Here is a 69666-nt window from a genome sequence, read left to right on the forward strand (position 1 = left end):
AATCCTTGAATTAGTAGAAAGATGTTAATATTTAGGTTTCGATCTGAAAAGAGATTATAATATAGAATACTTTCATAAATACAACAGAGAATTTTCCTGCCGTTAACAATAATAATAACTCATTCGTTTCTTAAGTTCCAGAGGGTGCTTAATTATCATGTGCATATATATATGGGAATCAATCATCGAATCATTTTGAAGCCACAAGCACCATTTACTTAAAATTCACTTGAGCTTCTCCAAGTTGTTTAGATGGGATAGATAATTAAAAACAGATCTTGAATTTGAAATTTACTTATAGACCTAAGCAAATTCAGTCACTCTTCATTGAATTTATGATCTTCTGATAATTAAATACAAATTCTCTATTTTTCTATAGGAGCATCGCCCTCCCCCAGTTGCTGCTGTGATATCTAAGGTATGCTGCGTTCATTGCCTATTTTTTAATCTTTTTTCATGGCCAAACTGTAAGGTCTGCTTAGTTTCTCATATAATATTTTGCGCTTTAGCGGGTCATCTGGCAAAACTTCAAACTTCGGCACTTAATCACTAATGTAAATGTTACAGACAAGGCATGAACTTTTGTGTGCACTAACAAGTTGTGTGGACACAGTCATTACCACTCTGACTTCTACATGAGCATCAAGACTTGGCCATTTACTGACTCGTGCTGCTGGCAAAAACAAGTCCACAGTCTTGGCCGTATGTGATTGTATTTTTCTATCAGCACAAGACTACAAATCCATGATTGGCGCGGCCGGTAATTGAAAGTGGTTAGCCATCGTATCCTTTTTTCCAGGGCACTCTAAAATTCTATCAGCAATTTTTGAACCCTTATTCTTTGCTCTATGCAAGGTAATGACAGATTAAGTGTTAGGAAAAGGTCACTAATTAATGCTGTGTCCTTGGCCATCCATGGTTGGTTGATCAACGCTAGATCCAGTCCTTGAAAGCGAAAGAGAACCCCATAATTATAAACGTTTCTTAACTCATTCGCTATTTTAAAAAGCGAAATATTTGAGAAGCAATATAAAAACACAATTGTAGTCAAAGTTCGAGTTTCTTGCCCATGATTATTGAGTTCTGACTAAAGCACTCCATCGGCAACATTGAGCCAGTCCCCACGGCAAGATCTCCGAGTCTCCAGCCATATAAAAATGATAGAAAGAAAGAAAGAAAATTGTTGGCATGTGGGGCTATACAGCTAAAAAAAGACAGCCAAGGAGAACGGCTGTTATTGTCTCTACTTTTGGCTCTAGTTAAAGTGTATAAAATATCTAAGAAGATTCCTTTGAGTTTCATTATTTCTGATCATCAATTGGTGTGTGCATTACAGTCTCTGCAAACTGCAAGTGGACATGGCATTTATCAGATATAATAGAATGCTGTTAATATTATCCTAATCCAACGAAGCGGCCAGAGTATAAAGAAAGCCAAAAAGACACCCGTCTGCCTATTCTGTTCTCCTTTTTTTTTTTTCCTTCTCATTTTCGACTTATTTGACTGATTCGGTTGAGTTGTTATCTCATATCATATCAGAATTTGGAAGATACCAAGTGGGTTTTTTCTCTTTTTTTTTTGGGATTTACTTTTATTAACCCAAAAAGAACAAAAACATTAAAACGGTGTTATATTCCCAACGTCTCTCTCCCAAATTCACCACCTAAGTAAAGCAGGACCTGACCACCCTGCAGCTTCCAACGTCTTTCTCTCCTTCCATACATACATACATACATACATACATATGTGTAGAGGAGATTTTTCGCACTGTCTAGGGCAGATCTGACTATAAATATATACAGTCGCCTTTTCGTTAAAGGAAGGTCCAGGATTCACGTGCCCTGTTGTAACAGAATTTGTTTCATTAAAGATAAAGATATACATGTAGAATACAAGACATGCAATAGAGTATTATCATTATCAGGTTTCTTTTCTGTCATACTTTTTGAACTCTTCTTTTTTCTGGGTGGTTTGTTCTAGTATAATATAATATACAATACACATCTACTTAGAGAAGGATTTGAATGTGCGGGGGGAGTTCAGGATAAAAGCGTGAGGTTTTGCTTCTTGTACTGTATTATCACATGGTCATGGGGTTTCATGAGACGGGTGGTTGTGGGTTTGGTGGGGTGTTAATTGCTGTGTTGGGTTTCGGGTTGTTGTTGAGTAATGTGGTGGATGGATATCCATCTAAGGATCTGGTCCTCAACTTGCCTGGTCAACCAAAGGTTGGCTTCAGGCAATATGCTGGTTATGTTGATGTGGATGTCAAGAATGGAAGGAGCTTGTTTTACTACTTCGTTGAGGCTGACAAGGACCCTGACCAGAAGCCCCTAGCTCTCTGGCTCAACGGAGGTGATCAGTTTCTCTCTCACACAATATGTTCATTTTGAGGATGTTTATGTTTTTTTTTTGGTAATTTTGATGAATGAAACCTTCTTTCATAAAAAAAATATTGTGAGCTGTAATGTCTTTTGTTATTGGGGTTCAATTTTGTTTCTTTTTACTCTACTTTTAGCTCTAGTTATTTTTCTTAAATGTACTTGCTGGTCTTGTCCTTCAAATTTTCTTTCTACGTTCAAGATTCACTTTCTCCTTTTCTCTTTCCAAAAAATATGAACTGTGCAATTTTGTATTTGTTCTTTGTCTTATATGTTTATGATTATGACAATTCTCTTGATGCAACTTCGTGGTTTTGAATCATGAAAATACAAATTTGGATAATTCTGTCTCTCAACAGTCTTGAAGCATTTCATATTACTCCCCTTCTAATGTAGGGGGGATTTTATGCTTTGGTTGATGAAAAGTTAGAAATTTTGTCAATAGTACTCTATCACCAACTGTTGCAAGGTTCACAGTTTTCTTTTCCTCCTCTTTTCTTTTTGGTGAATCAGAATTCAGAGACAAATCTTATAAATTAAAACGAAAAGGGCATTACAAAATAGCCCTTGTTTAGTCTTTAATTTAACCATCTCTTCTGCTCTTGGGCTTGGAATCGACGAGTAATTGGATATTAATGAAGAATCTGCTGCTGTGATCAATCGACAGGATTTCTTCATATTCAATTCAAACTCTTTAATGATGTTCCAGTCAAAACTTCTGCTATTTTCTTTAATCTCGTTCTGCAGGGTTTTAGAATTCAATAACAAGTTCGACCTGTATCGTCCTAATATTGAAAAAAAGATGCAGTGCATTTCCCATAATGTTGACGGATTCAAGTTAGTAATATTAATATCCCATTTTCAGGCCCTGGTTGTTCCTCTATTGGTGGAGGAGCCTTCACAGAGTTGGGTCCATTCTTTCCTAAAGGAGATGGCCGCGGCCTTCGAAGAAATTCAATGTCCTGGAACAGAGGTAGCATATAGTTAGCAGAACAATAAATTCCGGTACAGGTACCTTATTTAACTAATTATAACTTGAATTCGTTTCATCTGTCATCTTCTGCAGCATCGAATCTCCTCTTTGTCGAGTCTCCTGCTGGAGTAGGATGGTCGTACTCAAATACAACTTCTGATTATACTACTGGAGATGCCAAAACAGGTACAGAAAACTGCAAACAACCACACTGGTTTTCTCTTAATTTATTTAACACTGAGGTAATCTTACTGATGAAGTAGAAAACAGATGGATGGTTACGTAGAATGTGTTCATTTTGGCTTGTACATACATTATTTTAGATTGACCCAAGTAACGCCTATTGTTCTGACAGCCAAGGATATGCACATGTTCTTATTGAAGTGGTATGAGAAGTTCCCAGATTTCAAATCCAGAGAATTGTTTCTCACTGGAGAAAGTTATGCAGGTATGACCATATGCATTGAAAAAAGTTTCATTTTTGCTCTAAACTTGTTATCGATGCAAAAGTTTTCAAGGTGCACCCTTTTGTTTTAATGTTATCTCCCATTTTGTAGTGACAACTGAGCTCGATATATAGAGGTTTCCGATCATTAGCCATACCTAATAATCCCAAGCTCACAGAAGACAATCTCTGTGTCCATTAAATACGACTTAACACATTTATCATTTCTTGGTTGGTCTGTTTTAGTGAATTTCTTACATGTATGAAAATTGTCATACAGGGCATTACATACCACAGCTGGCTGAGGTTCTTCTGGACCATAATGCACAGTCAACTAATTTCAAGTTCAATATCAAAGGAGTTGCTGTAAGAAAACCTGACACTTCTGTTTCTGTGATGAACACGTCTCCTATGTTTTCAGGCCCTTTCTTCTATAAATCTTGTTTTCCCCTTTATATTTAGTTTTTTTCTTTCTTATTTGTTCAATGTGTTTGGTTAGATTGGTAATCCACTTCTTAGACTTGATCGGGATGTTCCAGCAACATACGAATTCTTTTGGTCCCATGGGATGATTTCTGATGAGATCGGCCTCAAGATCATGAATGAATGCGCCTTTAATGACTACACCTATGCAAGTCCGCATAATGTAACCGATTCTTGCAATGATGCGATATCTCAAGCAAATAGCATCATTGGCGATTACATAAACAATTATGATGTGATTCTCGATGTTTGCTATCCATCCATAGTAAATCAAGAGCTACGATTGAGGAAAATGGTTTGCTCCCTCTACTCTCTACTCTCTTCTTCCTTGTTCATTCCTCATTGTAAGTTCATATTTGTCATAGAATTAAGCCACTTTGCTTTTCCAATATACCTAGGCTACCAAGATAAGTGTTGGTGTTGATGTGTGTATGACCTATGAAAGACGTTTCTATTTCAATCTTCCCGAGGTTCAGAAGGCTCTTCATGCAAATCGGACCAAACTACCTTATCCTTGGTCCATGTGCAGTGAGTAAGTGATAGTTGCTTTCTCTTTCCAACCAATTGAGGAAACAATGTCAGAATCTTGTAAGGCTTATCTTTTCATGATGTTAAATTTTTAAAGACCAGCTGTATGAAATCACCATTAGAAGTTGGGTTCAGATGCTTCTCTTTTAATGTAAATTTTTGATGGCCTTAATTACTTGATGAGTACGAGTCCTTGTCTAGTCTCGCTCGTCATACCGATTGTTGTAAATCTAATTTTTGCATCTTGGTTTCTGGGCAGTGTATTAAACTACAGCGACACTGATGGTAACATTGACATACTTCCCATTCTAAAAAAGATAATTCAAAATCATATTCCAGTTTGGGTTTTCAGGTAAGCTCTACATTGTACAGATGAAAGGGGACAAAACTTGGTTTTTAGCCATGTTGCTATGTTACTCTAAGCATGTATGAAAACCTTAATTAATCAATTTGACCACTGCAGTGGCGATCAAGATTCTGTTGTGCCACTTCTGGGCTCCCGGACACTCGTCAAAGAACTTGCCCAAGATCTAAATTTCAAGATTACAGTCCCATATGGAACATGGTTTCACAAAGGCCAGGTACTTAAAAGTACTCATATAGTAGTTACTTTGAATTTCCTCCATTGTTCCTTCTACCTATTGCATATGTAATGATCCGAACTTGTATTACTTGTATAGGTTGGAGGTTGGGCAACAGAATATGGAAATTTATTGACTTTTGCCACAGTGAGGTCAGCTGCCCATATGGTGCCCTATGCACAACCATCAAGAGCTTTGCATCTGTTCAGTTCATTTGTGCACGGCCGGAGATTGCCAAATACAACACACGTTCGAATGGATGATTGAGAATCTTCACCATTTATTACAGCCTGATAGAGTTTCTAGTTGTTTTATTCCAAGTTCCAAAACTTCCTCACCTTAAGAAGGCAGCGAGGGAGTAATTGAGTTTCCAGCAATAGCAATTGCAAGAGATAGGACGTTTCAATCTATTTCTTTAGAAATGGGAATTCAGTGTTTGGGACTTTTATCTTCATTTCATTGCTGGCATCTGTACCCAATTGGAATGTAAGGTTCCTGATTGATTTGATAGAGTGAAGAACTGGTTAGTTCCAAGCATCCAATCTCAGAGTCTAGTTAACCAGCTTGTTTTGAATTGGTTTGTTAAAGAATCCTTTGGACTTTGATACGTTAACAAGTAATGTTCTTGCTAATCGGCTTTAGGCATTTGTAGATTTGTAGCTTCCTTTTCCTTTTTTTTCCAACCTGTTCCATAACATCCACAGGGAATTCTTTAAAACTCTGAAGCCGGTGATGGGATTCACCCAGAAATGAAAATAAGCAGAAATGCTTGGATCATCGCCTTAAGAAGTCTGTTGTTTCAACCAGGTTGTCAATTCTGTTTCGGTAGGTGTTTTGTTTTTTCAATTGGAATGGAATATTTCAGTTTCGGAGTGTTTCGGCGTGCCGTTTCAGGGTTGTACTGTTCATATATATATATATATATATATATATATTCAACAAACATAATTCAAATTCAAGATAAATTAATTATAAATTATGTAATACAAACACAATGCCAAATAAATATAATTTTAAAATTTAAAATATTTCTAAATAGTCAAGATTAAATAGATCTTTAACTTAAAGTAATTCAACTTAAACAAAATATCAAAATATTATGAAAGTAAAATGTTTTAACACAAATATTTTAAATATAAAGTTAGGTTAATGTTATCAAGGCTAATGAAATCTAAAGCATCCTTTGTTTTGCTCAAATTCCTATAAAGTATAAACATGAAAAAAACAACATTAATATAAACCATATATATTAGTGATAAATCTAATTTTAAAAAATTAATATCATTGTTAATGAAAATAGTAATAATAATTTTCAATATTATTATTAATATCATTGTTATTGAAAATTGTAATGAAAAAGAACTTTTTATAATTAGGTGGTTTAATTAATTAAATTGAACAAGGTTCAATTTAATTCAATGGCTTTTCAAGAGCGGAACGGAACATGTGGAATGAAACAGGAACGTTCCGGGTGGAATTTAGCTGAAAAATCCGGAACGGACCGAGATTTAAAATAAGATGAAATTTATTCCGTTTTATTTTATTTTTTGAATTGATATGGAACGTTTTAACCATTCCAAATAAAATGAAATAAATTGACAATCTTGATTTTAACCGTGTTTTTTTAGGTCCACCGTGATGCATCGAAACGACATCTAAACTGCAGCTAATTCAATAAGAAATATAAAAATCTTCGATGGTTTTGGTGTTGACACCGTTAATGATCGGGTGAGTCAGCGAAGCAATATTGGTGACGTTGAAGCCTGAAGGAGTTCACTTCATCGTGGACAAAAGATTGAAAATCTTGAAACGCGTCATTGTTATATTGGTCAGGTGGGCCCACTTTCTACAACACTCCAATCATATGTAAAACACGTGTCTAACATCATTCTAAGATCTAAGGATATGTTCACGGACAGAAAAACAGTTTCTTTTTTTTCTTTTTTTTTTTAAAAAAAATAAAAAAATATGTTCATTTATTGAGAATGAAAATAAATTTTTTCATTGAAAAAATAAAAAATCCATCAACATTTACAACTATTTTTTACAAAAAATCAAAACCATAATTTATAAAAATTATCTCAATATTTGTATTTTTATAATATAATTACAGAATATTAAGTTTATTTTATTTAAACTAAAGATTATCATAAAAAAATTATATTATTAATTAATAAAAAATTCATATTATATTTATAATAAAAACTAAATTTATAACACTACCTAATTTTTTTTAAAAAAAACTTAATATTTTACCTTTCTAAAAAATAATTGTATATAAAAGAAAAAAAAGTATTATTCATGTTTGTGTGCTTTACAATAAAGAGTTTAGGGATTGTTTTGATAATAGTTTATTGTTTTTTTTTATCTGTTTTTGTTTTTAAACATAAAAATATAAAACATGAAACCCAGGAAATGATCAAAAAATTTCTAAACAAAATTAAGTGATTTTCAAAAATTTGTGATAGTGGTGTTTAAAAAAAAAATCCAAAAATCAATTTTTTTGGAAAATAAAAGAGGTATTTGAAAATTAAAACAGAAAAAAAGAAAACACATGAATGGTATCTACTCTACTGGATCTGAGATTTGTTTCTCTGTCTCTATCAAAGACAGGCCATTGATGTCCATATCAAAAGAGGGCTCCACCACTCAGGCTTCATTACATTAAGAGGCATGTAGTGAATTATTATAAATGTTGATTTTTAAAGTTTTTTTTTTAAATATATTAAAATAATATTTATAAAATTTATTTTTAATATAAAACATTAAAATTAAAAAAAATTAAAAATTTTCACAAACCACGCTCATAAATACACCGTAATTTGAAGGCTGGCTCACCTGTCCAACTGTGCAAAAAGACGTAAATAAACAAAAATTCAATTCACCGACAAGCTTCTTGTGTCGTACTTATTACTAAACAGCAACTTGTCCGCAGGATCCCTGTCTGATCTAACTCCACTTTTATCCCGTAAATGACAAGAGTGCCCTCACCTTTCAACCCTCATTCACTTTGCTCTGCATCTCCCCATTTCAAGAAACTTCGCCTCGTTGAGTGTTAACTTCACCTATTGCGATTCTTAAAGATTCTTCAAGTTTTGGTCTTGATTTGGGTTGTTGTTGCTGTACTGATCTGTTTTTGTTTCAATAGGTATGTATCAGCATCGGTTCCATTATCGAAGTTATGGTGTGTGGAATTTTGAGTTAGTTGTTCTAATGATATGATGTGATGGCAAATTGAGTTGTTTTATTAGTGTGCATTGTGTTGTTCTATGAGATGATCGAGATGGTTGATAGTTTCAATCACTGGTCATTTGGCCATTTAAGGCCTTTTGTGAAAAGGGTCTTGAGTTTTGGCAAGGGAGTAGTAATAAAGGGTCATTGTAAATTCTGGATCTTTCAATCATTCAATGGAGTTGTTGTTGTTGGATCGTTGTTATCTTTCCTTTTAGCCATGGCATATGTATATGTGATTCTGTTTCCAAGATTTCAGCCAGTTATTAATAAGACGTATGAGACTCCCCATTTCAATAGTTCTGTAAGTGAGTGCAATTATTTTGAGGGAAACTGGATACAAGATGAGAGTTACCCTTTATATGATGCATCTCAGTGTCCTTTCGCTGAGAATGGATTTAATTGCTTGGCTAATGGGAGAAGAGACGGAGGTTATACAAAATGGAGGTGGAAGCCTAAAAATTGTGAAATTCCGAGGTTTAATGCGCGTGAAATTCTTGAAAAGATGCGTGGGAAGCGAATTGTTTTTGTTGGTGATTCATTGAGTAGAACACAGTGGGAGTCTTTGATATGTATGCTCATGACAGGTGTGGAGGACAAGAGAAGTGTTTATGAAATCAATGGGAATAAAATCACCAAGCAGATTAGGTTTTTAGGTGTACGGTTTAGTTCTTTTGACTTGAGAATTGATTTCTATAGATCAGTTTTTCTGGTGCAGCCTGGTCCGGCACCTAGGCGCGCGCCAAAGAGGGTTAAATCAACACTGAAGATCGATAAGTTGGACGATATTCGCAATGAATGGATTGATTCTGATATTCTAATATTTAATTCAGGGCATTGGTGGACACCGAGTAAACTTTTTGAAATGTAAGTTGTTTACTTGTCTGAGAGATATCTTGATAAACTATTTGTGACATATTACTTGAAACTATATTTTGGAATTGGGTTGTGCTTTCTGGTATGAGCTGATTTAAGGAGTCTTTGGTTGCAAATAATACTGCCGTATACTTCTATGTTATATGTGAAGCAAACCTATCATTTTTTTTTCTCTTTCTGCATCATTTATATAGTCATTGTTAACTTCTGATAATGTTACATGTGACACAGTAATACGTGTTGATAAATGCATGTATCACAAAGCTTGCATTGAATTCTCGTTTTATAGTCATCTCATCCAATATTGTTGGCTGAAAAGATGAATGATTTAATAGCACCTAACACGTTTTTCTTTTACTAGGAAGATGTAGATATAGGCAATGAATTCCTGAATATAGCATTCCTGCAGTTATTCAACTCTGGATAGGTTTAAAATCTCGTATATACATCAATGGTCAAAGACATGATATTCTGTGTTCTTCCATGTCAACAATTATCTGCATCTAGAATCCATTGGAGTCTATGAACATAGTTCTTTTGGTCCATGAATGCCCAAAATCCTCCTAACATATTTTCTCAGACAGGGGCTGTTATTTTCTGGTAGGCGGATCGCTGAAGCTAGGAATGCCTATCACTGCTGCCTTCGAAAGGGCACTGCATACATGGGCATCATGGCTTAATACTACCATAAATGCAAATAGAACAAGCGTGTTCTTCCGCACTTTTGAATCTTCCCATTGGAGGTGTGTTATCTACCATCTTATTTGCTTTAGTGAATTATAAACATTGTCAAAAGGTGTCTACCAAACACAAAATAATGATGCATACAATTCCCTGTAGATGAACTATGCATTTTGCAAATTGATTCCGTAGTCTATACCCATTAAAATAAATGGAGAGGATAGGATGGATCATGGATTCCGTATAGAGCATAGACTGGTGTGTTTATTGCCTTACATGCTGAAGGAGAAGTTGAAATATTTTGGGTTGACCCTATAATTGGTATTGAACTGCCCCCAATAAGAATCATGTCAGACATCGAGAGCTCTCCCAAAGCAGAGCCATGTGGAAGAAGATTTCATTTTTTGCATCCAGATAATCCCAACCCAAAACAATGTTAAGGAAACCCACCTCTGCCAATCTCCTTTGCTATCCAATCCCATAACTTCTAATCTGAAAGAATCCAAGGATTTTGATACTAGACTGATTATAGCTGATGTCTCTATAAGATGATGCTTATTCTCAACAGAATCATGTTTTGAATTTAGTGAGCGACTTATAGGATGTCTAGTTCTTTTACACACCATTAGATCCTTCATTGTTGGCTCATCTGTTTTGTCAATGAATGTTAATTTTGTTAGTAACCATCATGTGACAATCTGCTGAAAGATCATACTTGCTTATTGCTATTTACAGACATGCTCATGCTTAACTAGTTAACTTGACTGATTGTATTGATTGCATTTGTAATTAACCAGTGGCCGGAACCGCCTTTCTTGCAAAGTGACTCGGCGGCCTTCATCAAGAACTGGAGGGAGGGATCGTAACCCGATATCTGACATCATAATCAAGGTTGTGAAGGCAATGGCAGTTCCCGTAACAGTTTTGCATGTGACACCCATGGGTGCATTCCGGAGTGATGCTCATGTTGGCACTTGGAGTGATAATCCATCTGTGCCTGATTGCAGCCACTGGTGCTTACCTGGTGTACCTGATATGTGGAACGAGATTCTCTTGTCAAATATGTTGTCCAGGAATTAATAGGCCATTCTTTCCCATAAGCTAGAAAATGCAACTGTGTAGTGTGTTCCATATTCTTCCCTCTTCAATTGACCCCATTCAATTTCCAAACCTTCTACTCAACTACTTTCAATACATACGAAGATTTTCTCTGCTGAGAAGTTGTGTGCATTTGTCACAAATATTGTTTGTTGTGTAGTTCAGGGATCCAAAAATTAGTTGATTTGTCTTTTCTAGTTGCACTTGAGTTCACATGTAATGGTAATGATTTCTTTCCAGTTAGCTGAAATCTGGAAGCTCTTCTCTTCAGATGCCACCGAGCTGTTGTACAATAAAAGCGTTATTGCTAAAATGTTCAAGTTGCATTTGGCTTGACAGTATGCCCGGCATTGTTAATGCTTTACATTAAGGTTTATTAAGCCTTTTAACAATTGTATTGGCAACTGAGCAGTGGAAATTCTCCCTTCCTGGAAAAATGTTAATGATCTGGACTGGAAAAATGTACGCTCATTTTTTTTATTTTTCTCTAAAATGATAGGTGGGGTAGATAAAAGGATGTTGTTCACTGGAAGTTCTATCGGAGTCGGCCTTTATTTGATTGAAGCGCAAGAAAAGAAGAGGACGAAAAAGAAGAAGAAGAATAGACAAATTTACTCTTGGATGGTTAAAGCAGGGCCAACCACAGACCAACTGTTGACTATACTCTTCTTCAACCTACCAATTCTACATAGAAAAAAATAATCAAAATCATAATGGTTTAAAATCTCTAATTAACCGTAAAATCTGAGTGAACATTTTCATAATTTATTGAAAAACTAAATCCCTAGCGGCTAGCATTATTCCTTTTATTTGGACACCGGTACAAATTATAATGCTACCTTAAGTTATTCAAATGGTCATTAGGCTTCAATTAAACTCATTTTCTATCTAATCAATGCGTATCATAACAAGCGCCTTCCCGCAGCAACTGCTTACCGTCGCTAGAAACTGTGCAAGCATGCCTATTTTTTGGATTGTAGTACTGTAGTAGGCATATGGATATAAGCTTCAGATAAATAAACATGGGATTTTGAGTGTAGGGAAACTGAGGAGTGTTTTCCAATGCAAACAACCCTTTCCTACAAATCTTAGAATGAGAGTCAAGTCACTCAAAACTTGTTATGAATTTTAGACCAAAAAAAATAACCCTAACCTCTCCGTACAAATAGGCATCCAACCCTACTACTTTCTCTGCAACAATTCAAATCATCAATTTCAAACATCTACTAGCTGCGCTTGACATGGCCGCCTCCAATAATCTTGACTTCCCGTATTCCCCTCCACCACCAAGTCACTCTTTCCAGCCACCACCTTCACCTCCTCATGTACGCCCACCACCACCTCATATCCGTCCACCTCCACCACCTCTGCCGCCTGCACCATCACCAAGTAACAACACCACAGTAATAGTCATTGTCTTTGTCTCATTTGGTGGCCTTATATTCCTTGCATTCCTTGCTGCTGCTCTTTGTTTCTTTATCAAGAAGAAAAAGAAGAAAACTGTTGAAGAAACTGATATTGTACATGTTCATGAACATTTGAAGGTGAAAGAGGCCATAGTAGAAGGACCTCACGGGCCAAAAGCCGTGGTGCTAGAGATTGTTGATGACGTGCATATCGGTGAAGAAATTAAGGAGGAGGAGAAGGTTGGCGAAGGTTTGCATGCTAAGGCTATAGAGGGGAATGCTGGTACCGTTGATCAGCTGGCAGCACCATCCTCTTCTGGTTCTAATAATCATTCCCGACTTGAACACAAGGCCTAATGATTACAGCGTCACTCCGTGAACATTTGTGGTGTTATTCATGGGGTAAAATTAAGGATTCGATGGCCATAATTTCATAAACTCCCTAAGCGAAAACTTTCTGACAAAGTGCAGTTAACTTTGTTTAATTTGGTTTTTAATTTATTCACAACAATAAAACCCTGAAACTTGACTGTGTATTACAGGAAGTTATCTCATGCTTGGTGTTTTGTGTTGCCCTGTCCCTGTACTTGACATATTTGAAACAATGTTTTAAAACATTTTCTCTTACATTTCAATTTGTTCTTATTTGATGCTAAGAATATTTCTTAATTAATTCAAGAGTTGTTCAAGAATACATTCTTTCTTCAGTAAACATCAAAACTGATTGATCCGCTCCCAATGGTGTAATTGTATAAGTGTGAGAAAACTCCAAATCTCTTATCATTTTATGCGTTAAGAGATTAGTGTGTAATTTCAGAAGAAAAAACACATAACTTCACAATTACTCGCATCTCATGAATGTGTAGAGAGAGAGAGAGAGGAGCTTAAAAACATGAAACGGGTTTTCTTTTCTTATGAAAATATGCTCAGCCATTCTATTTCACTCGATCGGTTTTCCTTTTGAAAACTGACATATATATAGCTTACGTGGTTGTGGTGACGAATGCAAGTCCTCATCGATTAAATGACTCGTTAGATATATGCAAGTCCTCAGATTAGTCAGCTAAGGTTTGAAATGAGATTATGAAGGTTTCAATAGTATTTTTAGAGTGTTTTTTTGGATTAAAACAAGTTGAATTTTGGATTTTGAATAAGAAACTTAAACTGTGATTTTATTATTATCATAAAACATTTTAATAGACGATTTGTTGTCTCTCTAGACAGTCCTTTTTTAAAATAAAAAAGAGGCATGCCTAGTCTTTTCCCTTTTAATTAAGCTAGGTCCGAGAGCCTAACTTTTTTTTAATGGCTCTTTAGTTTTTAATTTTTTTTTATATTTTAGACTAAAATTCTTTCTAAATAGAATTATTAAAATAATATTTTAAAGGATTATTTGATTACAACATAGTTGTTTAAATTCTCTTCAAAAATTAAAGGTATACAAAATAATTAAAAATTAATTCTCATTTAAAAAAGGTTATATAAACAAAATAAAAGAGAGAATATTTATTAATTTAAATATAAATATAAAAAATATAAAAAGCATTAATTTAAAAAATATATATAAAAAAATAATTTTTAAAAAAAAAGATTGAGCGTCGCTAACTCTGACCTATTTTGTTAGGACTCGAGCGTTTGGGCCCTTATTCTTTTATTGCAGATGGGATGGACAATAATTTTTTTAAAAAAATTAAATCAGATGACACATTGTCTGATTTTGCCCTGATTCTAACCACTATGGTAGCCAGAATATCGGAGCTAAATGTGTTCTTACCCAAAAACTCATTTTTCAATCTATTTTTGATCCAAAACACATAGAAAACATCCTATAAACCTTGATAAATCTACATATGACCTCAAAAAACTAAAAAAAACATTATCTCAAAACCTAAAATCAACCCGAAATAAAAAATGTTCTCGAGCTCAGACCTGTCTTTTTAAAACACTTTCAATGTAAAAAAAAAACATCTAAGTTGAACTTTTATCATCAAATAAAGTTATTTGACACAAAGATCAATTGTTTTAGTAGTTTAAATCGAAGCCAACATTATTTTTCTCTCTCTACCCCTAGGAATTCAGCGACCTCTCTCTTTCCCTTCTCTCAAACTATGGAATAAAGAGCAATACAAATAAATTTTTATATCAAAATTAAATTGAAAAAATATTGAGAAACTGAATATTTATAATATATAAACTGTGAGAACTAAATTAAATTTTTGTATGAACTTTCAAGCCATCACTTATTAATTTGTGGTGCCTTTTGTATTATGGTTCCTTGTCCTTTAATTTTGTTTTTATTCAAAAATTTTAATTCAATTGCCCTTGAGTTTAGCCCCTAAAAAATGTAATTATATATATATAAAAAAGAATGAACCAAATTAAAAACAAAATAAAACTTTGAATAGTAAATAAATCTATGTGATGAAATGAAGAATGATGTGTAGAATAAGATTCTCTCTGTTGTCTCATGCACGCACTCGCACACAACCAAATCATTATAAACAAAACACTTACGATTTTAATCATTAATTAAACACAAATCTTCGCCTAATAGGAATATTTTAAAAGAAATGGAAATAGATGAAAAAAGTAATAATTAGTTGGTACCTCACTGCATTAAAATTTTCCAACAACTTTACTTTAGGCCATGTTTGTTTCCCGGAATTCACTTTCCGGGAAACTACTTTCCAAACTTTCCTGTGTTTGTTTGTCATTAGGAAAGTTGGTCAACGGAAAACACTTTCCGGTCAACGGAAAACACTTTCCGGTCAACGGAAACACTTTTCGGTCAACGGAAAACACTTTCCAGTCAACGAAAATACTTTTCGAATTTGGTTTGGTTTTCAGGAAAGTGTTTTCCCTTTTGGCTGTGTTTGTTTTCCGGAAAGTGATTTCCGGGAAACCACTTTCCAAACTTTCCTGTGTTTGTTTGCCATTAGAAAAGTTGGTCAATGGAAAACACTTTCCAGTCAAAGGAAAATTTGGCTTGGTTTTCAGGAAAGTGTTTTCTTGAAAAATTTGGGCGGAAAACACTTTCCAGAAGTTGTGAAAAATTTAGAAATGTCATTATTTGCTGATTATATCAAATTTGATTTTCAAACTTTTGATTGCTATATATAATTTGTTTTGAATATTTATTTTTCAATTCCATCTCTTAAAATTTAATTTTTATATTAATTTTGGTCCTTATTTTTATAATTGCTATTTGCTTTTTCCTTATTATTTTTTATTGAAATTTTTTATCTATCAAATTTGGTCCTCATTCTTTTGATTGTTACTTATTTTATTTGAAATAATTTATGAAATGTTAATTATTATTATTTTAATTTCTTCACCTTTTATTTTTTATTTTTATTTTTATTTTTTAGATTTGATCTCTATTATTTTGATTATTATTTATTTTATTTGAGATAATTTATGAAATTATATTTTTTTCAATTTCATTCTCATTCAACTTTTTAATTTGTAAGATTTGTTCCTCATTATTTTAATAAACTTGAAAAAAATAAAACATTAATAAGTTATTTTCCAGCTCATTTTCCATGACATAACCAAACACTGGAAAGTGTTTTCCAACTTACTTTCCATTACACTACCAAACATCGGAAAATACTTTCCCGGAATTCACTTTCCCCGGAATTCACTTTCCAAAAGGAAACTACTTTCCAGCAAACAAACGGGGCCTAAACTACAAAGCCTAATCTCTGCGTATTTTACTTTTGCTTTCATGCTTCATACTTGAATAATATTTTTCCTTTGAATAAAAAAACAATATTTCCCCCCCTTAACTTAATTACAACAGGGAACTTTGGTTGTGACTACTTGTTAGCATGAAAAGAGATTCTATTCCAGCATATATCGATCTTACTCTTAAAAACTTGTAATTAATTCTTAACTCTTCAACTTTTTTTGGGAAGTCATTCTACAATTTTAATATGGTCAATAACGTATATCTTCGACCTCCTGTAGGTTACATTACCATTATCATAGACCCAAAAAAAATTGTTTTCTTCTAAAAATAAATTGTTTTAATTTTGATGCCCATCAAATATATTAATTTTCGCAATGAAACGAGATTTGGATTATTGTAATAGAACTAGAATAAGTTTTTTTTATGCATGATGTTGACCACATAATTTTTTTTTTTTTTTGATAATTAAGATGTTTGGGTCAGCTTGCGCATATCTCGATTAAATATCCATGCCCATAAAAATTTCTTACACAAGAACATGGTGATTTTTATATACCAGGAGACATGACTCCAAGAAAATATAACCAGTGGGATTTGAATCTTGAATCTAAGAGGGAGCATACCTTCCAGTACCTTTAATTACCACTAGGCTAACCACCGACGATGTGGATCATTCATTTTCTGATTTCTCCAAGCAATTCTCCATGCAAGAAAGTGTTGTAGCAATTTGCTCTTCCATTCTTTATTAGTTTCTGTTTCCCATTTCCTTCCTTTTGGACCATGTGGTCAATAGGCTAGTATATTTCTTTTTACAATGCATGAAAGTAGAAAAAACATTTGGATTCTTTCATAACTACCTAACTATTTGAACATTGACACATTAATTTGTATACTGGTGTGCAGCAGCACATGATTATTTTCATGTTTCCTCGTTTAATTCTACATCGCTGCTTTTTTCTTTCAGATGCTGTTGAAATTCGGTTCGAAGCTCTGGTTTGGTTATGATCCTGAAAAAACCGGGGAAATTCAAAGTGAGAGTTCTGAAGGCTTCATAAAAGGGCTAATGTCTTTTCCTTTGAACATACCAGGCGCTGCCTTTCACAACTGTATGCAGGTGTGATTCGCACTTTCATCTTTAGAATTTTCAATATCTTTATTCCTCTGCTTTGTACATTTTAATTTTTATAAGTGAAATTAAAAATATTAATTTAAGTCCCACTTTCCAATTTCAGAAACAGAAGAAAATTTTGAAGCTGATGAGAGATACAGTAGAGGAAAAACGAGCATCCCCTGAAAGCAGAAGAGGAGACTTGCTTGATCGCCTCATAGATGACATGAAATCTGATAATTTGTCGACAGAAAATCTCATTTCTTATGTTGTCTTTGTGCTTCTATTTGCCACTTCTGGACGATCACCGCAACTTCAAGTGTGGCCGTCAAGTTACTGGCAGAGCATGCTCTTGTTATGCAAGAATTAGTGGTAACTAAAGCAACCACCACGCCATCTTAACCTTAACCTCGCTCTCTACTTCTGTTTCATCTTTTCCTATAGTCGTTGTGTTCATTCCATCTTTTTTCTGTCTCTTCGAATGCTATTTAGTTTTTCACCAAGACTCCTGTGGATGGATGTTGTTATCAGAAAGAAAACGAGGAAATCATTTCTAGCAGGGAAGATAAAGAAACTGGGTTGACATGGAAAGAATATAAATCGATGACCTTTAAAGATTCGGCTTGTATGTTTAACGGGTCGATCGTGTTATGGATTTTTCTTTTACGCTTTACCTTGGGGGATTGCATGTCCGCTGTCCTCCGGTTTTGTTCAATTGAGCTAGCTAGACTCTCTTTTTTTTCTTTTTTCTAATCTGATGTCTATATTCGCATTAATGTGCTATAGTTGATAGTGCCCAATTCTTTTTTGAAAAAAGAAATCTAGATATATGGGACAGCAAGAGTCTAGAAAAGTTCTGGTTGTTTGGGCAGGCTGCTAGGAAATGGGTTGTTTCCTGCAATTTGTTTTCTTTCAACCCATGCATATTTTCTTCCTACACATTTCATTCAAGCCTTACATGTCAGGAAAGAAAAATAAGAAAAGAAAATGAAAAGCAAGAAAGAATGGATCGTAATGCTTTGATTTTGATATCACCGACATTATTGAAAACATTTCGATGAAATGATTTTAAAAACATCTTGAAATACCACCATTTATGGATGGAATTGGCCACACACGTCTAAAAATGGGATCCCATACATGTGGTAACGAAACTATGAGCGTCCTAGAAGCATCACCAAGAAGAAGATGCCCACACCAGCCAAAATTGAAATGAATTAGAGTTGAAGAAGCTACCAGGAGATCTGCAAGATTACGATGGAGCCGAGAGTGTAGTAGATGTTAATTTTTAAAGTATTTTTTTATTTTAAAATATATTAAAATAATATTTTTTTTATTTTTAAAAATTCATTTCCAACACCAATACATCAAAACAATTCAAAAAATATTTAAAAAATTATTTAAAGTAAAAAAATAATTCAAATTTTAACAAAAATAGGTTAAACTTCAAAATCCAAACAGTCACGAACCATTCGGGTAGGACATGTTGCATCGTGGCTGTTCCAATCCCTCTATAACAAATATTTTTTTTTTTATTAACATAGATGTCCGGGTCAGCTTGCGCGTACCTCTACTAATCTCACGGGCCCTGGCTCTATAACAAATATTTGTAATTTATAATAGTTTACAGTTTACTTTTTAGGGATGTTGCGGGTATGACTAAAAGATTTTAAGCGTAAGAAAAGGAATATTAAAGATATGTAGAATTTTTTTATATTGTTATTAAACTCGGTTCAACGAGTTAAACTTGAAACTTCTTATTCAAGTCCTTGTCAAATTTGAGTTTTTACTTAAACCATGCAAGAGTTGTCTTTATATGACTTAGTCGATGGTGGATTCCAAGATAAAGAAAAAAATCAAAGGATAAAAAAATCAAATTTGAGTTGTTTTTTTTTTTGTTATTATCGCGACAACCAACTATTTTTTTTTTTTTTTTCACTGTTTCCTGACAACTCTCTCTCTCTCTTTTACTTAAAGATTGAAAAATAAAAAATAATTTGAATCAAAATAAAAATTGTTGAGAATTTAGGATGGGTTATGTATTTCTTCCATGTTTTAATTTGAAGTTTTAAAATAAGCAGGAGATTCAGTGTTTGTTTTTTTCACTTTGCTACGAGTTATACCATCTTTTTTAAAAACAAAAAAAATATACATGCATTGTTAATATATTTTTTATTTGTAGAATGTTTCAAAAAAAAGGATAATTGAACCAGTTAAGCATACTTGACTCTATCCATGTTAAAAAAATTAAGGAACTAAAACGTCAAAAAGCGTAAGAACTAAAAAATAGAGATCACTATAAGAAAAAACAACCCCAAGAGTTTTTCGAAATGTCATAGTTGTTATTTTTTAAAAAAATTATTTAAAAATTTATTAAAATAATATTTTTTTAAAACAATTATTTTTCAAATTAATACATTCAAAAAAATTAATTTAAAATAAAAAAAGAAAAACATTTTTTTAAAATAAAAAGAAAAACAAACAAGCCCTTTAATGGATTAGCAAAATCAAAATAAGAGGACCAACCGAGCCATTTAACCCCTAGCCTATAATGATATGAACTAGACAACCCCAAAATCAAGACCTAGGCCCAATCCTAATCAAACTCGTCACTATTTGAGCCTAAAGCGAAGCCTGAATGCTTAACCAGAAGCTCTTCAAACTTTCTCACACCGAGAGCAGAATTGCAGACAACAGCCTCAGAATGAATGAATAACAAATTGCAGTGGTGTGAGTTCTCGAGTTCACTATACCCAGTGAAAGATGGGGAGATGGCAAAAGGGAGGGACATGAGAACATAATAACGTATTCAAATAGATAAAACTCTGTTTATTATATGCCGTAAGGCCACCGCCACAAACAGTGCAACCGCGAACAACTTTTATATTTTATCTCTTCATAAGATAGAAAAACCAGAACCAAAAGCCATTGCATTACTTTTCTACTATATCGAAAGCCAAGGCCTCCATGTAGCAGGTGGATCTTGCAGTTCTTTAGCTAACCCTCCATGCGAATAATGCACCTCAGACCCTCTCCTTTCAGCATGTAATCAAATGCTTTATTAATCTCCGAGAAGGGAATAGAGTGAGTGATGAATTTCTCCACTTCCAGCTCCTGAAAATTAAAAGTATTGAAGTTTAAATGCAAGTTAGCAAGCGACAATGACACAAGTAAACACCTTAAAACTGAATGAAACCGTATGTAGGCTCGATTGAAAATCATTTTGTGACAAAATCTTCGTCAAAAATCGATATAGGACGTCTTAAAATTCATCAAGTAATCACTACATGGCTGCAGATCCACCAACATGCATATTAGCTTTTACCTTATTCATATATTTTTCCACCACGCCAGGAAGATCAGTGCGAGGCTTGTAGTTGCCAAAGAAGGTCCCTTTAAGGGTCCTCTCATTTAACAGATTCATTGGGTGGGTCTTGAATTCATCATCTTTGCCCGGGACACCAACAAGCACTGCAACACCCCAACCCTGAGAGGCCAAGATGATATGATGAGATATTTTACGATTATATGCAGGAACATATATAATTAGTATGATTAAACAGCATATAAGCTATGGGAAGTGATTACGTCATGAACACATTCAAATGCTGAGATCATGGCTTGGACATTTCCTGTGCACTCAATACTCCGATCAACTCCTCCATCAGTCATCTCGATAATCACCTGACCAAAAGCAATATCAATCATGCAAGTGACTTTTCTGGCATCAAGCCTTGAATTTATTTAAAAATCGGCAATCTTGATACATACTTCTATACAACAATATAACATTTAGTAGAATCAAAATTTTGATTGTTCAATAAAGGTTTAAAATGAAGTAATGTGAACCTTTGGAATCTAGAAAACATGCTTGAGTAGAGTGGTATATATTAATAATTCTGCAAACAATGGTCATAGTAATGGATAACATTTAGCCTATAGTTTTGGCCAAGACAGAAAGTATGTTCAATTAATCTTGCAGTGATCAAGTACTCAGCATGCTTAGCTTCCCAGCTGAGAAAATTATTTAATGCATCGAAAGTAATGTGCCATAGTATGATTGAAAGCCAAACTAGAAGCAAGGCTGTGATCAGGTGCATACAAAATATGACAAGAATGTTTCATAACCCACCTGTTGAACAGGCTTGTCATGATCTTTTGGGTTTACTAACTCAGTAACACCAAACTTCTTTGCTGTGAGACGAACAGGATAAGTTACAACCATCAGCGATTAGTGAAATGCCACAATATTTAAGACATGAAGTATGTATTCTAGGCAAATAAACTCACTCTACCTTCATTGAATCTGCTGGGGTTCAAATCAACCCCAATAATCCTCGAAGCCCCTGATAACCTTGCTCCCTCAGCAGCCTAAAATTAGTTCAAAAGAAAAGAGATGAAGCGTGAGAGTTCACCACAAACCTTATATGATTGGCAGAAGTGAAAACACAATCAACGAGGACAACTTACAGCGAGACCAACGGCACCCAGTCCAAAAACCGCAACAGTGTGGCCCTTCTTTGGTTTTGCAACATTCAAAGCTGCGCCAAGGCCTACAACCACAGAGACCATATGTATCAACAATGTAGAAGGGTTTTATCTCACCACTAATATTCGTAATATATTCTATATATCAACAATGTCAATAGATGATACAATAGCAGCCAGTGATTGTAGTTAACAAACCTGTTGATATTCCACAGCTAAGAATACAAACTTTGTCTAGAGGGGCAGCAGGGTTGATCTTGGCAACAGACCCAATATGGCAGACGGTGTATTCACTAAATGTGGAACCGCCAACAAAATGGTAAATTGGCTTTCCGTTGATAGAGAACCTTGATTTTCCATCAGTGAGCATAACACCCCTATCAGTATTGATCCTGAGGAGATCACACATGTTGCTTTCTTCTGATTTACAGTGTCTGCAATCCCCACACTCCCCAGTGAATACTGGTAGGACATGGTCACCTGGCTGGAGATCAGTCACACCAGGACCTACGCTCTCTACAATTCTAGGAGCCAGCAAACAGAAACAAAATATTTATAAGCATATTGCAGTGTGATAATCTAAATAAACAAATTTGCGAACATGCTGCTGTTAGTATTTCTATATAGAGAAGTACTTACCCTCCAGCTTCATGACCGAATATGCGTGGAAACAGAGGTGTTTGTCCCTGCAATGTAAAGGATCAGAACCATTTCCAATTTCAATTTTAATGCATCTTAAACACAAACCGTCTCCGTGTAATTTTGGCTAGAATAAATATAAACTTGAGTCACCTTAGCTTCCCAAAAGTAAACATCGGTGTGGCATAAAGAGGTAAAGAGGATCCTCAAGCGAACTTCATTAGCCTGTGGTGGAGCCACTTCCACTTCTTCAATCGACAGTGGCTTCGCTGCTTCCCATGCCACCGCGGCTACGTATAATACCCCACATGGTCGATTAGACAATTAACCCAGGTTGATCCGATGAATACAGAACAAAAAAGAATTTTGAAAAAAAAATCTAGATCAAATTTTGACCATGTTAGCTCTCACTAAGTTTAATTTAAGATCCGACCGGACAAGTTGGGTTGGGTTGGGTTGACTTAACACTGCATGGAAGCACTTGGATTCATGAGGGGGGGGAAAACACCAAATATATGAAACTCAAAAGAGAAAAAGAGACGTGTATCATGCAGAGAAAGAACCCATGTTTTTAAAATCAAATAAAAACACGGTCCCTCCACTTTATATATTTTGTTGAATCAGATCCCATATTTTAAATTAAAACAAACTAATCGCTTTGCTTCCTACTAAAAGCAATTTGCGAACCTCCTTCCAGTTAGATCTGAACTGAACTCATCACAGCCATTTAATCAGTAATAAATCAGGGTGAAGGGGCTCAGATCACCTTTGATCAGAGGTTGATTTAAGCGGATGTTAAACATAGAGGGACCATTATGCCAATTCTAAACAGTACATAGAGATATGATCGGTTAAAGATGAAAACAAACATTCAAGATTTTTACCAAACCCAGAGACTAAATTAATATAATATACACGATTGAATTATATATATATTCAAGATAAAAGATAGACCACAGTTATATATCTAATCGGAAAAGTGGTACAAGGTATTAGCCGGCCTGAAAAATAAAGGGACGGCAGTTATAACTGTGAGCACTGTATACGGTACCTTTGCAGCGAATGACTTTACCAACTGTGCTAGACATGGCTTCTTCTTTTGTATTTCTGAGATGATGGATTATGTGTTTTGATCGCTGCAACTATCTCGTCTCGTGGTTTGATTTATAGAGATAGTGAACTTAATGACGACTACAACTCTGCAAGCAGTACAGTGGTCTGATGGAATTTGTCAAGTGGTTTTGATTACTGGTGGCGCCTAACGTTTCGTAGTTACTTGGGAGATTTTCTTCTGTGTCTTATCTTTTAATCTTATTTATGGTCACACGTGGCCTTCAAGTCGACGGTGAATTTGCTTTTGGAAAGACAGTGGAGCACTCGAGCAGCACAGCTATCATCAACAGGGATTTCGAAATTATTTATCTAAAACGCAGCCGCAGCGTAAACAAACGGATTCAAGAATTAATAATGAAGGATGATGATTAAAAAATTACAGGCCACTGAGCCAGGACACCATTCGGCGCCCCTGCTGCTGGGATTTTCGTGTGTGTACATTCCCCCTCTAGGATCTGTCATTGTAGAGCAGTAGACTAGTAGACTAGAAGTCTAGATCGGCGTCTGATAATGATATGATAGCTCATTTACTTTTATGTTTTAAAAATATTTTTTTATTTTTAATATTAATATATTAAAATAATTTTATTTTTATTTTTAATATCTTTATATAAAAAAGATTAATTTAATGTTTTTTAAAATAAAAAATACTGAAAAACAGAATTGTATATTAACCATTAAAAAAAAATCATCATTTTATATTCACTGTTTAAGCAAAATCCTATCCAAAAGCATCTCGTAGAACAAGACACTAATAACGCAGAAACTCGGGAGCCTCGGCGCGACTATATCATAAAAATTAATTAATATGTTTGATTTTAATTTTTTGGTTTATGGCTTGTGGATTTGATTTTTCGTTCTCTTGTCAAGGTACAATTTTCGCGTAATTAATTTTCTCTTCTATTTGTTTTCAGGATCGTTTTTTTTAATTAATTTTAGAAACGTTTTTTATATATATTTTATCCAAATCTTAAGTTTTGTTTTGTCATTAATGCATCTGTCTTGTTAGAGGTGCGGTGGGTACTTTAGTAAAACACAACCATATGCTGGTTTGATTTTCCTTGTCTGAGGTCTATCCATATTATAATTATAAGAAAATATAAAAGTCGTGGGACAGCAGCTATAGTAATCTACAGTAAAAAAAATCTTCTTGTCGCTCTCAAAACAAACCGAATAATTAGTTGAGGGAGGTGAAATGATTTATTCACAATAATTCATTTGTCGTTACAGTGTTACGGGGGAATAGTTCCGTATTTTTACATTTATAGCATAGTAAAATATCTACATCACCTTCGAATCAATTTCTATTTTAAGATTGGTATTCGAAGTGCTTTTGTGTTTTTATTTTTCAAGTATAGTCATTTATATAACATTAAAGTTGAATTTTCTTACATCAAAGGATTTTTTTGTGTTTTTATTCTGGTTTTTTTTTTGTGATTGTCATGTTAATGTAATTTTATAAATATAAATATTATAAAAAAATTAAAATGGATATCATCAACGCATGATTGTGATTGTGCTATTCGACCGTAACGTACGATGTCGGCCAACGGCAAAATGTCAACTTCAAAGGCAGCATTTGAATCTTTCTACTGGCCCTTCAACTCCTAGATGATGCATGTGATCAATGGACTTCTTGTTTGGTATTGGTGGCCTTCTTTTTCTCTTTCTCATCCTCAATTCTTACACTCACCCTTGTAAAATCTCAAAGTACCCCTTCAATTTGTTTTTTATTCATATTTGATACATGTTCTTTTGTTACTATTTGTTTTATTTTAAATAGTTTATAAGATTTTTTTTCAATTTCATTTTTTTTCAATTTTATTGTCTGTCAAATTTGATTTTCAGTCTTTTGATTGTTATTTGTTTTATTTGAATTAATTTTTACAATTGAATTTTTTGACGCTTTCATCCTTCTTCGGTTTATTTTCATATCAGATTTGATCCTTATTGTTCTTATTGTTATTTTTTCCACTATGTTGATTTTTTAAAAATGATATTTTTTTCAGTTTCATCATTCAACGTTAAATTGATTAAGAGTCAAGTTTTTTGATTGAGTCTGAGTCTAAAATTTCATGGGTTTTGAGTTTGGGTGATTAATCTAAATTTAGATTTTTCTTAGGGTTTGTTTTTTTTTTCTAAGCTTATATTTTTTTTTAGTTTCATCATTTATTGTTTATTTAATTAGACATTGGTCTTCGTTAATTTTTTTATTTGATTTTTATATGATTGTTTACTAATTTAAAAAATAACCAAGAATATTTTGAATTTTTATTTTATTTTTTATTAAAAATGTTTTATTTTTAGTTAAATTAAATTAATTAATCAAATATAGATATAAGATATTCATCTCATAATATTTTATTTGACTTGATTAAATATAAATAAAAAGTCATATTAGGAGATTTTATTTTCAACTCATTGACCATAAAAAAATTTATTTTCTTTTTTTAATGAAAAAAAGAAAAGAAAAAAGAGAGCAACCCGTGGGCCCATAACTAATGAATGTCAATACACGTTCTCTTCCCGCTCTCTTTCCCTTTTCCTATTTTAAAATCCCTAAAAGTTGAATTAATTAATTAATAGAAAATTAAGTCCTCCAATTGTAATGATACTTTTCATTAAGTTTATAAACTTCAAAATTAAGTTACTGCCCATCATATACACAAGTAGTTACAAAAATTCACTAAAATATGATATCAATATTATTCCCTGCTATGAAAATTAAATGCTAACGGGGGATTAATTGATGTTAACAGGGAAAATAAAATCTTGTGACTAATTGATGTTAACAGGGATGCAATTGAATAAAATAAAGTGTCTTAATTTGTTGGTTAGGAACTTGAATGAAACCCTCACTGCAAACAGGGACTCACTTGTAGTTACCACCCCCTAGAGAAAATTCTTACGTTTCCAGCTCATGGAATCCACGTTTATCCGAACAACCCATATCGGCGGAGTAGTTTTTTCTTACCGGCGAAAGACGTCAAGGAGTGCTCGTTATAAAAGTATTGGATGATCGATTTTTCCTGTGGATTTTTCCGTTGGATCGAACAAGAAGTCCACAAGAGGGCCCCGGAAATTGATTCATGCAAGTTTTTCCCTGGTTTTAGGATTTTGACCTTTGAATATCCAGCCCTTGCGATTCGATGTCCCCGGGAGAAATATCGCTTGCAGCTATATTATTAATCGACCACAGATGTGGGCGGGTTAGCATACTGTAATGACATTACAATGTCCTGTGATATGAACATGGAAAAATTGTTTCTTCGGAAATAATTTAATGCCTTGGATTCTCCATATATGTGTGCTTCAATGCTAATGATGATCTAACATTTCTTTATCCTCACAGCCCTATAAATATATAGTAGAGGAGGGTTACCGGTAAGGAAACTAGCATGCCGAAAATCACCCTGCAAAGGTAGAGCCACAGTTAATACACCATTGATTATTAAAAGTCAGTAGAAACACAATTTAAATTCCCAACTTTCTTTTAGTACAAATAGAATGAATTCGAGATCTCTTAAATAACAGATGAGCTATGCCTCATCGGTTTAAAGAGTATTTAGAAGCGTGATAGATATTGATTTTTAAAATGTTTTTTACTTAAAAATATATTAAAATAATATATATATTTTATTTTTAAAAATTTATTTTTAATATCAACCCATCAAAACAATTCAAAAACATTAAAAAAATTAAATTGAAGCAAAATAAAAATTTAAAACACAATTAAAGTCAAAAAAACATCTCAAACTAAAACTAAACCTGTAATATAATTTATATTGTTCTATGTCATTCAATAACTCCAAATTGAAAAAACATGGATCCGGATCGATTACTGTGTATAAAATGCCTAATTCTCATGTTATTTTCATGCACCACCACTTCTTCTTGCCGCATAATTCTTGTTTAGTGTTCACTTACAACAATTTTCCCATCTAGTCAAATCCTGAAGGACCTTAGAATTATGGCTTCCATGATTTGTTGCTCACTGCTCAGGTGTTAAATTTTAGTTTGGCAAACTAGATTCCTTTACTTTAAAGTGTGAAGTGATCAGACAGCACTACCTACCTTTCAGTTAAAAGGATGTCCCGAATCCTAATCCCTTTACTTTAAGTTATCACTTGATGTAAATTAATCATATGGCATATTTTGTGCCGACACAGTTGCGTTTCCCATAAATGGCATGGAGCCGTGGACAATCAACGTACGTCCTCGTAGTTGTGTCGGCATTAACTTAATCAACAATATCAGAGTAATCATGTACAAGATATATGAACTTCATTTGGAATCTCAAAGTAAAGGTCTAGCTTCTGTCTTACCCTGTGCTCATTATATCAGGATGCAACCCATATTCTCTTGCAAAGACAAATGGCACAATCCCCTGTGAGAGAGCTGCCTGGCATTACACGGTAACAATATTTCAGACTCTGGCTGAGAATTTTCCACAAAACAAATGCACTGTGTATTTAATTTTCACCAATTTTATCCATCAATCATGTATGCTCGCAGATATGAAATAATCACGAATAATGAATGCATCAGTTCTTTATTAACCAAGCGTTGCACCGTACCTGCACTATGGCTGCACGGAGCCGTTCCCCTCTCATTCCAACAGCAAGCGAAGCGGTTGACATTACGACGGGTCCACAAATGAATCGGATTGCCATTGCCATGGTCGCCCTCTTCTTGCCACAGACAATAATCCGAGGCTGAAGAGCCATGAACAACCCTGCAATTTTTGGAACGTGTCAATCAAAATGCTACTATTGGGGTGTCTTAAACCAAAACATCTCAAATTAATGACCTGGACGTGCATGCAATTTTGGGCCTACCATTCATGGGCCAGTAACATGAGCTATATTAATGTTGCTCTGTTTATGATGATAAAAATTGCATGAGTTGTTCAACCTGACTATATAGATATGTTAATAAATTAATCATACTTGTGAAGAGAAGCTCCTTTGACTGGTAAAAATTCACCATTAATTTCGAGAAGAATAATGCTATACGAACATATAAATATTTTACACAAAATTGATGTATCTGTTTTTCTTATGTTTAACAGTTCATTTATTGTTTCTATGATCTACATCTCTAACTATCACATGCAGCATCAGAAATCAAATTGAATTGAATTCACCCATGCATGGATAAGCATACTGGCTGGTAAAAGGGGTTCCAAATACCTAAACTGAACATAGCCATCCCAAGACCTGCATCTGAAATTATTTTTATTGAATATTTCACCAAGCTGGGCATTCCCACATTCCATCTGCTCATTCACATGGAAATCTTTATCAATAAAAACTAATGTGACGAAGTTTATAGATAAAGAAAATTGGCAAAGAGAGTACTGATACAAGGAACTCACTTGAAAGAGACTAAAGACCAAAGAAGCCCCAAAACACTTGAATATGTGTTGGGATTGCGAGAGAGCTTCCTCCCTACAACAACAAGTATAAGTCTTAGCATGACAATGGCATGTGGCATTTCTTGGCTGGTCACTGCTTCCTTCGAATTTGTTTCCTCTGGTGCTGGCATTTTACAACTGTCTCTGAAGCTGATTTCTTTTTCTGCGAGGTTAACAGATAGATGATAATCCAATATTAATAGCCCCATTTCATCCTAGAGAATATACTGGCTTAAAGTCTACCGTGCAATTGGACATGGATAAAATTTAGATCAAACAACAGAAGAAACAACAATGAACTGGAACTCCAACATTGCCTTGAACCTTATTAGCTTCGTGGAAAAACATCAATAAAAACTACAATCCCATCGTGTCATCTATAATTAAAATTTAAGGAGTCAAAAGAATGAACTCCTATTTTTTTTTATACAATTTGTATTAGAAAACAGAAGGTTTAATTTATTTACAAATTCAAACTTAAAAGTTGAATTGAGTTTTTATTAGGATGAGACAATAGTGTGCTTAGGTTAATGGATGTTCCACGGCTTTATTATTAAAGTTAATTTTATTTTTGAACAGATAAAACTTAATATATATATATATAGATCCAAGGTTTGTTTTTCAGTTTTAATGTAGGACAATGAAACATATATGATCATCACTTTGAAAGTTTTGGTTGAGGACGATTTAGTGATAATTACACTGTATAGTTAATTAGTTTGTTTAATGGGATTTGGTGTTATCATTAGGATAAGAATAATTAGATTCTCTATTAAGAAAGACGAATTAGTTAGGCAATCAAATAGCCATTCTCTGTCATTACACACGTGCTCTCGACCTGTTGATGGTGCCTACCAATAGCGGAGCTGATTCATTAGAAATTCATTGACCACTACTCCTTTTTCTTCCTTTTCTTTTTCTTGGGGTGGTGGTTAGAGCCACGGAGGGGCCACCTGCCTATTTGTGTGCCTAATCATGTGCTGGAAAAATAGGAAGAACGTTGTTTCTAAATCTAAAAGAGAAAATGGGTAAAGCTTAGATAATTAATCAACCAACGTAAGATGCGGAGATTAGTGTCGATTAGACTATAGTTCAATCGGCTTTCCCACTTTTCTTCACTAAAGGTTTTGGAATAGGTTGAATGTAGGTTATTCCTCCAGTATTACGAGGAACTTGTTGAATACAAAATAGTTCAGCAATTAGGATGGAGTTGAGCTATACTCAAATTATAGTATTTGGGCACTTCATTCGCAAAACCTTGTAAAAAAACAAGTAACTAAACTCATACATGCAAATGAGGGTTGTAATTAAAAATTTACCTCCACTGTGCTTGTTGATGACTTCTGAGACAGTCATCAGGTTCTAGTAGCGTAACTACATAATCTCCTGGTTGTTAAAGTTGGCCGCATCCACTTGGCTAGAAGTTACCATGCTCTGGACATTATCTATAGAGGTCCTACGCACTCGTTCTTTCCCTTTGAGGTTTGAAACCTCCTGAGGACTCCTGGCTTCCCTCCTTTCAGGGGGGAAGGCGGGGAAGCATTAGTTCTAGACCTCGGACCAATCCGAAGGGGAGACAAGACACATCTCTTTTTTTCTTTTTTTTTTGGTTGAAACAAGAATACGTGATACGCATTAAAGGTTTGGGAAGGCAACTGATAAGTCAATTGTTTTTCGCTTATCTTTTTTAGACTTAAATTTTTTTGGAACAAGATAAGTGTGATAATATGCAAGACCAATATATTTAAATTCAGTTAATGATTGAAACCAAAGAAATATAGGTTTAGTAAGATATCAAACCAAATATACTTGAGTGTAATTGTCAGTTAAACCCAAGAAAGCATGACCTGACAAGATACCTAATCTAATATGATTAGGTTTAGCCATCAGCTAAACTCAAAGAAACTTGAGCCTGCTGATTTGCTAGATTTAAATTTTTGGGTTCAGCCTTTCAGTTAAACCCAAGAAAACATGAACCTGAAAAAATATCACATTCAAAATATTTGGGTTTAGTAATTAATTGAACCAAGACAATATATCAAATCTTAGACAATTATCTAAATTAAAAGTATTGTTAAATTAAAAGTCTTGTGAATCATCTAAATTGAAAGTATTGTTAAATTAAAAGTGTTGTGGGATGCATAAATCGCTGTGCCTGTCTTGTATATCTAAAACAAATGAAATAATTATATGAATTATTCATATGAGAGATAATATGTAAACACATATATTTTTAATGAACATTTAATTTGTAATATATTTTTTTATTTGATTTGATTAATTTTGGTTTTTTATTTTTAAATTCTAAAATAAAAACCGAACTGATTTATTTTTTATTTTTTAATTGAAATTATCCAATAAGTTTCGTTTAATTTAATTAATTTCGAGTCAATATTTACACAACACTCAAACGACATCGTTCACGAAAGATGAGAGAGAGGGAGTTCAATAGCCAAACCTGCAATCTCTTTGCCGCCGCCATTTGGACACATTACCGGTGACTCACCCCATACTAGCCTGAGCTCAGGAACCGCCGGAGATGGATGCCGGGATATTTTACCGGCGACTGGAGATCGGGCCCAGAAAGGTGTGTTGGTTGCATTAGTCAAGTCCCATTCATTAAAATTGGAAGTCCGTGGCGTGGGTTGAAGTGAGTAAGCATCTGATGACGCGTATCCTGACAACCTCGGACTCGTTCCAGACCGATGATATCCAAATCCCAAGTCACCATTACAAAGCATTATCTCATTGTTGGGTCCATGACTGAAACGACCATTATAACCATGGTATTCTTGCAATGGGGCAGGAGTGCTGACCGAGAAAACTTCGGCGTTGGAGAGGTTTGAGGGTCTAGGAGTAAGGCATATGGAAGATGATAGAGCAGAGTCGGGAGCCGATGACGTGGACCGTCTGATGCGGACGCGAAGGCGTCCGTTTCCGTCTGTTTCAGATTCTGTGCGAAGTGGATCCCTGCCGTCGAGGGAGATGACATCATTGTCGAGTTCGATTTTGGAAATGGAGGCTGCTTTGGGGCCAGGGAATTGGGTTTTGATCAGGAGGGTTGCAGCCCTGTATTCAAAGAGGAAGAGCAAAAGCGTGTACCTGCAAACCCCAAGTTATCTTCAAAATTAATTACCATTTCAAAATGTTTGTGTCTATGTAATCCTATACTAATGTTGTAAATTTTTCGATGACTATGACCATATACGTACATAAGTACATGAATTTTCTGTTAGTGATGGACTCTTGAAATTCCAATTCTGGCTGATTCTTCACTTTTACCATTAGACAAGTATCGTGGACTTCAAAGGGAAAAGATAATGTCGCAGTACTATATTTGGTTGGTTAATAATTTTCAACTCTCTTTTTCAAAATTTTTGAGACATGTGAAATGTAGTTCGTTACTTTGAATGCTTTTTGAGGTAAGTAATAGAATAAACTTTTTGTGAGGAGGCACCGATGCTTTATCTTTCGTGTTTACGAACTTTTCAGCTACAGTTTTCCTACGAAAAGAGATGTAAATGAGTGGAAACCACATGACGATTTGTGAGGGTGGAGATGAATTACCAACAAAGAAAAATCAACCATCCCACAAAGACTTGTGAGGGGAAAGGATTTTTTTAAAAAAAGAAGAGAGAGAGGAAAATGAGAGGAAAATCGGAACTAGAATGTGTTCACAATACCATATTATACATTGGAGAACAACCACTTGCACCATGAGGCTCTGGGTGAAATCTCCATACATGGCCTTGAGCAAAGGAATGCCCATGACAAGTGTGTTAGGCAAAGTAGCAATTGAGAAGAGAGTGATGAGCCAATCCAATCCTCCATTGAAGAAAATAACCCATATTGACAGCAGAACAAGGACCAAGACTTTCGAAAGGGTATCGGCCATTATGAACCTGGTGTCCATCTGGTATGGATTATTTTGAGCTATGAAGTGGAAAGATAGCACCGGGACTGCAAAAACAGCAACAAATCTGTTGATCCCTGAGCACTGCTCCGGTGTGAATATCTTGTACCGTTTAACTGACCCATACGCAACCAGCATTGCAAAATACAGAGGCACCATCGCACACATGACCTTGTAGAAATCGCCGGCAGTTATCATCTCTTGTTAGCACCAAGCACTGATCTCTCAGCTTGGGTTTGTTGGGGTTTGCCTATGTGACCATGCCTGGGCGTTTATATAGGAAACTCATGGACAGAATTGCCCATAAAAGATTTGCTAATTAACTTGGTACGGTACTGTAATTAGCGGGAATTATGGTTGGTAAGCTCAATGATTGACTTTGCTACGTGGTGTTTCTGTCTTTCCATGTGGCACATATGAAGACCATTTTGACGGGAAGAGCCGGATTGCTGTCTCCAGGTATTTCTTTTGCTACTCCGACGCAAATTAGTTATGAGGAAAGATTGCGAATGTGTCTAATTATTTTATTGATTTAAATTAGATTCAACTACTTTATCCCCGTGCTTTCGGTGTGGGTTTGATATAATTTTTTAAAAACATAAAGAAAACACGTGTACGTTGTTAAAGATCTTTTGGCATTGTCAATAATTGTTTAAACTTAAAAAATATCTATTCAACGTTTTTATTTATATTTAGTAACGTTGTCAGGTTATGAACTTTATTTAATCGAATTAATTTTTTATTTTATTTTATAATAGAAAATATAAAAATTAATTTATTATTAACCCAGTATTAAATAATAATTTTTTAAAAATAAAAGGCAATCAAATAACACATCTCGGGCTTGTAATCTTGTAGGTGGCCTGCGTGCTTCAACCAATTAAGTTAAGGCATCATTTTATTCTAAAACGCTTGAAATAATATATTAACATTTTTTAGTTGAGAAAAAATATATCACCGACATCGCATTACTTTAACGCATTAATCATTGAACTATAAAACAAAACTTATAACTAAACAATTGCAAAAATAAATTAACATGTTTTATTATGTATATGAGCAATAAAACCAACCTTCAACTTTTTTAGTTTTTGTTAATAACACCATTAAATATGTGTGTTGTATGTATTTGGTAATGATTTTTTGTGTTTTTATAAAAGTGCTTTCAAGGTTTTTTTTTAATGAACATGAAATCTTTAGCTCAAAATATTTTGAAATGTGTTCTCGAAGACATTTAAAATGTATTATAAAAATAACCAGAATATATAATTCAAAGTATTTTTCAACACGTTTACCAAAAAAAAAAGTAACATAGTGGAGAAAATATATGGGATACAGCACAGATTCACGAGTCACGAATGAAAATTAAAACATACGAGTCGCGGGATACCATATGCGACTCTTATTTTGTAATTGTCATATACAACACATGAGTCACATATGCATTTACGACTTTATTCAAAATTAATACACAAAAGCATTTTTTTTCCCCCTTTTATCTTTTTATTATCTTTTTCTCTTTCTCTCCTCATCGCGAAACGCTCTCAAAATACCATGATATCACACATCTCTCTCTCACTCTCTAGCCACAAATCTCACCAATTGACTTTCTAATTTAATAAAGTAAGCTTAAAAATATCTAAATCAAACATTAAATCCAAACTTTGTATGCTTACCAATTGACTTTATTCTAATTTCTTTTCTCTCCCAAGATTAGCCAAATTTTCTCTGTCAGTTCTTCCTTCTTTCACTTGATTCTTCATTAGATTAGTATTTTATAAGTTGAACTTCGTAAGTTTACAAAATTATTCTCTCATTTTTCTTATTTTTTCTTTTGTTTTTATGTTTTTTCCCTACTTTTCTCTCTTCCTCTCTTTCTTTTTTTTCTTTTCTCATTCTACTTCTGCTCAGTTGGCAGCATGTAAAAAAAAAAGGAGAGCTATTTTGTTTTATTATTTAATGGCAAATAACTATTTTGTTCTTAATCAGTTCTTTTACTTCTATTTCACAATCTTTATTTTTTTTATTAGCATTATTGAGCTTCATTCATTCTAAAAATTTAACTAGATTTTATATATAATCAGATAGCATTTATTATTCTTTGATGATAAAATTGTTTATTCTTCTACTTGTTTTAGTAATTTTTACTCTCTCTCTCTCTCTCTCTCTCATTCATTATAATTAACATGGTATGATATACCTTTGTCAGAATACTGCAATCGCAGCCTTCGGACCTTTGTCAAAAAGTCATATAGGAATTTGATAGGAAAAAAACCGGTTTGGATTGGAAAAGGAAAAAGAAAGTCAAACAGGGTTAAAAGGAGAGACAGCTTTACTAGCAATAATCATCTTTATGGTACTGTATTGTCAGTAATTATCACCCAGCAAGCCAGAATACATGGTGATACATCAATCTGGATCACACGATTGGGCGGTTTGTGCTATGATGAATCATCACGCATGCATTACAGCAGAAAAACAGTCTGTTGAGAAGCGATCATTCTGTCACTCAGAAATCGGGAAACCCTTATTTTTATTTTGCATCGAGCGAGGACTCGCTAAATTGTTTCTTACAGAAGAAGAACATTACATCTGATTATTCCTGATAATTTCCACCCCTTCTTCAGCATGGGATTAAAAATAAACATGTTCCTTGACTCGAAGATATTGATCATATACACAAGCCTCGCAGAACCATCCATCTGGATAACTGGCCTTTAATTTCCTCAGTTATCACTCGTCGATACCATCAAATTAAGAACAGTGGCCTGAATCTCCTCGAGCTTCCTGGAAGCCAAGAACTATCCTTTTTCTCGCATCAAGCAGAGCAGGATCTAGAAAGAAATCCCCAAAATCTAATCCCAATGATCGCACAAAGGTGTGTTGTGATGGGTTTATACACGTATGTATAGCAGTGCTTGAGTTCAACCCTATTTGTTTTTTTCTTTTAAAAGAATTTTAAAAAAAAATTAATTTTTTTATTTATTTTAAATTAATATTTTTATATTTTTAAATATTATAATGCGGTGATATTAAAAATAATTTTTAAAAAATTAAAAAATAAGCACTATAAAACTCCTAGATAAACATACGTCTTCCTATGTGGGGGCGGTGAAAAGCTTTGTTTGTTGGGTCATCATTCAATTCTCATAAAGCTCCCTTCCTTTTCAAATTATTAGTGAATTGATGACATGTGAAGTTGAATTACTAACTGGTTCTTTACTACAGAAGCAACAATAATCACCGCAAACACCCATGCGAGAACCCCCTACCAAAAGATCTTGTCACGCTATATAATGGATATTCTCGCGAGTGTAAAATAAAAGCTAAATGCTTTATAATTAATTGTTATATTTTTTTAAAATATTAATATATTTTTTTGCTTAAAAAATTAGTGGATCTCATAATAAGTTATTTTGATTTTGATTAAAAACAGAGAGGAACCGAGTTAAACTTCTAGTCTTCAAAAAGATTACCGGAAACACTTGCTTCTCTAATGTGTAAAGATAGACCAAAATCATCCAGAGAACAAAATTACACGTGCCTCTGTGCACTTAACTATAAATCAAATAATATTACAAATTAAAAATTATATTATTTAAAAATAAAAATTTATAAAAAATAACTACTGTCATGTTATAAAACACACTCCGGGGAAAAGAGAGAGTTGAATTTTCGCCGCATAGGATCCGTTGTTCACAGCACTTAACGATGGATATGATTGCTATCAACTATTGACGGTAACTACTACCACAAGAGTGATGATGACTATCCTTGACTTAATTAGCGCGTCATTATCGTATATTATAATCTCTACTAGCTAGATATTAATGGTAATTCCATACGTGCTGGAGCGTGCGAATTGAAAAGAGGAATCTGATGGGACAGGGGGCATGGGAAACTGTGAAATGAATGCCACCCCTGTAAATAATCCAGCAAATTCAAGCCCTCCTTTTCCTCTTTGTTCGGTTTTAGACATGATAGCCAAACGACGTGTGGCGTGCTGTCGGCCCCACAATCTTCCTGATTGTCTTTGCCGCCCCCACCAACCAAATCTCAGTATCTGATGTATCGTCCACCTGTACACTTCTCTGCCTTGCCGGTTTCATTCCGCGGGTCTTGAATTGGGCTGTAACGCTTATATGGATATTGAAGGCTCAAATAAAATCCGTATGGGCTATTAATATGGGCTTCTAGAAGCCCTAATAGCTCGATAAGTCCAGTCCACTATTAAACTGAACTTGAGATATGCATAGGACCTAACATGACAACACCTTTGAATAAGAGGTTTATTAAGATTCCATAGACCGACTAGTCAGACCTAGTCATCGACCACGACGACAAAACACACGTGCATTAAATGAGGGCATGCCTTCTTGTCACAGGTTCCCTGAGGATCCCTCTGGTTATTGTCATCATTAGTAAACAACCCCCAGAACCCAAAACTAAGGTGTTTTTGCGGTGGTCTATTGTCACCGTAGGTTCCCTTGTATAGAAACATCTACGTGGATTCAAAGCTATATAAATCGTCTTGAACTTTAAGATAAGTTATCTTCCTTTTACAGATAAAAAAAAAACTATCTTTTCCATTTTACTCGAACCTAAACTTTAAAAGAAGTAATACAAAAACTACTTAAGTTACAAATCACATGAAAAATATAAAAGAAAATGAGTTAGCATTAAAAAATATAACAACTCTTTTATCCATAAAATATTTAGAAATATAAAAGAAAATGAGTTAGCATTAAAAAATATAACAACTCTTTTATCCATAAAGTATTTAGGATATTTTTAATAGGTAGTTCGTGTGAATTATTGTTAGAGATCGGATATCTTGACAACTTGTGGTTTGCGACAATTTAGCTTTGAAGTAATTATTCAGAGCAAAAAAAAAAAACATATGATCTTCAGATAATGTTCATATAAACCATAAATAACTCTAGATTTGTCAAACGAAATCCTTGGGACTCTGAAATTTTTTTTTACCATTTTTGCTACATACATGTGTTTTGAGAAACCCAGTAGTTTTAGTAGAGTCATCGTTAGACAATAAAGTTGTTGACTAAATGTTTTAACTTTTAATGACGTTGATTTCAAATTAATTTTAGGTGTAAAAATTATTTTTCCTATAAGTATTTTTTTCTCTCATCATTTTTCTCAAAAAAATAAAAATCTTGGCAATTGTCCCGGTAAGATTTGTTTGGAATCCACCATTGAAATGAAAAAAAAATTCATATGATTTGATAGAGGAGAGAGAGTAGTTGAATTCTAGTGGAAGAATGAGAAAGTCTTAGTTGATATTGATTCTAACTACGAAAAAAATTTAATTTTGGTGTCAATAAGTTTCATTCGACGAAGGAAGTTTTACCTATATGTTCTTTGTTTTTTCCATTGCTTGAGATGGTAGATAGCTTATAGAGTTTTTTTTTTTTCAGATTGATTTTGAGATTTGAAACTAATTTTTTAGTTATCTAAAATCATAAATAGATTTATCAAGGTGTCTAAAGTGTTTTCTACATGTTTTAGATTAGAAACATGTTGAAATTTGATTTTTCAAACAAAAAAAACTCAAGACCCAACTTCCCAACAATCCTCTAAACAATGGAAACTAGGCTAGTCCACGACACATTATCTACACTATTTTTCTTTTATACATAGAGGTTTGGCACTTGGATCAGAACTTTTAGGTATGGGGTAAGCACACTGGCGTAATCAATTTTTTTAAAAAAATTAAAGTTTTTCCCTTATTGTTTTTTACCTTACATTTACAATTTAGTCCATTTAAATAAATTGACTAAAATTAATTTGAATAAATATATTAACTAAAATTAATTTGATTTTTTTATCAGGTATCGTTGAAATTCCTAAGGTTTTTTTTTTCATTTTTATAAAATCATAGATTTTTAACATATATCATCAAGCTCTTTTTTGTACATAAAAACTACGGGGCTATGCTTTAAGGGAACAAGCCAGACGCACAATCCCATGCTTGCTCCTGACCTAATTTTTTTTTTATATAGTTCTTCACTTTTTTTTTTGCCCTATACTTTACATTTTAGTACATTCAAATTGGACACAAGAATTATTTGAATTTTTTTTACTGGATACCATTATTATCTATTTAGTGAACAGTAAAATAACTAAAATACCTAAAAAATAAAAAAATAAAATAATATCATACAATTCAAAATATTATAAAAAAATATTATACTTTAACTCATTTTCCTCAATAAAATGACAAAACTCATGAGTTATAAATACATCATAAATTATTTAAATTTAAGGTCATTCTTAATACTTTCAGTATATTTTCAGACTCTATCTCTTTAAAATATTAATGTATTTCTTCTATCTACAAAGTTATTGACTTAAACATTAAAAATCTCCATATCCATCAAATAAAATATTTTACAGATACTAATTATGAGTCATCTAGGCTTACCAGATAATATATCTAAGTTTTTTTCATGTAAAGTTATCAAACATCTTAACTAAAAAAAATAAATTAAATCAATTAAACTAAAAAATTAACTCATTATCCTATCCATCTTCATTTTAAATTTCAGTACGAATGAGAATAAGATCAAATCATGTACTAATACACAGTCGGAAGGTGGGAGGTTTGCCTTTCTGTTACTTTTTTTTTAATGAATTTAAATTGAGCTATAAATATTATATAACCATAGAAAAAGCTTTGACAGTGGGGGCATTAATGCATCGAACCAAAACGACTTCGTTTCTCTCCTTCTTCAATTTTCTTTCCTCCTCTTTATCGTCACTCGCTACACCGAAGATCCCAACTCCACTTCACAAAACACAGAAAACAAAAAATGGGAAGCCCAAACAACAAACCCGCCAGAATCTTCTCTCCTCACAACCACACTTCACCACCATGCACCCGCACACACCAGATTGGCGCTCTCCTCTTAATCGCCACCACCTTCTTCCTCACTCGCCTCTTTGATCAAGCCTTCACTACTTGCCCTCCCTCCTCCTTGAATAACGACCATTCATCACCAAATGTCGTTCACGTATCCGACGGTGGATCCCTCTCCTGGCCTCAGCGAGGCTACGGGTCCCACCTCTCCCTCAAGATCTACGTCTACGAGGAAGACGAAATTGACGGATTGAAAGAACTCTTGCGAGGCAGGGACGGAAAAATCTCAGCTGATGCTTGTCTTAAAGGCCAGTGGGGCACTCAGGTAATTTCACTCAAAAACCAAGGGCTATCTCTTATTATTTCTCTTGCCGTTTCTGATTTTCTGGACAGGTTAAGATACACGGGCTGTTGTTAGAATCGAGATTTAGAACGAGAAAGAAGGAGGAAGCTGATTTATTCTTTGTGCCTGCCTATGTTAAATGTGTACGGATGATGGGTGGTCTAAATGATAAAGAGATAAACCACACTTATGTCAAGGTAATTTTTTTTTAAAGTGTCAATCTTTTCACTTATTTGATTCGGACTGAAGCAGCTACTTTTTTTTTTTTAAAAAAGTAATTTGAATGTGTTTGTTAATGTTAATTTCTCAGGTATTAAGTCAAATGCCGTATTTTAGACGATCAGGAGGCCGTGATCACATTTTTGTCTTTCCTAGGTATAATAATTATCTGGTTTCAACTTGAATTCGTTTCAAGATTCGTTAAAATGCTTATCACATATGCTTTTTGATTCATGCGTATACTTTTACACGATTGCAGTGGTGCTGGAGCTCATTTATTTAGATCCTGGGCGACGTATATTAATCGTTCCATAATTCTTACTACTGAGGTACCATTTGTACTTCTTGACATACTGCATTTACTTGTTTTAGTTGGTGATATTTTTATTTTGGTCTGAAGCTTATGGTGTAAAGAATGTTGGGCTGTGTGTTATTGTAGGCGGACAGGACTGATAAGAAAGATACGAGTGCTTTTAATACATGGAAAGATATTATCATTCCTGGGAATGTTGAAGATGGGATGACTAAAAGAAGGATAGCAATGGTTCAACCCCTACCTTTATCAAAGAGGAAGTATTTGGCGAATTATTTAGGCCGTGCACAAGGGAAAGTTGGTCGCCTGAAGTTAATAGAGCTTGCGAAGCAGTATCCAGATAAGGTATGTTTTCTTTTTCTTTTTTATAACTAGACTAGGTATGTTGTCTTCTGTGAATTCTTGATTACCCAAATGAGGTTGTCTCCATGCGTAGAAGGACGTCTAGGATTTTTTGTTGTTGATTTAGTTTTGGTTTCTGTATGGATTTGGAGAACAAATTCTGAAATATTCATATGGTTCAGTATCAATCTTTTTTGCTTTTGAAACTGACCATTCTGGGCTGATTGGTCATATGTAGAGCATGTTTTGTGTATCTGTTAGAATGGTCATAGTAGGAACAGTCATGCTTTTGGTTTGGATGTCTATAGGGAGGGATGCTTATTCCAGACATAGACATAATATTAGCCTTTTCTCGTGCTCATTTCATTGCATAATTTTGCACTTTCAAGCTGAGTCCAGTCTTTATATTTCTTTTGGCAGTTACTTTAGGTTTGTGACTGAATTGGAGACACTTGCATGTTGTTCTTATGCATGTCCTTAGGAAAAGGAACAGAGTCTTTATGAGTGTTTGTGGCTTGTCAGTGCAATCTGCTTCGCATACTCAACCCTGTAACTTTGTTTCATGAGATGATGAGTGCTGTTAGTGCTCAGATTTGTTTACCAGTGATATAGCATATACATAATGACATCATAAACAGTTGGAATCTCCAGAGTTGAAGTTCAGCGGCCCTGGCAAATTTGGGAGGATGGAGTACTTTCAACACCTGCGCAATGCCAAGTTCTGCCTTGCTCCACGTGGAGAGTCTTCTTGGACACTTCGGTTTTATGAGTCTTTTTTTGTGGTCTCTCTCCCACTCCCTCTCCCTCTCTCTCTCCCCGCGCACAAACACACATGGAGCCCAGTTGAAGTGATTTTATGTTTTTGCTAAACAGGAGTGTGTCCCGGTTATATTATCAGATCAAGCAGAATTTCCTTTCCAAAATGTGATTGACTACACCCAGATATCAATCAAATGGCCATCTACTCGAATAGGGCTTGAACTTTTGGAGTATTTAGAATCAATTCCAGGTCAAATTCAATGTGCTTGCTTCCTTGATCTCCTGGATGTTTTTCTCGGTCATGCAATCTAACTTCGAGTTTGTGTTTCAGATGAAAACATAGAGCAGATGATAGCTGCTGGTAGACAAATAAGATGCTTGTGGGTATATGCTCCAGAATTTGAGTCCTGTTCTGCAATGCAAGGAATAATGTGGGAACTTCAGAGAAAAGTACGGCAATTCCACCAATCAGCTGAGACATTCTGGCTGCACAATAGAACGATTGTTGATAGACGCTTGGTTGAGTTCTCAAGCTGGGTTCCTCCCATGCCTTTGCCCTGATGATTACTGAAATGCTTGTAGTTCCTTTACATCCCTGATTCTTTGATTTTGGCCATTTTCTTTTGCTTTCATTTTGCCAAGTGCCCACTAATTCACGCCCAGTAGAACATTTTTCCCTGATACTCTCTCTTTTTTTTTCTTTTATTTTTTTTTATTAAATATGAAATTTATGTATAGGCATTATAGACAGTGCATAGACTTGAAGAGAAATTGTTGATGATAGCATAGACGACTGTGTTTTTGTTGAAATGATACGTTGGTGGATTTTTCTTACGAAGTCTATGCATCCTGTTCCATCTCCCATCATATGTTTATGAAATCTGGCATTTGGCTATAACATTGAAGGTGTACACGACTAAACTGTAATTCAACCTGAAATTAGGTTTACGTCTGGGCGCAATAAATTCCACGGTTTCTCTGTCAGGGATTTGGCCTTGTACGGTTTATATAAACAAACGGCTCCGGTCACCGTCCTAAATTCCCAAGCTGCAGGTCACAATGGTTCTCTTACTGTGTTCAGGTTCACGGTGATTTCTTAGTACTGAAACTTCTCCAAGGAATGGGTTTTCTTTTAAAAATACTCGGGTGTTTTTGAGGCTGTAAATTTACCATCTCAATGAGCGAAATATTCTTATTTTTGGGTTACAGTCCAAAAGTGAACATATGGATATGCCACGTGTGAGGCTAGAAGTGCTGATTTTTTTATCAGAAAGAATCCGAAATGTGTACAGGTATTGAACCACGTCCACAAATAGGCACTTTATTTAATTTAATTTCTTCATCCCATCAGCAACTAGGCACGGAATAAATCATTGGAGCACAACTTTTAATCTTCCGGAGAGAGTACAAATCGATATCCTCATTTCTCTACCATTTTTTAAGGAGTAGAGAAGATGGGAACCACCTTACTCACCAGCTGTGGTATTCAATGGAGATATCATCACCAACAAATAGTTCCTGACAACCATTTGCTCAGTCATTCACAAGAAAGCTTCCCATCAAGAGCTAAAATAACAGCAGAATCCAGAAAGAATGGCTTTCTTGATGGAGAAAATGAGAAATCCGCCGGGTTTTTGAAGAGAAGGTCAGTTTTGGTTTCTGGGGTTTCTTTGGTTTCAACTTCAGTTTTGGGATCTGCAGGAGAAGGGCTGGCAGTTGTGAAACAAGGCCTTTTAGCAGGAAGAATACCTGGCTTATCTGAACCTGATGACCAAGGTCGGTTTTCTCAGTTCTGCTTCCGCATGGCCATTTGAGTTCTAGATGTCTCTCTCTCACTCTCTTTCCATGTAAATAACAATATGCAACAGTTGGTAATAAGGTTAATTGAATTGAGCATATGTAATATAACCTGCAGTCCCAAATTCAAATTTAGCATCTCGGGTAACCACAAGTAGCATGAAGCCATACAAAGAATGCTAAATTAACAAAACTCCTTTGAGCTGCATTTCTTCCATCCTTTCTTGATTGTGTGTGAATGGTAAATTTCGTTATGCAAAACATGCTCAGACAGGTTGGAGGACATACCGCAGGCCAGATGACAAGTCTGGGGGGCATGGTGTTGGATGGAGTCCAATCATCCCTTATCTTTTTTCTGTGCCTCAAGGTTGGGAAGAGGTGACTTTCTACTCTGAAGAACTGAACGCCAGATTTCTTACTTCAAATTTAAGTCTTTCAACTGGTTAAAATTATTGTTTTTAGTTTGTATGCTTTCACTGAATCAGCTTGTTTACTAACAGGTTCCAGTATCAATAGCAGATCTTGGTGGCACAGAAATCGATTTGAGATTTGGCAGCTCCAAGGAAGGACGCCTTTTTGTCATTGTAGCTCCTGTTCTCAGATTTGCAGATTGTGAGTTCCAACCCCTTTAGCATTCATTCCATTGGGTGCTTCCTAACTCAACATCCCCCCACCCCACCCCCTTCTCTCTCAAACATGCTAGTATGCAGTCTCCATGATTTCAATTATTCCGGTTAACCTGTGATTTATACAGATCTTGGTGAAAATGCTACAATCGAACAAATTGGACCTCCAGAGAAAGTAATTAACGCTTTTGGTCCAGAAGTAATTGGAGAGAATGTAGAAGGGAAGGTTCTAAGCATGAATGTAGAAGAACATTCTGGAAGAAGATATTACCAGTACGAGCTAGAGCCACCTCATGCACTGATCACTGCAACTGCAGCGGGAAATCGCCTCTACTTGTTCAATGTCACTGGGAATGGTGAGGAGATAATACTACATCCATGCATATCTTGTTATAAAGCTAAACAATTATGAGCTAAATTATACTTTACATAATTTTTGCAGGTCTTCAGTGGAAGAGACACTACCAGGATCTGAAGAGGATAGCATACTCCTTTCGAGTTGTCTAGGCAAGTTCTTTTCTAGATTGAAGATAGCCAAGGAGCAGTCAGCATTTTTCACCAACAATGTAATTTTCAACAAGAAAAACAGTAACAATAGTGTATTTACAGAACAATTGAGTTCCACATATTATCTTACGCAAAGGAACTTTGGGAAAAGCTCTGTAGAGGTTACAACAAAAAAGAGTGCATTTAAGGCACAACTGAATTATATTACACAAAATGAACTAATGATCTATTTGATCTAACCTTCAAGAAAAGCTCTCCTGATGTTATCTGGAAGTTGCTTGATGCATACACAAGCAGAATACTTCAGCATAGAGCACTAGAGCTGCTATGTTGCATCTTCTACTGACAACCATTTGCCAAACCCTTGCCTTCACAAGTCTGTCATGAATCCAGGGGATGGGGTCCCTATCTAATCAAAAAGCAGAGCAGAAGAATCGCCATATATTGCCCACATTCTTCTTCAAGTGAACCTCCTTTTGTCCTATTTATAGTGACAGAGGGTAGTGCAACAATGTTACTGGAGACTTCACCCAGATGCCTAACCAGATATTTTACTGGTTCCTGTTAACCATAGATTCAATCTTTAATGGTAACAGTGACCTAGATCAGATATGAAACTGTTCTGTATTTTCAAGCATAAGTGAGCTGCGTCCAGAAGTCTTTTGAAGCCCTCTATCCGCCATGACCATACTCACCCTTCCAGCCTTCTCCCAGCTACCAGAACCAGCATATATGTTCAACAACAAAGCATAATGAGGATCATTTCCAGAATCAACACTAGAATCCGATGTGCAAACATCTTCTACCACCTGCTCCACCATATCATTATCCATATGAATTCGACAAGCTCCAAGGAAAGCACCCCAAACCGTATCATTTGGTTTCATTGGCATACTCTTGATCAAATGATAAGCATCCTGTATTCTTCCTGCTCGCCCCAAAAGATCAACCAGACAGCCATAGTGCTTGATACTTGCTGACAACCCGTATCTCTCCATCTTAGAAAAAATTTCCAAACCAACTTCTACAAATCCCCCATGAACACAAGCCGAGAGAACAGACAGAAAGGTTATTTCGTCAGGCTTCTCATTTGACTCTTCCATTCTCCCGAAGAACTCTAGTGCCTCTTTGGTTTTCCCATGAACGGCAAAGCCTGATATCATAGAATTCCAACAGGCATTATTTTTATTGGTCATTCGTTCAAAGATCAATCGGGCACCAGTTAAATCCCCACATTTCGCATACATATCCACTAACGCATTCACAACAAACTCATTAAGCTTCATCCCTTTCGCACATATCATCTTATGCACATCTTTACCAACATCCAGTAGACTCAACTGGGCACAAGCAGATAAAACACCCACAACTGTAACTTCATCAGGTTCATAACCCTCATTTTGCATCTTCCCAAAGGCATCCAAAGCTTCCTCACAAAACCCATTCTGCGAGTAACCACAAATCAAAGAATTCCAGTTCACCAAGTTCCTAACTGGAACACGATCAAAAATAGCCCTCGCCTCCTTAACATTACCTATCTTACAATACCCTGAAATCATGGACGACCAGACAAAGAAATTCCTCTGTGGCATGTCTTCAAAAAGCAATCTTGCAGCTTCCATCTCTCCTTTGCTCGCATACCCATCAATCATCACAGTCCAAGTCACCACATTTTTCAATTCAAAAGGTACCTCATTGAACGTACGCCTAGCGGCAACCATATCTCCACTTCTGGCAAACCCATCTATCATTTCAATCCAAGAAACCGCATTTCTGGTCGACATTTTGTCAAACAAAACTGATGCTGATTTCATGTCCCCATTCTTACCATACCCACTAATCATGGCATTCCATGTCACAACATTTCTCTCAGGCATATACTCAAACAGCTTACGCGAATCGGGTATATCACCACATTTTGCATACATAGAAACCAATGATGTCCCAATACGTACATTAGAATCTACTCCATGCTTTATTGCTTCACCGTGCAAAGATTTCCCACAATTCAGCACGGAAACATAAGCACAAGCTTTAAGGACTAAAGGGACTAATCCCAAAAAGTACACTCCTTTGCTGCGGATTTGATTGTATAAAACAATAGCTTCTCTGTATGATCCATTAGAGACGTGTTTTCTTATACAGGAAGACCAACTGGGGTTTGTAGTTGCAGGGCAAAGTTGAGAGTATTGATATTTGTAGTATTGAATTTGTTTTTGAGGATAGTGTATGATTTCTTGTGGTATAAAGTTGTTTTCTTCATGGCTTGTACACATAGGGCTAGTGTAATTTTGGAGTTGTTCCAAACAGGAAGTGAGAGAGAGATTAGTGCACCCTTGTCTTTTCTAAGATACTGGGACATCATTGATTAGACCTTCAAGGTTTGAAATTTTTCTATGGGAATCCTAATTCTTTACAAAACTAAGCCTTAAGGTTTCAAACTTTTCCAATTTGATCCCATTTCCTTACAAAATTACACCTTCAACCTTAGATTTTTCACTAATGAAATGCAAATCTTCTTACCTTAAATGACCATTTCTTTAAGTCAAGATTTTTGTTTTACAGAAATGCTCTATCAACTACCTCGTATGTATTCGATTTGTTTTAATTATGTAAGTGCCGATGATGAAGTATAATTTCCTATGGAATTATGTTACAAATGATTTTTTATAATTTTTTATATTATTTTGATATATTAATATCAAAAATAATTTTTTAAAAATAAAAAAATTATTTTTATATATTTTCAAAAAAATACTTAAAAAAAAAACAATTACTACCTCCAAAAACTAATTCAAAATCCAAAGAGCACTGTTTTCAGGGCAGATTGCCAAATTGTAATAACTAGATTGGTGGTTAGGTTAAGACCACAAGTGAACTAATTTTTTTTAATAAAAACATAATTCAACAAATATTGTCCATAAATTTTGCATAAAACTTAGTTTGCACCACGCAGTTAGCTGAGCCAAATCTTCATTAACATAAAAAAGGATGATGAGAAGATGCAAATATTTTTAAAGTAAAAAAATTATGAACTCAGTTGTTCATCAATAAACTTAGTTTATTTACTAATATAATTAAAAAATATAAAGACAATAAATAAATTGAGATAAATAAAAAAATTAATAATAATTAATTGCAAAAAATAAATACTTGTCAATATTAGAAAAATACAATATTTTTAAAAGGTTTTTATGATTATATTTGATAACAAAACAAAAAATAAATGGGAACTTGATAACCTAATATAATCCAAAATTAAAAAAAATTAAAAAATTTAATTTTTAATAAATTAAATGTTGAAAAAAATAATTAAAATATAAAAAAACTCAACTTGTATTTACTTGAATTAACCTATTAAATTCATAACCTAGTCACTGGAATAAACTGTCTAAAGCCATGGTTAAGCCTTTTTGAGGAAGCATTGTGATGTTAATCTATAACAAATGTTACGATCAAATATAGAATTGAAATGTGGAAAAGATGTAATTGAATTTCCCGTCTGGGGTTAATAATTCAACAAATTTTTTCCATAGCTTTCGCATAAAATCCTGCAAATTCCTGTCGGTGATGGATTTAAGCCCACTTAGCATTCATATTCTTCTTTTCCATGAAATCTTAGGATGTGTGTTTTTCATATATCATTCATAGTTTCGATGATTAGGCCTAGATGTGTAGACTTTCACTCTACTTGAATCGATTTAAATGGGCCTCTCGCCAGACCTGTGCCTACCAATTTAGTCAGTGTTAATTTTATTCGTCTCTTTAATTGCTTCTTGAATAAACATGAAAATCCTTGAATAAAGAGTAAAGGATACGGCATCTATTGGCGACTTGCGTTTGGAAATCAAAGCATCCATGGTTGGTCCTCAAAAGGAAAGCAGGAATTCCATTATTTGCCCAAAACAAGATGGAGCTTTCCCTTTAATGTTGCGGTTTTGAACACTGAAAAAAATGCTTTTTTGCCAAGGAAGATTGACACTCGCAACCATGTTGGTATCTAGGCATTTGTTCTTGAGCATGGCATGGGGTGGTCATCCTTACAGGATCCGGAGAGACCTCTGACCTGGTACAAGGCCTCTGGGGTATGAATTGAGTAGGTCAATTGATGAGTCGGTCAATCGACCAAGGTCTCTTGAGTTTTTCTTTACATGAAACATAGTTGTTTTTGGACAGAGAGAAGTTTTTTTTTATATAAATAAAATGATATTGTTTTGAATAAAAATTAAAAAAAAACAATTGATCGTGACTTATTTATGTTTAAATCAGATCATTCAAGTTTAATCAAATCTAACTCCTTGCAAGACTCCAAGACAAGTAGTCACCAAATTGATTCATTAGGCCGGATCAAATTTGATAACTATAATGGTGGTGGCAAGATAGTTGTGGTGGTGGAGGGTTACGTGGGTGGGATGATAACAAAATAATGGTTATATTAATAATAATATAATGATTGTGGTGATGACAAGTGGTTCATGAATCAATATATTTTTAAAATTTATTTTTAGTCGAAGTTTATATTTAAAAGAGCAAAAAACAAGGTGATAACTCAACATACCTAAACTTAACAAAATGACAAGCTCAGATGACATGGGTACGACTTATTTTCAAGTCCAACAGTTCAACTATGTGTTGAGCCTAAATACATGAGTTTGGTGAATGACCAGACCTAATATTCTTAGGTTTAGCTACGTGCTAAGTTTAAGTACATATAGGTCTGAAGAGCTATCAAACCTAATATTTTTGAGATCTGCTACGTGCTGAGCCTAAATAGATGTGGATCTAGTGAGTTGCCAGACCTAAAATCTTTGGGTTTTGTTATATGCTGAGCCCTAATAGACGTGAGTTAGGCGAGCTACCAGTCCCAACATCTTTAAGTTCAACTACGTGCTGAGCCTAAATAGATGTGAGTCTGACGAGCTGTCAGATTTAATGTTTTTGAATTCAATTATATGCTGAATTTATATAAAAGTGAATTTAACAAGTTACCAGACTTAATATTCTCAAAATTAACTATATACTGAGTTCAAATAAATATGAATATAGGGAATTAACAGGGCTTCTGGTTGCGGAGATAGTAATGAATATCATAAACGGATAATATAAAGAAAAATGTTTTTTCTTCTGCGCGGATAAAATGTCTTATTCTAAATTGGCAGTATTCAAAGGCTGATTGAAAAATAAATTTTATTAACTTATTTTTTAATGCGTGTTTTGTGCTGAAAAATAAGAAATTATACAAATTAAATTCTTAATTTGATCGTGGAAGCCTCTTTATTATTTTCTTAAGGAGAATATAATGTCCAAGGACTAATTAAAAATCTTATAATGAACCAGAAACCAAGAGCTTCCATGAAGTTATTGTAGGGAATTAGTTTGTCAGCTTACAGAATCATAATGCTAGCAGCTGTTTACAAAAACCATAAAGAGGAAACATACAGAATACCAAAAAAATTACATTTACAAATTTACAAGAAGAAGAAGAAGTGGAGTTGTTGATTTCATGAAAGATTACGAGGGAATAAATTAAGATGTACACGTCTTCTTGCTGTAGTTGTCCCAGGGCTTGAACCCTAATTAATACACTTGCTACGTTTTGAGGTGAGATCAAAATTTTGTTCACCCTAAAAAAAATATCTAGACGGCGGATAACTTTTTTATATTATTATTAAACTAATTGTAACATCAAATAAACTTTAAAAACTTTAGTAATTAATTCTTTCCTAGCTCCGATTTTAATTAAAGAATATAAAATTTATTTTGATATGATTTAATTGATTTAATAAGTTTAAAAATAATTTAAATAATTAAAAAAAATATAATTTGACTTCAAAAAATTTCATCTTGTTCATGAGGTTGTCAAAAATAAAATTTGTGGAAGTATTTGGTGGCAACTATCAATTCGGTGGAATCAACCATGGAGTTCGAGCTGCTTGGTTTTCTTTCTTGGTCTGATAATAGGAATTCTAGTCCAAGATTATTGCTCTGATACCTTGTTAGACTTCGTAAAATTCCATATGAATTTCCTTTGAACTAAACTACAGAAAATACAAAGGGGAGATATTTTTACAATATACATGGCTAAAATAATGGTTATTTAAGGGATTTGATGCAGGAGCATCAATATATATATATATGATTTTTATTATTATAAAAGATAAAAATAATCTCACAGTTAGGCAAGCAGGTAAAAGAATTGGTTCCATTGCATTTTGCAGAACCTCTTGTTCTAAAATCAGAAAAACTTAGACCCCATTGCAAATCGCTGACAGTACACCTAATTAATGATCTGCCAATGTTGACCGTTGGGAATGCAATGATTATCGCGCATAGAAATTAAACATGAGCTTAGTGTAAAACAAATTAAGGCTCATTATGAAACAAGACATTGCCAAAATGGGTGCTGGAACCCATTAGCATTGATGTCTCAATCAATCATCAAATTGATCTCTTCCTCAAGATTTACAGTTGGCTAGAGTGCTAGTAAACATTTTGTCCGTAGGAAAATGGATTTTGTTAGTGGCACACATGGTCTGTCGTCCTCACGAGACTTCAAGTTCATTTTTGATTATTATGATAAAGAACACGTTTCTCTGTACATTTTGTTCTGAAAGTATAAGATTATTCAAAGTTATAGAGATAAGTTTATTTTATATCTTTATTTTTTTTACTTTAAACATATTGTTCCTGCATATGATACAACCAAATTAGCAAGATAATGGGAGGCGACTTTGTTGCCTTCCAGTAAATTGTCTTTACTCCTAAGTTCCGAGAACGGTTTAGATAAAAGCTGATGATGCATTATGTGTAAATTTGCAATTGATGGGACTGGTCGGTCCAACTATGAATCTAGCAGGTCAGGATTATTGGAACTTGCATTATCATCCAGTCACTTTTCTGGCTTACCATGATTATAGTTTTTGGTGTTGCTTTTGTAGCCTAGTGTGAATTAATTAACCAACAAGACGATCGCAGTAGCCTATATATCAATGTGTGTTCATGATCACATCGCCAAGATAAAAGTAAATGACAAGAAAAACTACAAAGAGTGCTCTGTTCAAAACCGAGAAGAAGGGAAAGGGGAAGAAAAAAAAGCCCTCGTTGGCAGTCCCCATCAGGTCCATTTAACATCAATCTTTGGACTAGGTCCCGTCATTACTTATCACCGCAGCATCAAGAATATATGAGACTGAAAGCTTTGAATGCTAATTATCGCCCTCAAAGGGAGGGATCCTACTTCAGCACGCTTATTGCTTACAGGTTTCGGGAAGCAAAGTGTGCTGTGGATTATCTTAGGCAAGGCTTGGCCACGTATGAGATCCTATACAGGATAGGAACTAGATTCAATGTCCTATACTATTCCACCAATTATTTTAGGTGTGCGCTCTATGAGAAAAAATGAAATTAAGTTGTGGACGCAAGTTCACTAGCACTTTATTTTGTTTTCTTCTCCTTCGATTATTTTTTGTTCAATGAGAAAAAATCTTTGTTAGCATTTAGAATCAAAATATTCACTGATCTAGCTATCACTGAGATTGATTTGAGAGCTCCATTTTACAAACGAAAAGGAATTCAAGGAAGAACAAAAGCAAGGAATTGAACTAACGTTCTGTTTTCTAAACATGTGATGAAAATTCTCTAGTTTAATTAATTGAGCAGCACATTCCCTTACACAGATAAGCGAAATCTTTTCTAATTTTCCCTGATAATGTATCAGCAAAAAAAAAAAAAAAAACAGATAGATAGATGGAGTATGTAAATTTTAAAAATTAATTTCTAAAACTCTCTAAAGCTTAGACCCAGTTTTCTTCAGCGTTGTTCATGAATATTATCATATTTGCTATTGAATAATCAGCTTTCTTCAGCTGATTATTCTACATACATTACGGAATTCACGACGGCATAATAGCAAAGGTATTATGTTTTAGTATCTAGAAGATTTTCACTATATTGTAAAGGTTTTTTTAGATAACTTCTGTATAATTCAATGGAAGGAATTAGCTTAAAGCCTTTTTTAAAAAAAAAAGTGTAATAAAGGTAATCATACATAATTGATTAAAGATCCCAAGATCTAGATTCAAATAGAAAACTAAGTCATATAATATTCTTAGTAGCACTAGAAAATTACTATTTCCTACCTATTCCTATGATGAAATAAGTGTTAGCTGTAACATGATAAGGACAAGTTGAAATCTTAATGATTTTTATATCTTAGTATACTAAGTAGAGTATAACAGAACTCTTAATGAAATATCATCCAAATGAGTGAGAAATGTGATTATTTCTTCAAGAATTTTGATAAATGTTGACTTATCTAAAGCACTCATGAATCCAAGAGTTATTTAGGGCTAAAATGAACATAATAATAAGAACCAAAGAAAATTTTTAGGTAGAGAACTATGTGAGTACTATTGTCTTGGTTTATACAAAAGGTTGAATAGTTCAAGACATAACATTTACTATTTAGCCGAGTAATTTCGATAGTATTTTACTAATAAATATTTAAAGCTAAAAACTACCTATCCTAATATAGTAATCTACCAAATCAGTATCTCTCAATAAATCTTTGAATCGCTTTCAAACTGGTGAGATAATTTTCATTTATGTTGGGGTTTGTCGGGAATTTGTTTTAATTAAACAAATTATGAGTGAATAAGAAATTAGTAGGGGAGATCATTTTCGGTTTGGTTTGTTTTTTTTAATAAAAAAACCTGAAACCGAAACAGAACCGGTTCAAACCGACCGGTTTCGATTTGATTCTGTTATTTTAGGGAAAAAACCAGTTCAAACCGGTTTGACTCGGTTTTTTCCCGGTTTGACTCGGTTTTTTTCAGTTTGGCTTGGTTTTTTCTGTTTCGGTTCGGTTTGGTTTTTTCAGTTTCAGGCTTATAAAACCAAAACCGATCCGAACCGGTTGTTTTTTTTCAAAATTCTAATCAGTTTAATTGGTTTTTTTTCACGATTTGGTTTTTTCGGTTTAATCGGTTTTTTGGTTTTTTTGCTCACCCCTAAAATTTACTCTCAAAGAATCCTAGTTTTTTCTAGATTCAATTTTAATGTTTTTTCTTCTCTTTTTTATACTTTGGTTTTTCCTTCTAAATCTAGAGCTTAGGTTCATTTTGTTGAGAGATATTTGAGTTACATAATCTTTGGTTCAAAGATCTTATTTAGAAGTGCATCTAAACCAAGATGGTTTTGTTGAAATCTTGAAAGATATATTGTAAACATTCTAATTACACAAGTGATGAACAATAAAGCTTTAAAAACAAATGATTCATCATTGACAACAAAAATCTCATTACTTTAAAGTACTTCAAAAGTAAGTATCCTCCTTTATTCTAATTTAAGCATAAATATTAATTTTATTACTAATATGAATGCTAAAACTTTGAATTAATATCAATTGCAAGTTTGATTATATACCTAACATGCATGCTAGAATTATATTATTATTTTTATGTTGAAATCATATTTTTTATTAATTATGTTTTTGTTGTTTTTGTGTGAAGCATGCTTATGTTTGTAATTAATTTGAAAACTCTCGATCATTCTTGGCAATTGGCATTTAAAGCTCATATATATATGCACATAAGTTCAGTTTTCGTTGATTTGGTTCATAACCGATTGGTTGGATTTGCTCTTTTACAAAGACAACTCGTTTACCAAATGAAACTTCCACTGTATGTATGGATTAGAAAAGCGACTGGTAGAATAATTAAGCTCAAGAAATGAATTGAATTAATTGAAAAACATCAAAGGCTGTTTGGCATTCTTCATAATGCCCTATCGTGAACCTTAATCTACACCTTATACGAAACAACTAATAATTAACACCTTTTAGTCGCATCATGAATCTATGATAATCAGCAGCCTAGATATATTCTATCTTAAGTTTTAGGTGGTGAATTTTTACTGGTTAATTCTAAAAAAGTTTTTTTTTTAAAATAAGACACGTTGATTTAAATAAAAAATATTAAAATTATTAGGTTTTATATATTCAAGTTCAGCCAAATTAACCATGTCAATTGAGTTTAACCAGGTCAACCTAATTTAATCATGTCAAATTTTAAATTGATTCAAAATAAAAATGCTAGGCTACAATTTAATGAATTATGAGGTCAATTCAGTTATTTTTTTGTTAAAGAACCATCTCAACCCTTTAAACTGTTATGTGAGGTCCCGATATATGATTTATATTATTTTTTAACATAATCCCTCATGTAAAAATCCTTTGAGCTTGAAACTTGTGTTTAATTTTTATCAAATAAATGAGAATGGTGAGATTCAAACTTGTGACCACTTGATTATTAAGGTTCTAATTATACCATGTCAAAGAATCATCTTAACTCAATAGTTTAAACTATTAGGTAAAGTTTCAAGATATAATTTTTATTATTCTCTAATATGAGTTTAATAATCAAATTATATATATGGTGGCATACTTACATGCATTTTTTTTCCCAACCGTTAAGATATATAAATAAATGTCTCTTTTATTAGATCTTACGCATGGTATTTGCACACAAATTAGTGTATTCAATGCAAATTACTTTCATGCACATGGCTCTTGAATTTGAACAAATCCATGAATATATAAATAATAAGATAAAACACAACTAAGAAAACAGATATATATATATATATATATATATATATATATATATATTTAAAATAATATTTTATTTTTTCAAATTACGTACAAAGATACGGGATATCGAATAGAAGGAGCATATTCCTGTCAACTTCTATCGTCCACTAATTTGTACTAATTCACATGGTTTAATTGTCAACAAGCTACTATTTTCTTCTGCAATAATAATGGTGACACTAACACTCCATTGAAATGCCTCCCTAAAACAGGCTGAAAGATCGATCAGCAATTTCCAAATTGGATATCACCTATTTCCTTTCCTATTGGCACTCAAGAAGGGAAAAAAATACTGTGGTAAAAAGAGAGAATGGAATATCAATATGAATTATTGGAACGCTTATGCTATTTATATAAAAAAGAGTAGCATTTCATCGGTTGCGTCGGCAAGAGCAGAATAGCAGATAGCGGCTAGTAGACTGTGTTTAGGGGTTTTGCACATGTCATGTGTAATTGCACACAGTGACTAACTTCCAGCTAATTCTTGTCATAGTGGTTACCTGGTATTTCTTTTTTTTTTTTTACTTTAATCTTGTTCTGCATCTTAATTTACGAAAGCTCACACAAGCTTTTGATACGTAAGATTGCTGTCATGCATGCATCATACGTAAACTAATTGAGGTGTTCTGCATCTTAATTTTTGAAAGCTCGCTCCAGATTTTGATATGTAAGATTGATGTCATGTATGCATCATTATAACAAAAGCTAAAATAACTTTCACCGTGCACATTCACATTTTACGCATTTACAAGATTTGGGGGTTGACATCCATTTTTTGAGCTATTTTATATATATATATATATATATATATATATATATATATATATATATGTGTGTGTGTGTGTGTGTGTGTGTGTGTGTTTTATTCAATATTGAAAACATATCAATATTGAGACATGTATAATTATATGTCATATTGTATTAAAAAATATAAATATTTTACAAATATATCAATATAATATAAATATATATTTCAGATTATTAGGTTTAGGAAGGTCTCAGGTCGGGTTTGACAATATCCATATCCTATCTATTACCTACTGGGTAAGGTAATCATCCAAAAAATACTTACTCATTCGAGTCGGTATCATTTGATTCAAATTAAATTGCCATTCTTAGGTTTGGAGAAGTTAATTGGGGTTGACATCTATTTTTTGGCTTATTTTCTTTTTCAATTTCATCATTTAATGTTAGTTTTTTAAAATAAATTGGTGTTGTGGTTTTCTTTTATTTCGTTTCTATCAGATTATCTTGACCTCATAATCTGGGTGTGAGTTTGGAGAGTTAACTAAGGTTGGCTCACCTCTTATTGCTTGGGTTACATATCAATCATGCTAACTTAGATTGACTTATGCTAGTTTTTTTTTTATCACTTTTTTACTCCATTTTATCTTTCAAGATTTAATTGGCTAAGAATTGAACATCATTATTTTTACGCTTTTGAAAAAGGTTTTTTTCCCCAAGTTATCATGGTTGCTTTTTTATTATTATTTTTGTTTGTTTCATCTTATTAAAATAAAACCAACTTATTTGACCAATCAGGCTATAACTCTAGTTGTTGATTTTTTTTCTTTTTTTTTTAAACGCACATATGAAATCTAAACATTGTTTATATAGGAGAAAAGTAAATGCCTACCCACGACATAGCGTGAGCCTGTAAGAGATTCATCTCAATCTAAAATTTTAAGTTGTTAAGTGAGGCATCAATATATTATTTATATTATTTTTTAACACAGTCCCTCAAGTAAAAGCTCAAACAACCTTGTGCTATTAATATTTTTTAAATTAGAATCCGTAATCTCTTAGTCAATAAAATTAAACTTCGTGATCTTTTAGTCAATAAAATTATAATATCATAAACATTTTTAATTTAAAAATTTAAATTGTCAAATCAAACTTTAAAATATAATTTATATTATTAACTTGTAGTATATATAATGTGGACTGTTTTCATGATGAAATAAGAGGAAAATATCATTTGATAAATCATTATTGGGTTAAAGAAACAACGCTTTAGCTGCGGAATAGACGTTGTTATTAAAAATCAGTGGGGATAAATTAATTATGCAAGGTGACTTTTACAAATATTGAAGAAACTCAAGCTGCATTGAATATATGGTATACGTCCTCTCAGCCAATTAAGTAGGCCGGCTAGTTGTGTAAAGAGTTGAAGTTGCATGATTATGGCAATCGGGATAATACTGGGTGGAAATTAATTAAGTTGTGCTGTTTAAGACAAATTAAAGAGAAACTGTGATTAAATCTTCCAATAATAATAATAATAATAATAATAAAGAAGAAGAAGTTCGTGTAAAATCAAATTAAATTTACGTCCTTTTTTACCATTCAGCCTAATAAATTAATATTTTCTTCAAATGGTTTTTGCCTTCAAGAGACAATCACTTCTTCACCTTATCCCTACCTGCAAACACTGGCCTCAAATATGTGATTTAGTGTATAAATCCCTTATGTACAAAAAATTATTACAAACCCTCGTTAAATTTTTGAAGGAGAAAGGGGTGTTAGGTTTTTTAATTTTGTTTTGGATTCAAGGAAACCCCACCTCCCAGAAAACGTATTTTATGGGCCCAGGTAAGCGAATAAAACCTCGGCTATCCCAAGCTCTTACAAGAAGTGCACGCCCTGACTTGAAATCGAGACCTGCTGTGCAGATCTCAAGCCCTTTGCCATCACGCTACGCCTCCTGGGGACAAAAAATAAAATTGAGCCTCATCAGAAAGCGCACTTTGTAGGCTCAGATGAGCGAGTAAAATCTCAGCTGTCTCAGACTCTTATAAGAGGTGCACGTCTTGACTCGAACTCGAGATCTTCTGTGCAGATCTCGAACTCTTTATCATCACGCCACGTCTATAAGGGATAGTGGCTTTTGAACCGTAATGATAAATCTATGAGTATAATTAACAGAAACAAACTCATATTCCAAAATAAAAGAGTTGGTTTTATTGCGTAAGACCTTTGTTAACCCATCTCATGTCATTTTCATCCTCCATAAGCAATGCCCATTAATGTCAGCACCCGGTATTTCCCGGTCAGTAAGAGACCAACGGAGCAAAAAAAAAGTACTGCCTAGCTAGCGGTTATTTTCTTGTTTCTATTCTATAAAACCCAATTGCTTCTAGCTAGCTCTACATCTCATTTCCATTTCCATTTGCATTTCCATTTCCTAACAAGTCTCTATTTCTTTGTAACAATTGTTAGGTTTAGATAAGGTTTCGAAGATTGAAGACAATGGAGATCGCGCATTTCTTATTTGGAATTTTTGGTGGGTTCTTTTTAATTCATCAATCAACTTTCTTTTGCTCTTGGTTTTCTTTTTCTTCTTCTTCTTCTTGTTTCTTGAAGAAGTTGCTAACTTACTGTTCTTAGTGTTTTTTTTTGTTTTTTTTCCAGAGGGACTAATTAGCGGTTTCTCTCTGTTTCTTTCTCCTCTGTAACAGGAAATGCCACTGCATTGTTTCTCTTCTTGGCTCCAACGTATGCACCGGACTTGTTCATTTAGCTCTCTCTCTCTCTCTCTCTCTCTCTCTCTCTCTCTATTAGGTTAAGCTAAAGCTAATGTGTATTTATGGATAATTTGTCGATAGGATCACGTTCAGGAGGATCATAAGAAGCAAGTCTACAGAGCTGTTTTCTGGCATTCCATATGTAATGACCATGCTCAACTGCCTCCTTTCTGCTTGGTGTGTGCTCTTCTCGTCTTTTCAACTACTTATTTTCTTTTCGAATTGTGCTGTTTTACGCTTTCTAGAACAGTAGTTTGGTTTAGCTTTAGAAGGGTAATCTTGTCAACTAATTGCTTTTGTTTATCAAGAATAACCCGAAAGGCAAAATATATCTAGCCATCTTCGGCACGTACATCCTCAAACCACATGATATTTGAAGTAAACCAGTGCTGATGTTTTTCTCCCTGCTATGTTTTATAATTAATAGTCTGTTAGTACTGTTTTGCGGCTTAACTTACTATATATTCTGGTATATATATTAGACACAACGAACAAAGCATAGTGCTGTTTTTTCTTTTTCTTTTTTCCTTGATTGATGATTTAGCTGATTTATAGCTAATTAGGATCTATTAAGTTTGTTGACTCAACTTGAGTTTTCTGCATGTTAATTCGGGCAGGTGCATCTGTTATTTCTGGTTACATTAATTTTGTCGACTCGCCACCAGTTAATTGTTGATACTATACTTTGTGGCAGGTATGGAATGCCCTTTGTGTCTAAGAACAACATTCTGGTGTCAACAATCAATGGAACTGGTGCAGTAATTGAGGCAGTTTATGTCTTGACCTTCATCATCTATGCACCAAAGAAGGAGAAGGCTAAATTCATTGGCCTCCTCACGCTTGTGCTCACCACTTTTGCTGGCGTGGCCTTGGTGTCCCTTGTCGTTCTTCATGGCAAACCCAGGGAGATATTCTGTGGCTTTGCTGCTGCTATTTTCTCAATCATCATGTATGGCTCCCCTCTGTCTATTATGGTACGTCAAATTACTCTAATTTTCTTCACGGTATACTTGCTGTTCCTGGCCGAGAAAAGAGAAGCATATTCCTTATAATTTGACAAGCTAGCTCCTTTGTTATTATAGTTTTGAGCGTGTGCATGTATCATTTAGTATTAATTGACTGCTGACATTCTGTAGTTTGGTACATGGTTTACTTTCTCCAGAAAATTAGAAAACTGATGGTTTTGTTTTTCATGCCAGTCAAAGTGTATTTTATAAGCTGCGAATAATATCTTCTTCGTCGTTTTCTCGTTTGGAATGGGAGATACAACCCGTGTGGAGGATATATAATATTATATTATACGTACGAAGTATAATTAAATTAAGCATGTAGTAGCAACCCTTTATGGCTTTATATATATAAAAAGGTTTTTCTACGAAGTTTATAATAGTAGGCTATACATGCAGTGCCCTTTTTTGTTAGATAATTATTTTATGTGATTTTTCTTGTACCTGCAGAGGACAGTGGTTAAAACGAAGAGCGTGGAGTTCATGCCATTCTTCTTGTCTCTTTTTGTCTTCTTATGTGGCACTTCCTGGTTTGTCTTTGGGCTACTTGGTGGTGACCTTTTTGTTGCTGTAAGTTAATTAATTTAGTTATCCCTAGTCAAATTACTGATCACGTCAGACTAGCATGCCTGCCCAGTGGGGTTCAATGTTGCAAAAATCTCATCGTTTTATTTTACTGGAAATATGCTTGTCGTGCCATATGTTACAGGTCCCGAATGGAGTTGGCTGTGGTCTTGGGGCATTGCAGCTGATCTTGTACTTCATCTACCGGAACAACAAGGGAGAAGACAAGAAGCCCGCCCTCCCTGTTAAGTCAATGCAGATGGGTATCGCAAAACTCCACCAACAGAAGGAGTTGGTTGCCAATGGATCCCATGTTGCTGATAAGGTGTAAATGACTTCAATATTGTGCGTGCAAGCTTAATTTATAAGACACCAGAACTGCCTCGATCCTAGTTTACTTGACAAGCGTGCGTGATGTTACCTTGTTTGCTGCATGCAAGTTTGGTCACTTGTTACGAGTCTTTGTTCTATTCGAAACCCTCTTGTATTTTCTCTCTGCAAATAATTACAACGCCAATTTTAATGTTGGTACTATACAAACGAAAAGTAGCGTGCTTTCTGTGGGTGTTTTGACTACTTTTAAAACTACCTTAGTAAGGAGTACATTGCATAATGTTTTGGTCATTAATTCAGCTGCCAGTGATTATATAATTAACAAAATGATCCGTCTAAAAAAATACTATGTAAAGCCGGATATATAAAAAATATGATTTCAAAATAAATATATTTTTTTAAAATAAAGATTTATTGTATAAAATAAAAAAATCTTCAAAAATTAAATACAAAAAAAATATTTTTTCTTAAAAAGCCTCAATTTAAAAAAAGCCTACAAAACTCGTGGTCTAAGCCGTAAAACCAGGACCTATTCGTATCCACTAAATTTATTTATTAAAATCAATAAAAGATAATAAAAATAGAAACATATATGAAAGTGAGTGAATAAGATAAAAGAAAAAAAATTACGCAAGACCAGACATATTAAAAATATTATTTCAAAATAAATATGTTTTTATAAAATAAAGCTTATCTGTTCAAAAATAAAAAGAAATTCTTCAAAAATTAAATACAAAACAAAACACTAAAAAAAAAAACCTCTACAAATAGAAACACATATGAAAGTGAGTGAATAAGATAAAAGAAAAAAAATACGCAAGACCAGACATATTAGAAATATTATTTCAAAATAAATATTTTTTTATAAAATAAAGCTTATCTGATAAAAAATAAAAAGAAATTCTTCAAAAATTAAATACAAAACAAAACATTTTAAAAAAAAAACCTCTACTAAAAAAAGGCATGCAAAACTCATGGTCTAGCCCATGAAATTGGGATAAATCAATACAATTTTTTTTTAAGATAACCACAAAACGAATCTTAAAAAAAAAAACAATAATGAAGTATGATAAAATCATAAAAGAAAATGTAAAAAAAAAAAAACAAAATCCCTAATCGTATCAACTCTTAAAACTCGTGACCTGTGTCATTAGATTTGAAGCATGACCAATTAAAAAACCTCGAAACCCAATCCCCAACAAATCAAAAGATGAAACCGAGGAAAACATCTATCACAAAAAAAATATAATTAAAAGAATGAGAGTGAAACTAAAAATAAAAAATAAATTAGAAGGCATCAAAAATTTTAAATAAGTGTTAAATTGGAAAGAAAAAACTTTAACGAAAAGAAAAGGAAATCAAAAGAATGAGCGCTAAATTAAAAAAATAAAACAATATAAACTTTGATTGAATGATGAAATTGAAAACAACAAATTTTAACAATAGAACCAAGAAAAAAAATCATAAATCAAAAGAATAAGGACTTAATTGGAGAAAATAATATATGCAAATTGTAATTTAAGGACTAAATTGAAAACATAAAAAACTTTTCTAAAAGAGCCAATGACTAAAATAAGAAATAAAAAACATAAGGCCTAAAATTGAAAAAGAGTCAAATACTAAAGTAAACAATAAAAAACATAAGGACTAAAATAAAAAAAATAAAAAGAAAAGAGGACAGACATGCATTTTTTCTGGAAGATAGAGAAACTGTAAGCCTTGGGAAATTAAAAAAATATAAATGATAATAATAATAAATAAATTTGTAATATATATAGAAAGGGATTGTTTTGGAAATTTAAGAAGGCCTATGGACTAAATTGGTTCCAAATAAGGTACAAAATGATAGTAAGAGTTTGGAGAATTAGCTAAAATGATAATTTAAACGAATGGAGGGGTAAAATTGTAATTAAAAATTCAACTCTTCTCTCCTACACAAAAAAGTAAGCTACATAACCATGGAGAAGAAGAGAAGATTTTCTTGAGTTTTTGCATTTTCTCTTGCAAAATTCTTGAGAAAAAGGTGTTTTTTTTTTGTAGGAGGAAAACACCAAAACACCAAGAATAATGATATTTGAAAAGACTTAATTAGCTACTCCAGGTCAAGATAGCTAATGATATTGATGGATTACATTGATATCGACATTACATAGAACTTGATTAGCTACTACTGACATGAAGGCTAATGATATCAAGGGATTCTTAACATCAACATCACCAATGGATAAATTAAGATATCAGAAAGATTAGCTATTCCGGGATCAGATATCTAATGATATTAATGGACTCCATTGATATTAGGATTACCTTGATAATGGATTAGTTGATCCTGAATAAGGAAGATTAATGATGGTAATGAGATATATTTGCATCGGCATAAGAGTTTTCAATAGATTTTAAGGGAAAGAAAAAAAATGTATTGGATTAGTTGTTCTTGGAAAACTAAATGAAGCTAATGATATCAAGGGAATGCTTTGATATCGATATATTTTCATAATAAGAGTTTAATTTCCCAAGAAAACATAGCAAATGATGTCAGTGATTTAGACCGGCACCTTTGTCACAACCTGAATCTCGGTTCCATGACTGAAAAAACACAAAAGTGGTGTCATAAGAACACTCTACCTACGCTAAGCCTCAAAACGAATATATCAAAAGAATAACTTATTTAAAAATACACAACATTTCATAATCTTCCAATATATTATAATATTTAAAACTAATTAAATCAAATGATAGTTCAAAACTTCTTATCAGTAATTAAAACAAAAACAATAATCCATAATACTCATTACATTATTAAAATCCAAACTTAATTAAAACAAGGTAATAATGGAGCGTTTAAGACATCGAATCAAAACTAAAAAGAAAGCCTCGCGGAACAAGCAAGGCATACCAACCAAAATTGAAGATGCATGAACACTCAATAAGGTCCATTTGCTAACAAAAACTAAGAACCTGAAATAATATTAAAAATAAGGGTTGAGTTCAACCAACTCAGTGAGGAAATAATATTTAATATTCTTTTTAGATATTAATAGTTTGCAAGTTGATTTATCTTGATATGCATATACATACTAAGCATTTTATCATAAAATAGTTGAATACATGTCAGAGATCATATGACACTCGAAGGTAATCACTGTGGGAGGATCAGTCACCATAGGCTGATGACTTTCTCACCAGCTAGGTATATACAATACTATGTGCACATAGGCTAACTACTCGCCGTTAGCATAGAGTTACTAATAAGTCCTATATCAACGCATAATAGATTTTCGTATAATTATTATAGCAATGCATATCATCTCCAATAGAATTTAGTTTGACAAAATGCAAGTGCAAATTCAAGAATAGATAGGTACTTAGAAAATAAAGCAACATATATAAATATTCAAGAAATTAACTAGTTGTACTCATCATATAATCAACATACATATTTATTTATATTACATGCATATTAAATATTATCTCACTCACCCGGAAACTATAGAACTAAAAGGAATATCAAATAAAAAACCTGAAAATCCTATTAAAGATCGTTATGGAATTTGAGAATGATATTTGAACCATTATGAAATTACTGAACTACCCCCAGAACCTATGTTGTTCAGGGGTAAAATATTAATTTTACACTGCAAAATCAAGAGAGAAATGCTTAGCTCTTTTAGCTTTATATATGAGATAGAGTAGAAAGTTTTTCAAAATGATTTAGACTAGTCATTTTGTTAGTGATATGATCAGTGGCACCCCAATCAATAACTAAAAAATTATGCAATGTACTCTTTACTAACGTAGTTTTAAAAGCAGTTAAAACACCTTCAGTATTTTCTTGTGATAGGTGAGTAGAGTTTTCCAGGAAAACAACAAACTTGCCAATAAGAGCCATGGAATCAGAACCAGAAGCTATCAATATCGCCCTTCTCCTGAAGATAGGCAGCAAAGTCATTAAGAAGAGCTAACAGATTGGTAGAAATAATATTACTGGGAAGATAATTAGTGGAGTGAGCAACAATATGAACCTTATGTTCATATCCTTTTTGATGTCTCTTCTCCTTTTCAAAATTAGGCTTTAGCTCTAGATGAAGGATCCAACACCGTTAGATAGGACGACCAAGATTATGACAATGATGACAATTCAAATTTGGTCGTTTCCCTTTGTAAGGTCTGTCATTTCTCATCGGTTTATTAATAACATATGCACGGGTTTCACAAAGAGATTTTGGACTTTGGATTCATGACTTTCCTGTGAGCTTCTTCTCGTTGAATTGAAGCGCACACATTAGTAAGAGATGGAAGATCGAGATTCATAAGAATCCAACTGCGAAGATCTTCATAATGTGGACCAAGACTAGCTAATAGTTGAAAAATGTTGCCTTCCTCTTCTCGTTTCTTCAATACTGTTGCATCAATAGTGTAAGGACGATACAATGCAAGTTCACTCCATATACCCTTTAGAATCCTAAGCATCTGAACATAAGTTTTGTCGTCTTACAACATATTAGAAAGATCTCTTGTAATTTGAAAAACACGACTGTATTATTTTGATTTCCATACATTTCTTTCACAGCCTCTCATAGTCCTAATGAGGATTCTAAGTAGTTGAATATCTCAGCAATATGATTCTCCATAGAGCTGAGTAGCCAGGACAGGACATGACAAGTTGATCCTTGCACTGCCAAGCTTGATAGGCTTGTGAAGAAGGATTGAGGGGTTTAATATGACCATTAACATAATCAAGTTTCGATCTTCTATCAAGAGCAATTGTCATAGCAGATAGTTAAATTCATTTAACAATATTGAGCCTAGATTTTGATTAGGATTTGGTTCTTCTTCTAAAATACTAGATGATCTCTTGGTGCTATCAACACCATCAGATTTAAAGGAGTCTTCCATAGGATATTCCAAATAAAAAATAGAGCAATAAGAACCAAAAGAAACAAAGGAATAAAGTGTTTTTTTTATTAATTTCCGATGAATAATTTTGCTACAACCGGATGTCTTACATACAAAGAGCATAACGATTAACAATAGGAAGTGACAATATTGAAGTCATTTACACCTTATCAGCAACATGGGATCCATTGGCAACCAACTCCTTCTCTTGGTGGAGTTTTGCGATACCCATCTGCATTGACTTAACAGGGAGGGCGGGCTTCTTGTCTTCTCCCTTGTTGTTCCGGTAGATGAAGTACAAGATCAGCTGCAATGCCCCAAGACCACAGCCAACTCCATTCGGGACCTGTAACATATGGCACGACAAGCATATTTCCAGTAAAATAAAACGATGAGATTTTTGCAACATTGAACCCCACTGGGCAGGCATGCTAGTCTGACGTGATCAGCAATTTGATTAGTTAACTTACAGCAACAAAAAGGTCACCACCAAGTAGCCCAAAGACAAACCAGGAAGTGCCACATAAGAAGACAAAAAGAGACAAGAAGAATGGCATGAACTCCACGCTCTTCGTTTTAACCACTGTCCTCTGCAGGTACAAGAAAAATCACATAAAATAATTATCTAACAAAAAAGGGCACTGCATGTATAGCCTACTATTATAAACTTCGTAGAAAAACCTTTTATATATATATAAAGCCATAAAGGGTTGCTACTACATGCTTAATTTAATTATACTTCGTACGTATAATATAATATTATATATCCTCCACACGGGTTGTATCTCCATTCCAAACGAGAAAACGACGAAGAAGATATTATTCGCAGCTTATAAAATACACTTTGACTTGCATGAAAAACAAAACCATCAGTTTTCTGATTTTCTGGAGAAAGTAAACCATGTCCCAAACTACAGAATGTCAGCAGTCAATTAATACTAAATGATACATGCACACGCTCAAAACTATAATAACAAAGGAGCTAGCTTGTCAAATTATAAGGAATATGCTTCTCTTTTCTCGGCCAGGAACAGCAAGTATACCGTGAAGAAAATTAGAGTAATTTGACGTACCATAATAGACAGAGGGGAGCCATACATGATGATTGAGAAAATAGCAGCAGCAAAGCCACAGAATATCTCCCTGGGTTTGCCATGAAGAACGACAAGGGACACCAAGGCCACGCCAGCAAAAGTGGTGAGCACAAGCGTGAGGAGGCCAATGAATTTAGCCTTCTCCTTCTTTGGTGCATAGATGATGAAGGTCAAGACATAAACTGCCTCAATTACTGCACCAGTTCCATTGATTGTTGACACCAGAATGTTGTTCTTAGACACAAAGGGCATTCCATACCTGCCACAAAGTATAGTATCAACAATTAACTGGTGGCGAGTCGACAAAATTAATGTAACCAGAAATAACAGATGCACCTGCCCGAATTAACATGCAGAAAACTCAAGTTGAGTCAACAAACTTAATAGATCCTAATTAGCTATAAATCAGCTAAATCATCAATCAAGGAAAAAAGAAAAAGAAAAAACAGCACTATGCTTTGTTCGTTGTGTCTAATATATACACCAGAATATATAGTAAGTTAAGCCGCAAAACAGTACTAACAGACTATTAATTATAAAACATAGCAGGGAGAAAAACATCAGCACTGGTTTACTTCAAATATCATGTGGTTTGAGGATGTACGTGCCGAAGATGGCTAGATATCTTTTGCCTTTCGGGTTATTCTTGATAAACAAAAGCAATTAGTTGACAAGATTACCCTTCTAAAGCTAAACCAAACTACTGTTCTAGAAAGCGTAAAACAGCACAATTCGAAAAGAAAATAAGTAGTTGAAGAGACGAGAAGAGCACACACCAAGCAGAAAGGAGGCAGTTGAGCATGGTCATTACATATGGAATGCCAGAAAACAGCTCTGTAGACTTGCTTCTTATGATCCTCCTGAACGTGATCCTATCGACAAATTATCCATAAATACACATTAGCTTTAGCTTAACCTAATAGAGAGAGAGAGAGAGAGAGAGAGAGAGAGAGAGAGAGCTAAATGAACAAGTCCGGTGCATACGTTGGAGCCAAGAAGAGAAACAATGCAGTGGCATTTCCTGTTACAGAGGAGAAAGAAACAGAGAGAAACCGCTAATTAGTCCCTCTGGAAAAAAAACAAAAAAACACTAAGAACAGTAAGTTAGCAACTTCTTCAAGAAACAAGAAGAAGAAGAAGAAGAAAACCAAGAGCAAAAGAAATTAAAGTTGATTGATGAATTAAAAAGAACCCACCAAAAATTCCAAATAAGAAATGCGCGATCTCCATTGTCTTCAATCTTCGAAACCTTATCGAAACCCAACAACTCTTACGAAGAAATAGAAGACTTGTTAGGAAATGGAAATGGAAATGAGATGTAGAGCTAGCCAGAAGCAATTGGGTTTTATAGAATAGAAACAAGAAAATAACCGCTAGCTAGCTAGGCAGTACTTTTTTTTTGCTCCGTTGGTCTCTTACTGACCGGGAAATACCGGGTGCTGACATTAATGGGCGTTGCTTATGGAGGATGAAAATGACATGAGATGGGTTAACAAAGGTCTTACGCAATAAAACCAACTCTTTTATTTTGGAATATGAGTTTGTTTCTGTTAATTATACTCATAGATTTATCATTACGGTTCAAAAGCCAGTGTCAATGATAGCATTAAAAAACCTAACACCCCTTTCTCCTTCAAAAATTTAACGAGGGTTTGTAATAACTGTTTGTGCTAATTATACTTAGCTGTGCATAAGGGATTTGTACAGTGAATCACACATTTGAGGCCAGTGTTTGCAGGTGGGGATAAGGTGAAGAAGTGACTGTCTCTTGAAGGCAAAAACCATTTGAAGAAAAGATTAATTTATTAGGCTGGATGGTAAAAAAGGACGTATATTTAATTTGATTTTACACGAACTTCTTCTTCTTCTTTTATTATTATTATTATTATTCTTGGAAGATTTAATCACAGTTTCTCTTTAATTTGTATTAAACAGCAAAACTTAAAATTCAACCCAGTATCATCCCGACTGCCATAATCATGCAACTTCAACTCTCTCCACAACTAGCCGGCCAACTTAATTGGCTGAGAGGACGGCCACCATATATACAATGCAGCTTGAGTTTCTTCGATATTTGTAAAAGTCAACTAGCATAATTAAGTCAACTAGCATAATTAACTTATCCCCAATGATTTTTAATAACAACGTCTATTCCGCAGCTAAAGCGTTGTTTCTTTAACGCAATAATGATTTATCAAATGATATTTTCCTCTCATTTCATCATGAAAACAGTCCCCGTTGATATTTTCAATGCACTAATAATATAAATTATTTTTTAAAATTTATTTTTTTGAATTAAAAATATTATTTTTAATAAAATATTATAACTTTATTAATCAACTAATCACGAATTTAAAATTTATTATGTTTTTATTTTATTTAAAACTAATAATAAAACAAGATAATTTAAGTTTTCACTTCAAATGAATCTCTTATATACTTATATGCTTGTGGTACACCGCAACTCAGAATTAATTTTTTTCTCATATAAAAATAATGTTTAGGTTTCAAATTAAAGCCTTTCCTAGTAACAGTACTCTATTTGGCAAATTCTTTCATGCCCGTTTTAGAAGATGTATCGTATTCTCATTTTAAATTATTAGAAAAGAGCCATATCTTGACTCTTCTTTTTAAATCTCCATTGTCTGTCCTTTCAAGTATTATTTTTCAGAATAAAGTACTGTTACTTTATCAACAATAAAAATAGAAATAGTTTTTTATTAGCAACAATAAAAATATCTGGTCTTTAAATTATAAGTGATGTAG

At 33.8% G+C, this 69666-nt stretch overlaps 10 protein-coding genes across 12 annotated transcripts in view; 6 read left to right on the plus strand and 4 right to left on the minus strand.

Moving 5' to 3' along the window:
• The first annotated feature begins 1593 nt into the window (after window positions 1-1593).
• Window positions 1594-6023, plus strand: LOC7466415 (serine carboxypeptidase-like 42). Its single transcript, XM_002300903.4, has 10 exons — window positions 1594-2355; window positions 3247-3354; window positions 3448-3540; window positions 3710-3802; window positions 4080-4165; window positions 4299-4577; window positions 4681-4814; window positions 5070-5162; window positions 5274-5391; window positions 5491-6023. The coding sequence occupies exons 1-10, from the start codon at window positions 2085-2087 to the stop codon at window positions 5656-5658; spliced, it is 1443 nt and encodes a 480-aa protein (XP_002300939.2). The 5' UTR covers window positions 1594-2084; the 3' UTR covers window positions 5659-6023.
• Window positions 6024-8267: 2244 nt separating this feature from the next.
• Window positions 8268-11590, plus strand: LOC7466416 (protein trichome berefringence-like 7). Its single transcript, XM_002300904.4, has 3 exons — window positions 8268-9489; window positions 10083-10241; window positions 10977-11590. The coding sequence occupies exons 1-3, from the start codon at window positions 8666-8668 to the stop codon at window positions 11257-11259; spliced, it is 1266 nt and encodes a 421-aa protein (XP_002300940.3). The 5' UTR covers window positions 8268-8665; the 3' UTR covers window positions 11260-11590.
• Window positions 11591-12450: 860 nt separating this feature from the next.
• Window positions 12451-13323, plus strand: LOC7466417 (protein TRACHEARY ELEMENT DIFFERENTIATION-RELATED 6). The gene has a single exon (XM_002300905.4). The coding sequence runs from the start codon at window positions 12519-12521 to the stop codon at window positions 13038-13040; it is 522 nt and encodes a 173-aa protein (XP_002300941.1). The 5' UTR covers window positions 12451-12518; the 3' UTR covers window positions 13041-13323.
• A 6949-nt stretch (window positions 13324-20272) lies between these two features.
• On the minus strand, window positions 20273-24154 carry LOC7466418 (alcohol dehydrogenase). Its single transcript, XM_002302159.4, has 10 exons — window positions 23661-24154; window positions 22763-22899; window positions 22610-22656; window positions 22169-22494; window positions 21953-22035; window positions 21778-21853; window positions 21615-21676; window positions 21071-21166; window positions 20808-20969; window positions 20273-20596 (listed from the first exon to the last, which is right to left on the minus strand). Exons 1-10 carry the CDS (start codon window positions 23695-23697, stop codon window positions 20480-20482), a joined length of 1143 nt encoding a protein of 380 aa, XP_002302195.1. The 5' UTR covers window positions 23698-24154; the 3' UTR covers window positions 20273-20479.
• Window positions 24155-26874: 2720 nt separating this feature from the next.
• Window positions 26875-33324, minus strand: LOC18096183 (auxin efflux carrier component 6). The gene is made up of 7 exons (XM_006386265.3): window positions 32822-33324; window positions 31597-32240; window positions 29100-29301; window positions 28915-29000; window positions 28300-28457; window positions 28048-28124; window positions 26875-27135 (listed from the first exon to the last, which is right to left on the minus strand). Exons 1-7 carry the CDS (start codon window positions 33247-33249, stop codon window positions 27069-27071), a joined length of 1662 nt encoding a protein of 553 aa, XP_006386327.3. The 5' UTR covers window positions 33250-33324; the 3' UTR covers window positions 26875-27068.
• A 6477-nt stretch (window positions 33325-39801) lies between these two features.
• On the plus strand, window positions 39802-42742 carry LOC7467836 (probable beta-1,4-xylosyltransferase IRX10). Its single transcript, XM_002300906.4, has 8 exons — window positions 39802-40253; window positions 40322-40468; window positions 40582-40646; window positions 40750-40819; window positions 40930-41148; window positions 41784-41927; window positions 42019-42154; window positions 42236-42742. Exons 1-8 carry the CDS (start codon window positions 39882-39884, stop codon window positions 42463-42465), a joined length of 1383 nt encoding a protein of 460 aa, XP_002300942.1. The 5' UTR covers window positions 39802-39881; the 3' UTR covers window positions 42466-42742.
• Window positions 42743-43244: 502 nt separating this feature from the next.
• LOC7466419 (psbP domain-containing protein 4, chloroplastic) lies at window positions 43245-45073 on the plus strand. Of its 2 annotated transcripts, none has more exons than XM_002300907.4 (5): window positions 43245-43680; window positions 43976-44079; window positions 44202-44313; window positions 44456-44683; window positions 44770-45073. In XM_002300907.4, the coding sequence occupies exons 1-5, from the start codon at window positions 43359-43361 to the stop codon at window positions 44832-44834; spliced, it is 831 nt and encodes a 276-aa protein (XP_002300943.1). In that variant the 5' UTR covers window positions 43245-43358; the 3' UTR covers window positions 44835-45073. The 2 variants fall into 2 exon arrangements, with proteins under 2 accessions (XP_002300943.1, XP_024450762.1); XM_024594994.2 differs by having other exon boundaries at window positions 43267-43680; window positions 43972-44079.
• On the minus strand, window positions 44879-47217 carry LOC7466420 (pentatricopeptide repeat-containing protein At3g21470). Its single transcript, XM_002302161.4, has one exon. The coding sequence runs from the start codon at window positions 47108-47110 to the stop codon at window positions 45440-45442; it is 1671 nt and encodes a 556-aa protein (XP_002302197.2). The 5' UTR covers window positions 47111-47217; the 3' UTR covers window positions 44879-45439.
• Window positions 47218-58594: 11377 nt separating this feature from the next.
• LOC7467837 (bidirectional sugar transporter SWEET1) overlaps window positions 58595-69666 on the plus strand; it is a 23090-nt gene continuing 12018 nt past the window's right edge. Inside the window, exons 1-6 of one of the 2 annotated variants that reach the window (XM_002300908.4) lie at window positions 58596-58765; window positions 58941-58977; window positions 59088-59183; window positions 59701-59980; window positions 60464-60583; window positions 60723-61123. In XM_002300908.4, the coding sequence (XP_002300944.2) occupies window positions 58732-58765; window positions 58941-58977; window positions 59088-59183; window positions 59701-59980; window positions 60464-60583; window positions 60723-60908 (753 nt within the window). In that variant the 5' untranslated portion in view covers window positions 58596-58731 and the 3' untranslated portion in view covers window positions 60909-61123. Of the gene's footprint in view, window positions 58766-58940; window positions 58978-59087; window positions 59184-59700; window positions 59981-60463; window positions 60584-60722; window positions 61124-69666 lie in introns of those variants that run through there. The other variant, XM_052450656.1, reaches the window with a different exon arrangement.
• On the minus strand, window positions 65849-68319 carry LOC7467838 (bidirectional sugar transporter SWEET1). Its single transcript, XM_002300909.4, has 6 exons — window positions 68097-68319; window positions 67885-67921; window positions 67677-67772; window positions 66880-67159; window positions 66277-66396; window positions 65849-66152 (listed from the first exon to the last, which is right to left on the minus strand). Exons 1-6 carry the CDS (start codon window positions 68128-68130, stop codon window positions 65967-65969), a joined length of 753 nt encoding a protein of 250 aa, XP_002300945.2. The 5' UTR covers window positions 68131-68319; the 3' UTR covers window positions 65849-65966.

Source organism: Populus trichocarpa, chromosome 2 (genome assembly GCF_000002775.5).
Source record: "Populus trichocarpa isolate Nisqually-1 chromosome 2, P.trichocarpa_v4.1, whole genome shotgun sequence".
Taxonomy (NCBI): Eukaryota; Viridiplantae; Streptophyta; class Magnoliopsida; order Malpighiales; family Salicaceae; genus Populus; species Populus trichocarpa.

Bases quoted from the DNA above. Each gene is read 5' to 3' on its own strand.
- LOC7466417 (XM_002300905.4), top strand. From the start codon at position 12,519: ATGGCCGCCTCCAATAATCTTGACTTCCCGTATTCCCCTCCACCACCA.
- LOC7466419 (XM_002300907.4), top strand. From the start codon at position 43,359: ATGGGAACCACCTTACTCACCAGCTGTGGTATTCAATGGAGATATCAT. The intron at 43,681-43,975 runs GTCGGTTTTCTC...ATGCTCAGACAG, and splicing joins ATCTGAACCTGATGACCAAG to GTTGGAGGACATACCGCAGG. The intron at 44,314-44,455 runs GTGAGTTCCAAC...TGATTTATACAG, and splicing joins TGTTCTCAGATTTGCAGATT to ATCTTGGTGAAAATGCTACA.
- LOC7467836 (XM_002300906.4), top strand. From the start codon at position 39,882: ATGGGAAGCCCAAACAACAAACCCGCCAGAATCTTCTCTCCTCACAAC. The intron at 40,254-40,321 runs GTAATTTCACTC...TTTTCTGGACAG, and splicing joins AAGGCCAGTGGGGCACTCAG to GTTAAGATACACGGGCTGTT. The intron at 40,647-40,749 runs GTATAATAATTA...ACACGATTGCAG, and splicing joins CACATTTTTGTCTTTCCTAG to TGGTGCTGGAGCTCATTTAT.
- LOC7466416 (XM_002300904.4), top strand. From the start codon at position 8,666: ATGATCGAGATGGTTGATAGTTTCAATCACTGGTCATTTGGCCATTTA. The intron at 9,490-10,082 runs GTAAGTTGTTTA...TTTCTCAGACAG, and splicing joins CCGAGTAAACTTTTTGAAAT to GGGCTGTTATTTTCTGGTAG. The intron at 10,242-10,976 runs GTGTGTTATCTA...GTAATTAACCAG, and splicing joins TTTGAATCTTCCCATTGGAG to TGGCCGGAACCGCCTTTCTT.
- LOC18096183 (XM_006386265.3), bottom strand. From the start codon at position 33,249: ATGATAACTGCCGGCGATTTCTACAAGGTCATGTGTGCGATGGTGCCT. The intron at 29,001-29,099 runs GTGAGTTCCTTG...GTGAATGAGCAG, and splicing joins TGGTCTTTAGTCTCTTTCAA to ATGGAATGTGGGAATGCCCA. The intron at 28,125-28,299 runs GTACGGTGCAAC...GTGTAATGCCAG, and splicing joins TCCGTGCAGCCATAGTGCAG to GCAGCTCTCTCACAGGGGAT.
- LOC7467838 (XM_002300909.4), bottom strand. From the start codon at position 68,130: ATGGAGATCGCGCATTTCTTATTTGGAATTTTTG. The intron at 67,773-67,884 runs GTATGCACCGGA...ATTTGTCGATAG, and splicing joins TTTCTCTTCTTGGCTCCAAC to GATCACGTTCAGGAGGATCA. The intron at 66,153-66,276 runs GTAAGTTAACTA...CATATGTTACAG, and splicing joins GTGGTGACCTTTTTGTTGCT to GTCCCGAATGGAGTTGGCTG.
- LOC7466418 (XM_002302159.4), bottom strand. From the start codon at position 23,697: ATGTCTAGCACAGTTGGTAAAGTCATTCGCTGCAAAG. The intron at 22,657-22,762 runs GTGACTCAAGTT...TTTACATTGCAG, and splicing joins TTTACTTTTGGGAAGCTAAG to GGACAAACACCTCTGTTTCC. The intron at 22,036-22,168 runs GTTTGTTAACTA...CTGTGGTTGTAG, and splicing joins TAGCTGTGGAATATCAACAG to GCCTTGGCGCAGCTTTGAAT.
- LOC7466420 (XM_002302161.4), bottom strand. From the start codon at position 47,110: ATGTGTACAAGCCATGAAGAAAACAACTTTATACCACAAGAAATCATA.
- LOC7466415 (XM_002300903.4), top strand. From the start codon at position 2,085: ATGGTCATGGGGTTTCATGAGACGGGTGGTTGTGGGTTTGGTGGGGTG. The intron at 3,803-4,079 runs GTATGACCATAT...ATTGTCATACAG, and splicing joins CACTGGAGAAAGTTATGCAG to GGCATTACATACCACAGCTG. The intron at 5,163-5,273 runs GTAAGCTCTACA...TGACCACTGCAG, and splicing joins ATTCCAGTTTGGGTTTTCAG to TGGCGATCAAGATTCTGTTG.